Below are 72,089 nucleotides of genomic sequence, written 5' to 3'. Positions count from 1 at the left end.
GACAACGGGATGGGTAGGAGTCCAAATGTTTTGTTATGACAAAGGGACAAAAAACGACACAGGATATACAGACAAAATTATGAAAATAATGCAAATCATGAAAGAACTGCATTCTAGTACACTGAATATGCAGACGCTGCCCTTTGAACATGACTATTTCTATCTGCCAGCATATGGTCCACTACTCCCCCTTAGCTTGTAGAAGACCAGAGCTGACCTGACCTGGCCACCGTCACCTGTCCTCAGTCTACCTCTTTGGGCTGGTCTCACCTTGATAGTGCACCTCTATGGGGACCTCACCTCACTATAATGGACCTCACAACTCACCCCGGTCCCCAGTGGGAGTGAATGAGCTCAGGGTTAGCCAGGCCAGGGGATTTTAGTCGATGGGAAATCCTGTCGTTTCTCAGCTCAACCCATTTTAGGCCAGTTATCTAAAGCGGCCAGTTTACTAATCGTGACTGAATTAACTATTCCCAGCAGGTTGGTGGGGGTGGAGGGAGGGAGGCTGAGGTGTTAATGATTGCTGTACAGATAACAGTGGAGGCTGGAGAGATGACATGTGAGACTTCACCTGGAATACCCTGCCCACTATCTCAAACACACACACATTCGCATTTCCAAACCGCTCCCACACACTCTGCCCGCACCGTTTTGCTGCTTTGATGGTCTAGAGACTGGGCCAAACGGCCCTCTGATTGGCTCAGGGCAATCAAATACTTGACCAACCAGTAAGAACTCTAGCAGGGGCATCTGGGATGGCAGGCCTCCAGACTGGCAGGTGAGTGGCTTAGCAACTCACAATCAATCATGGGACTGCTGTAATTGTCCATCCTGGGGCTGTTGTATATGTGACCACACACACACACACACACTCTGTCCCCCTCCCTCACTTCCACCACACCCTGTGTCTATTGAAACTGACAGCTGCCTTATAAACTACTCACCATATCTAAGCAACAGACTGGGCATTATTCTGCTTGCTCTCTTTCTTTCTCTATTGCCAGCGTTGTCTGTCTACCTGACTGTTAACTGCAGTGTGATCTCTTATCAGGATGGTGTGGGATGGGAATATCCAGGGTTTAATGTCTGAGTCGGCAGTTAGGAGAGGGCTAGACAGTGTAGAAGGATGACATTTCTTTAGCAAAGTAAAAAAAATCCCCCAATGTTCTTTTCCTTTCTGATGTCGATATTGCTGTTTATTATTATTGTTATTCTTATTGTTATGGTTGGATGACTTACCTCCCCTTCCTTCTCATTATTAGTCCATGGTTCAGTTTGCTTTAGGGTTGTTGTGTACTGTACATCACTCTGTCATAGTGACGTGGACCTCTCCTCCATGCTTCTGTTATGACCCCCTACCAGCTCCCCGCCCCCTCCATCTTTTATGCGGTTTTTACATTTGTAAGATAAACTAAAAGTGTAATATTAATTCTGAGAGGGGTTGTTATGGCGACAGAGAGATAAGACGTTGGCAGGGGGAGGATTTTATTGGGGAGGGTGGGGTGGATACGTATGATTTTTATCTCGTCATGTAATTTCTATTTTACAACGTTACTTTCTCTCTCGCTCTTCTATATTTTTTCATTTTGGGGATTGTTTCATTTAAAAGGAAAACCGATTTAGTATTGTTTTACTGTGTAAAGGTCTCTCTTTCTCCCTCCCCCTCTCTATGCGGTTATATAACACTCAAACAGAGATGAGATTTAATACCATGATGTAACATTGAATTTCTCTTTAATTCTTTCCTGTTTATTTTTCAAACTTGTAATTAAGCTGTAATCAGGGTTCATTAAAACTGGTTAAAAACCAATACCCTTGTCTGTTGTTGTTTGTTTACGTCTGCTGGATGTTTATAAACAAATGCATGAATGAAATAGTGTTGTGGTACCAGATGGGAGATTTCCAGTCCATGGATGTTTATCAACAACAGATTAACCTCTGGTCCTCAAGTCTTCTCAGACTGTCAGTACTCATCAATATTCTGCCTGACATCCCCAGCTCTCATCTCTGATTACGACTGACATGACAGGAAATTCACATCACCAAGACATTCCCATCATGAGACATTAGTTGTATTCTTCAAGGATCAATGGGTATAAATCATTAGTAGTAATTACCAGTGAACAGCAGAATCTCTTCCAGATTGTGCCTATAAACGTATAGATGTAGTGTCTAATTGATACTCCGCCGTGCTGGTGATCAATTCAGAATGTATATACTGTACAGTGTGTCAGTCCCTCCTTCCTCCCCCAGGACTGGACTGGAGACAGTAGAGCAGAGGGGACAGGCCAGCCAGGGCTTCAGCTCCACTGATGGAGAGTTCTCGCTATCTCTCAGCTTTATTTGTTCAGAGTGCGTGATGAGGAAAAGCACTTTGTCTGTGGCGTTGCTGCCCACTCGTCCACCTAATGCTCCCATACTGTACGTGTACATATACCTTTTAGCGTGACATCAGTCACTCGGGCTAAAGAGAAGACGCAAGGGTGGAGATGGAGAAGGATGGACGGAGTAATGGAAAGGAGAGATGGAGCGAATGGTAACGTCACAGCAAGCCTTCCATCATTAAAGTAACTGTCCAGTGAATATCTCACAAATATTCTGTTAACTCACTACCAAATAATGTTGTTGACTCATCCTATACAGTGGGGAGAAAAAAGTATTTAGTCAGCCACCAATTGTGCAAGTTCTCCCACTTAAAAAGATGAGAGAGGCCTGTAATTTTCATCATAGGTACACGTCAACTATGACAGACAAAATGAGAAGAAAAAAATCCAGAAAATCACATTGTAGGATTTTTAATGAATTTATTTACAAATTATGGTGGAAAATAAGTATTTGGTCACCTACAAACAAGCAAGATTTCTGGCTCTCACAGACCTGTAACTTCTTCTTTAAGAGGCTCCTCTGTCCTCCACTCGTTACCTGTATTAATGGCACCTGTTTGAACTTGTTATCAGTATAAAAGACACCTGTCCACAACCTCAAACAGTCACACTCCAAACTCCACTATGGCCAAGACCAAAGAGCTGTCAAAGGACACCAGAAACAAAATTGTAGACCTGCACCAGGCTGGGAAGACTGAATCTGCAATAGGTAAGCAGCTTGGTTTGAAGAAACCAACTGTGGGAGCAATTATTAGGAAATGGAAGACATACAAGACCACTGATAATCTCCCTCGATCTGGGGCTCCACGCAAGATCTCACCCCGTGGGGTCAAAATGATCACAAGAACGGTGAGCAAAAATCCCAGAACCACACGGGGGGCCCTAGTGAATGACCTACAGAGAGCTGGGACCAAAGTAACAAAGCCTACCATCAGTAACACACTACGCCGCCAGGGACTCAAATCCTGCAGTGCCAGACGTGTCCCCCTGCTTAAGCCAGTACATGTTCAGGCCGGTCTGAAGTTTGCTAGAGTGCATTTGGATGATCCAGAAGAGGATTGGGAGAATGTCATATGGTCAGATGAAACCAAAATATAACTTTTTGGTAAAAACTCAACTCGTCGTGTTTGGAGGACAAAGAATGCTGAGTTGCATCCAAAGAACACCATACCTACTGTGAAGCATGGGGGTGGAAACATCATGCTTTGGGGCTGTTTTTCTGCAAAGGGACCAGGACGACTGATCCGTGTAAAGGAAAGAATGAATGGGGCCATGTATCGTGAGATTTTGAGTGAAAACCTCCTTCCATCAGCAAGGGCATTGAAGATGAAACATGGCTGGGTCTTTCAGCATGACAATGATCCCAAACACACCGCCCGGATAACGAAGGAGTGGCTTCGTAAGAAGCATTTCAAGGTCCTGGAGTGGCCTAGCCAGTCTCCAGATCTCAACCCCATAGAAAATCTTTAGAGGGAGTTGAAAGTCTGTGTTGCCCAGCGACAGCCCCAAAACATCACTGCTCTAGAGGAGATCTGCATGGAGGAATGGGCCAAAATACCAGCAACAGTGTGTGAAAACCTTGTGAAGACTTACATAAAACGTTTGACCTGTGTCATTGCCAACAAAGGGTATATAACAAAGTATTGAGAAACTTTTGTTATTGACCAAATACTTATTTTCCACCATAATTTGCAAATAAATTCATAAAAAATCCTACAATGTGATTTTCTGGAAAAAAATAGTTGACGTGTACCTATGATGAAAATTACAGGCCTCTCTCATCTTTTTAAGTGGGAGAATTTGCACAATTGGTGGCTGACTAAATACTTTTTTCTCCCACTGTACTTGTATTTGTGGCCAAAGCATAAATTGGAGAAAAAAAACACTTTAAAAAACCCAACTCTCAAACAGACCATTTGCTATTTCCTCATAGAACATTGTTATGTTGGCTCATTATGCTAAACAGTTGTCTACTTGCATTAATATTTTAGATGACTGGTATTTTAACATACTTCATTACAGTTTTTTGGAAGGAAAACTATTTCCCTCATTGTAATTAATTATAGGTCCTATTTCATAGAAATCTGGAAACACTTGACAGTTACGGCATGAGGCTGCCATAACATTTACATTTTAGTCATTTAGCAGACGCTCTTATCCAGAGCGACTTACAGTTAGTGAGTGTATACATTTTTCATACTGGCCCCCTGTGGGAATCGAACCCACAACCCTGGCGTTGCTAGCGCCATGCTCTACCAATTGAGCTACAGTGATGTAATGTGTTATATACAGTCGTCAGATGGTAAAGTAGTGTTGTCTTCTGTGTTGTCAGATGATCAAGTAGTGTGGTCTATTCTGTGTTGTCAGATGATCAAGTAGTGTAGTCTATTCTGTGTTGTCAGATGGTCAAGTAGTGTAGTCTATTCTGTGTTGTCAGATGGTCAAGTAGTGTAGTCTATTCTGTGTTGTCAGATGAGGAACAGAGATGGTATCAGAGATGTACAGTTGAAGTCGGAAGTTTACATACACCTTAGCCAAATACATTTAAACTCAGTTTTTCATAATTCCTGACATTTAATCCTAGTAAAACTTCCCTGTCTTAGGTCAGTCAGGATCACCACTTTATTTTAAGAATGTGAAATCTCAGAATAATAGTAGAGAGAATGATTTATTTCAGCTTGTATTTCTTTCATCACATTCCCAGTGGGTCAGAAGTTTACATACACTCAATTAGTATTTGGTAGCATTGCCTTTAATTTGTTTAACTTGGGTCAAATGTTTCGGGTAGCCTTCCACAAGCTTCCCACAATAAGTTGGGTGGATTTTGGCCCATTCCTCCTGACAGAGCTGGTGTAACTGAGTCAGGTTTGTAGGCCTCCTTGCTCGCACACGCATTTTCAGTTCTGCCCACACATTTTCTATAGGATTTAGGTCAGGGCTTTGTGATGGCCACTCCAATACCTTGACTTTGTTGTCCTTAAGCTATTTTGCCACAACTTTGGAAGTATGCTTGGGGTCGTTGTCCATTTGGAAGACCCATTTGCGACCAAGCTTTAACTTCCTGACTGATGTCTTGAGATGTTGCTTCAATATATCCACATAATTTTCCTTCCTCATGATGCCATCTATTTTGTGAAGTGCACCAGTCCCTCCTGCAGCAAAGCACCCCCACAGCATGATGCTGCCCCCCCTGTGCTTCACAGTTGGGATGGTGTTCTTCGGCTTGCAAGCCGCCCTCTTTTCCTCCAAACATAACAATGGTCATTATGGCCAAACAGTTCTATTTTTGTTTCATCAGACCAGAGGACATTTCTCCAAAAGGTACGATCTTTGGCCCCATGTGCAGTTGCAAACCATAGTCTGGCTTTTTTATGGCCGTTTTGGAGCAGTGGCTTCTTCCTTGCTGAGCGGCCTTTCGGGTTATGTCCATTTAGGACTCGTTTTACTGTGGATATAGATACTTTTGTACCTGTTTCCTCCAGCATTTTCACAAGGTCCTTTGCTGTTGTTCTGGGATTGATTTGCACTTTTCGCACCAAAGTACGTTCATCTCTAGGAGACAGAACGCGTCTCCTTCCTGAGCGGTATGACGACTGCGTGGTCCCATGGTGTTTATACTTGCGTACTATTGTTTGTACAGATGAACGTGGTACCTTCAGGCGTTTGGAAATTGCTCCCAAGGATGAACAAGACTTGTGGAGTTCTACAAAAAAAAATCTGAGGTCTTGGCTGATTTCTTTTGCTTTTCCCATGATGTCAAGCAAAGAGGCACTGATTTTGAAGGTAGGCCTTGAAATACATCCACAGGTACACCTCCAATTGACTCAAATGATGTCAATTAGCCTATCAGAAGCTTCTAAAGCCATGACATCATTTTCTGGAATTTTCCAAGCTGTTTAAAGGCGCTGTTTAAACTTAGTGTATGTAAACTTCTGACCCACTGGAATTGTGATACAGTGAATTATAAGTGAAATAATCTGTCTGTAAACAATTGTTGGAAAAATACTTGTGTCATGCACAAAGTAGATGTCCTAACCAACTTGCCAAAACTATAGTTTGTTTACAATACATTTGTGGAGTGGTTGAAAAACGAGTTTTAATGACTCCAACCTAAGTGTATGTAAACTTCCGACTTCAACTGTAATTCGTATCTAAAGCGAGCATATATCTTAACTCACAAAAATACCAGAATATTTTACATTTAGGCTACAAACCGCAACGCAATAGCTGTGCTGTAGCCAGTCTACTATAAGTCTTGGTTTGGGCCCTACAACTTTAACCTGAGTCAGGTCAGTGTTTCAGTCACCCAGATGGGGAACCCATGTGTGACAGTTGCAGTGATTTCCTGGGTTCTAGGCGCTTAGCACACACACACACAGAGATGGTCACTTCACATGGAGGGGGAGATGGAGGGGGGAGAGAAGAGGGGAGACCACAGGAACCACGTCACTCTCGCACCTGCACCACTTCACCCGCTTGCTGATAAGCAGCACATGCTTTCGCGGAAACCTGCATGCCCCTACACACACTCAAACACACACACTCAGACGCTCACATACCATGCATGCATTCATACAACCACACACATACCATATGCATTATGCATATACACACATTCACAATCCTATATGTTTACACACATACTCACACACACACACACAATGTGCAGACATACAATACAGTGCCTACACACATGTAGTGAGCAGCACAGTGCGCCTGGCTCCACCCCAGCCACATCCTCTGCTGTACAGAGAAGAGCTGCTCCACTGAACCACAACACAGACAGACACAACTGAGAAAATGACAGTTTCTCAGACACCTCCACTGCTGTTAGGTAGTTGAATCTACATCCACTATAAGGTTCAGTTCCAGATCATCTGGTTGTTTCAGTTCCAATTCCAAATCAGTTGATGTTCATATTTGTTTTGTTTTATTGCATTAGTTAATTTATTTGAATGTGTTAGTTATATTGTACAACAACCAAAGCTGATGGAAGACATGAGAACTTGTACACCGTAAGAACAGGCACATATCCGTTTTTTGATGTAATCGCCGTCATTATCGGAAGCATATCCCCCTCTGCTGTGTAAAATGAGTACTGCAGGCAAAGACAAACTCAATGAAACTACACTAAACTTTACCCATAATTATGCTAAAAGGCCTTGACTAATACATGTTTGGATTCAAACTGTACTGGAGTGTTTCGGCCTACTGTACTTTGATAACAGGTTATGGTTATAGACATACAGTACCAAGGCCCTGCCACTACTTCAATTAACCCCTTCAGTAGTAATAAGCCTATAACATCAAATTGCAGATCAACAGATTCATTCAAAGCAGTTACCTCAACCATCCACCCATTTTCACCCATAGGCCTAGTCTGGGTACAAGTATTTTTAGCTAACATTCCACTCCTTGCCACTCCTGTTAAAGAAAGATATTTGGCAAAAGAAAGGAGTGGAATGTAATAGCTGAACAGAGACTGCATCCAGGCTAGCATAGGCCTTCTGGTTGCCTCAAATTGTCCCTCACTCATAAAGTGTGGAATGTGTTGACAAGGGCCTCTTACATAGGAACAGAGTCTCAGTGTTGACTCGTATATGACATGTATCCCTGCAACAGCTGAACGGTGTCCTGTTACTGTGTCAGTAATGCAGCCGACACACAGGGCCTACTGTACTGTATGTTATGGATCGGATGGCAGTTGGCCTCTTTTACCACCTCTGTTAGCGTTTAACAATGCTATTATGTTCGGCTTGCAGTGTGCTGTCGGTTTTCTAGCCTTTCATCAATGTCATGTAGCGGTAGCAAATCACTGACAAACTCTCTCCAGTCCATTCCACCTGATTGGTTTAGCTTCATAGGGGATGAAACATGTTTATTTTTGACGATTTGGGGTTTTCTATTCTCTGAGAGAATAGAAAATTGTGTTTTTTGAAAAGCGGCTGTTGTTCATGAAATGGCTTCTGTCACGGGATCTCTCACCAATTAGTCACAACGCTCTCTCTGTGTGAGGCTGTGTGTCACACACATACACATGCACACACACACACTCTCTTTCTTTCTCTCTCTCTCTCTCTCTCTCTCTCTCTCTCTCTCTCTCTCTCTCTCTCTCTAGATCATTGGCTTCATCTCTTTATCCATACATACTGTAGCCTTTCCTCATATCAACTGTAACTACAGTATCAGATTAGACAGGACAGACCAACCAACCAGGAGTGTGTTCCCTGTCTTTCCCAAACCCTTTACAGTTTAACTGGGTTTTCACAGGGTTATTGATCAGACTAATGAGCTCTAATGGCCCTGGCTGTGCGGGTAGTGTTGTGTTGGGAAGGGTGTGGTTGGTTTGAGCAGAGAAGCTGTGGAGATTGCTGTGTCTCCAGGAACAGGCTCAGTCTCAGCTGACATGCGATATACACTATGAGCCTGACAGCAATGCTGCCCCTCTGTTGAAGGCTAAGGGTACACAGTGTAGAAATAGAGCATATAGATCCTAAAGAGCACATATCCACTTAAAGATGTAGGCTGTTTAAGGAAGGTGTGTGATGTAGGCTCTGTGTGTTGCATTTCTGTAGTAACTGGAGCCTCGGCTCTTGTGCAGGCAAGCAGCATAGAAATGGGTTGTTATAGAACAGATAAGTGAAGAGTGATTGTGTTCCAGCCAAACTGCTTATACGAAACAATGTTCTGTTTCTAAAGTAACCAGGGACCTGTAGCCCCAGGTATCCTCTCACATCAGGGGAGTTAGTTACCCAGGTGTGATAGAAGGCAGGAAATAGTTCACAGGAAACAGGAAACAGCCACAAGCCTTCCCTCAGTCCACCCTATAGAGAATGATAGAGGCCTCTAGTGGTCAAAGGGCAGTTTTAGCATGGGCAGTGCCTTTTGAGGGCTTCCACCATTTGAATGTAGTTAACTGGGTGGGACTTCCAAATTCATTGGCTGATCCCTCCTGTTTTCTCGGTTGGAGTCATGTCCAACCGGGTCATTAGGAGGGATCAGCCAATCGTGAAGAAGAAAATTGACCACTTTAGCCTCAATGGCGCTGCCCATGCTGTCACAGACACTATAATGGTACAGATACAAAGATGAGTCCACCCACACCTCAATTCCTGTGGCTCAAAATATGTTTCCTTTCTTGGGAAATGTACCGCCAATCCTCTTCCTTGTATCTCTCCCTAGGCCGGAAAACATTTATTTAATTTTTTTACCTGGAAACCTTGTTAGAGGCTGTGATGGCATAGGGCCCTAGGCAATAGGTGCTGGGTCAGGGGCCAGGAATTTGAGATTAGAGGGCAGAGGTTATGCTACTGCGGTATTAGAAGACCAGAGCTGTCAGACATTCCATCGGTCTGCCTGTGTAGTGTGGGTTACTGCCTGGGGGGCCAGGGGCTAGGGGTGAAGAGGTGGGGGCGTTGGTTGGGGGTAACCTTAGGTTTGAAGTGTATTACTGTATTATGTTTTAATGTTATATGAACTCTGGGGTAACATACAAACAGTGAAATACACTAATTACATACAGAGAGATGAATTTACCAATACTGTTATGCATCACTGCATCGTCATAGTGCATTTTCAGATACTACATACTTTGTTCTTGAACTCTCCATTGGTGAGAATATTGATGATGTGTTCTGTCTGTCCCCAATGGAACATCTCATGTCAGCTAGCCTGTGGTAAATACCAGTGACAGTGAGAGCTGGAGATGGTTTAAAAGGGCATAGCTGTTGGATGCCATGTTGTAACTATGAGGTTACAAGGTTAGGCTCTTGACATTTACTGGTCAAAGGTTGTTTGTTTAGGTCTCCCGGTTAAGAGGCGGGCCGTGTATACTGAGATGAAAGAAACTGACCAAAACAAAGAAAGAAAAACTGAAAGGTGTACAACTAGTGTGATTCATTCAGGCCAGCCTGATTTTTTTTCTCCATCCACAATAAAAAGTACTCTTCTAGCCTACCTTATATGGGCCTGTCTATTATTCCAACTTTCAGTACATATAATGGTAGTCCTCTAGCGTAGTGAATGTAAGTAGCCACCTCCGCATTCGTTTCAGTTTACACTGAATGGCTGAATAGGGTTTTGTCCTTCTCTCTCTGTTTGCTTCATACCACAGCATTATTATTCTCTCTCTCACTTTCTCCCCCTCCCCAGGACCCAAGGCTCTGCAGGGGGGGCGAGTCTCTGACATCTGATTGACAGGTCAGTGATGGGGGTATAGAGAGGGGCCGTTGCTGGGGTGAGGGGTCAAGGTCAAAGGTCAGAATCCTGCCGAGAGAGGGAGAGACTTGCTAACGAGGGAAATTGCACAGCCATGTCGTCATCCACACAGCTCAGGTCTCTCTCTCTCTCTCTTTCAGTCAACAAACTGTTGACATGCTGCAGCGGTAGAGCAAACTTATATTTGATTACTAACGAGAGTGAATTAATCTATTGCATGGAATTAATTCATTTGAAAACGGTCGATGTACCATGCTAATTACCATGTAAATACACAGTAAGACCACATTTATATTCAACTTTTTTTCTGAAACAGTTTGGGTCCTCAATGGTTGAAATACATTACAAACTGAAACAGATCTGAAACAGTCTCAATTGCTTTTTCTAATAATATAACTCCATTCAAACTATACATTACCGCATATTTTCCTATAATCTACCTGATATTTCCAGAAACTAAGAAGAAAGCTAGAGAATGCTAGGGAAGGTCTGCGGTGGAGTTCGTATAGCCAAATACTGCTCCCCTGACAGCAGAACTAGAAGCTAACTCATTCTCCAGAGATGGAAAGTAACTCAGTCTGCTAAATGACGTCAATGTAAATGTAATCAGCATCAGACAGACAGTCACAAACAGACAGACCTAAACGTTTTTAGAGATTACTGCATTATATCACATTGCAGTGTTGTCTGTTTACCGCTAGATGTCTCCCTTCCAGCTCCTTTCTACCTCCTCTCACACACTGACACACACACACACACTAGACACGCGCGTGCTAACACAATCGGCCTCTTTCTATGCTGGTGTGTCTTTTTTTAATCAATATTTATTATTTTGTATAAACAGAGATTCTACTCTTTTCATCTTTCTTTAATCGTTTTCTATATGGCATGTGAGGAAACACCAGCAGGGGACACCGATAACGACGCTGTGAGAGGCTTCTGCCCAAGCTGTCTGTCTCTGCGTGAGTCTGTTTGTCTGTCTACTACAAGAGAAATAAGGATTATGTCATGTTTACTATGTAACTGTCTTTGTTGGCTTGCACAGCCCGGAAAAAAGAGAAGACTACTCCTCTATATCTCTGTCACTAAATCAGAATGTTCAATAGTAAAGACCTCAAACCAAATGTATCTTTCAAAGGTATTGCAGAAAAACATCCAGAACAGTAGGCTACAAAAATGTTATTCATATATTTTTTCAGAAGATCGGCCAGTGTGCTATTGAGAATAGGCTAGTAGTCCAATGTATGTAGTCGTAGTCCTACTGTCTGTGTGTGACTGCCATAGTCCTACAGAGGTTCGGCACGCCACTCTTCCATGCAGCCTGGCTCTCTCTCGTACTACGGTACTTGCAGTAAACACTGGTGAGCAGAGTTTACGCCAGACCACGCCCCCTTGGTCCAGCTGGTGGCAACATGCGTGATGACATCACCACTAAGTTTGGCCATTGGCTGGGAGACATCTCCCACCTGGCCAATCAGGCGTTGGAAAGGTGACGTCAGCTAAGATCCCCTGTTCATTTTCTATGGGAGAGGCGGGGCAGAGTAATCGTCGACGTCAGAGAGAGCTGAATTCAGCGCCGTGATTGGCTGTTGGGTGCGAGGTGAGGGTCTGTTGCTGAGAGAAAATAAAGGAGGAGTGTAATCAGCGAAAGGAGAGATACAAAGGAGTGAAAGCGGTGTAATGGCACAACATTTTACACTATAACAATTATAAAGAAAACGAATATCTCAACCATTGCACAAGGAAATGGGCTCGAGAGCAGTAAAACTTTGTAGGACCCCCTCAGCCCCCCCTTCTTTCTGAATCACTCCATCCCACTTTCCCCACTCCTTCAGGTCTGCAAAGGGAGTTGACAGACTAGCAGAAATCACGGATGAGCGTGTAGTTTCTGTAAGTGCTCACACTATCAACGACCTATCTTTTCCTTGATGTTTCCGTCATAAGGAAAGTCCCACAGTAGACTGTCTAGCCAGGGATGGCCCTTGTGCTGTCAGTTGTGGTAAACATGCCCCATTATTTTGGAGGGGGGAGGACTCCTATGCTATTCTATTGGCTAAACTCTAATTCGGTCCCTCCCTTGGGCCCACCCACACACTGTTCCTATGGTTCCCAATGCCCTTATTGGATACTGTATAGTTTGGGACTAGGCACCGGCTTGGTCTAATATCCCATAGCCATTCGCCAGATACACGTGTCAGTCATGTGGACCTTGACAGCTGTCCACACCCTTTACTTTGTACCGTCAACGCTGGTAGGCTACTGTACCTGTCAGAGATCTGTGATTGGTCAGAGAGGCCAGCTGTTAGTGGTTCATTCACCATTTTGTGACTGTAGTGGAAAAGGGGACACAGATCTGGTTTTTGTTTTTTTTATCCCTGTTTGAGTTGCTGTGGGAAAAATACATGTTTTACGGAGGGAAATTAAAGTGCGAGCCCGGACCACACAGTAGCAACGGCCAGCTGAGGGATTTTACCCGCAAGCGTGCAAGCTTCCTCATCTGCAAAATAGGATCGTAAATGTATCTATTGCCAACTGAATTTTTCTGTTTGGGTGAGTTACAACTAACCGACTTGTATGTTCTTCTCCAACAAGCTAACGACAGTTACTATCAACGGTTAACGGTCGGTCGCCCTGTTTTCCGTACTGGATCTCGTGTAAAGAAGAGTGACACAGCTTTCTCGCCAAGTATCAAGGAAGGGACGAGAGAAAATAGGAGGTGGTGGAGGTGCACAGTCACTGAACTTTGTCAACGGATTAACTGCATAACCTGCAAGCAAGCTACAAGTAACTTTGCACCACTATTCTCCACCTCAACGTTGCAGTAAACTTGACTTTGTGCATAGCAGTAAATAGGTAATCGACACATCTTGCACACCCCAGTGCAGCAAATACATGACACCCCAGCATCAGCCCCAGGATTTACTATTGCTGTCCTGACTGTTTGTAAATAGTAAACAAATAGAACGCTACGTCCTATATTACCTATAACAGTCCCGAGCAGTTGTAATGACGTTGTTGTTACTACTACTACTACTACTACTACTACTACTACTACTAATACGACTGCTGAGCAGTAGTAGCCAGATTAGCTAGCTATTTGTGTGACCTGCTTAAAATGAGTGCTGCTTAGCTCGCTGAATTAAACTTTTGCGTCATGAACCGTCCCTGAAGTAACTGCACATACATTTGCAATATATTTTAGTGTTAGAGATAGATGTGCAAAGCTGCGTTGTGTAGAAAAGACTCCCGTCTCGTTGGGCTAAGCATTCGACACAGGCTGTTGTGTTTGTTTGCTTCTGAGTAGACAGCCTCAACTCCTTTGACATTGTTCAGTATGGAGTGCAGCGGCTCTAGTAACGTTACTTGCTCGGATCAGCGCAGAACCTAGGCCGGGGACAAACAGCTCGTATGCTGTCTGGCACTATGTAACGGCTCCTCTCAGGCCGTGCTCCCACTTTTCTGCCCAGCTAAACTACTATCACAGGCATTTTGACTGCATTGAGCTGCAGTTTCCTTATAGACTTTTCTACATTTGACATGTAGAATATTTTCAGAGAGAGTTAAACAACATTTGCAATTGGTGTGGACAGACTTGTACTTCTGTGCAGTAACAACTGACAGCATTTGCAATGTATTGCAGATAATGCATATAGAAAACCGTTGATTTTGTATCATCATCACTGCTTTCATGCATGCATCCATCACTTCATTTGTGCATGTATATGGAAATCCCTCCTAGTTTGAAATGTATCCTGTAGTTTACCAGAGCAGTTTGCCATTGATTTGCCATTGATTTGGCATTGGCAGTCCTGCCATTGGGTCCCAGTCAACACTGGACATCTCTGGTCCATGCTAGAGCTGTAGATCAATAACTGACTGGAGTCCTTAACGGTTGTTTCAAACTTCAATATTTCTGTTTCATCAATAATATGGACAGTGACAGTCATAGCAACTGACAGTATTTTAACTACGTCACAACTGAACTGAACTGATGTTCTCCACCGTAGCGCCCTCACTCACTCACACACTCACACACTCGTTTATAGTTCTCCCTCTCACTACACCAAAAATACCCTGTCAAAAGAAAATAATTTATGTCGCATTGTGCTATCACTACACCCCCTCGTCGTACAGTGAGTACATACACAAGAGCTACTCAAGTGTGTGTGTGTGTGTGTGTATGATGTGTGTTATTTTATTTTATGCTGTTTTGTGTGTGTGTGTTCCCTGGTGACCCAGTTTAAGGGTAGGATGGCCCTGTCACCATGGTAAACCCAGGGGGAGAACCCAGTACACTACCCTGGTATTACACCTTTTAATCGTTAGTGGTGTAGTGTATCTTAGTGCTCTCCTCTCCATCCCGTTCCCTCCACTGCAGCCCTGCGCCCTCTCAGACGTCCATAAAATACGTTTCAGAGAGGGACGAACTGCAGTGTGCCCCCCCCACACACACGCACATATAGTGTGAAAGAGGTGCAGCACCGAACAAGGTAGAGACAACGTGAAGTCCCACACTCAACATATGGTGTTTTGTACACACACTGTTGTGCGGCACAGCTCCCGCACACGGGCAGTCGGGCACACACACACCCTCTGCCACAGTGCGGTGGGGCACTGCACTATATTCCTCACGAGTGGTTTACAAAAATGGCATTGTAGCAGTAGTTTATAACTGTGGGATAGTGTAGTAGGACCAGGAGCATGCTTTTATTCTCCATATGTGCCCATGTCTTTACACTCTCTGTTGAGATTAGATGTCTGTATTAATTACTCCTCACTCTGGAAGTGTGTGTGTGTGTGTGTGTGTGTGTGATCTTAGGCCATTGGAGAATTGAACAGTATCTGTTCTGTAAATTCCTGGTTGAGTGTTAGTGTGTGGGACTGCTCACCGTATGTGTGTGTGTAGTCAATGCTGCTCGTATTCCAGGGTGATCGTGTTCTGAGTACTAGGCCTGTCTGTGGGGCTAAATGTTTATCAATCAACCCCTTTAAGGCCAGTTCTGCCAGAGGCTCTCACAATACAGAATGGAATCATTTATGAATTTAGATGGTTCTGGTTATTGGCCTAGTATTTTAGTTGGGACACTGTAGGCTACAGTAGATGGTACTTGAATCATATGATACAATTTACATTGTGCTATATTTGTATTGTACTGTAATAAACAGGTTAATCTCCTGTTATTGCCTTTTTTGTGATTGAGCCAGAATCAACTGATCTTTATCAAGGCCAGTAAATAATCATTGTCTTTTCCCAGAACAGCCTATGCTTTACATTTCTCACAGTAATTTTTCTGAAATCCAAAACATATCAATGTATAAAGAAAAAAAATGTGGGGCACATACTGACAGTTACTTTGACTTTATTAAGTCTATTTTTGCAGGGACAATGCCTATTAATAGATGGCAGGTAGCCTAGCAGTTGAGAGCGTTGGGCAAGTAACCGAAAGGCCGCTGGTTCGAATCCCAGAGCTGGCAAGGTGGAGAAATCTGCCGTTCTGCCCTTTATCAAGGCAGTTAACCCCCAACAACAACTGCCCCCCGGGCACCGATGACTTGGACGTCAATTAAAGCAGCCCCCCCCCCCCGCACCTCTCTTATTCAGAGGGGTTGGGTTAAATGCGGAAGACACATTTCAGTTGAATGCATTCAGTTGTGCAACTGACTAGGTATCCCCTTTCCAAAATCAACTGTCTCGGCTTTAGCCAGCCAGCAAATTTTAGACCGTAGTCGAATAACCTGAGCAGGTTATTAAAAACACTTCAAATGACAAGACAGACAATAAGCACATGCAGAGCAGCATATGAGAAGTAACACTTAGCACGCAGACAGACAGACAGACAGAGCAATAACATAAAAAGCAACCAGTTCTTTGGAATTGTGGTCTTAAATAAAAATCAACATTTAGGATTGATAAAAAATATACTACTTTTAGCCTTTGATGGTTGCTGACCTCTCTGTAGCTGTATTCAACTGAAACCATGCCCAGGATCAACACACTGACCTTGGACTGATACTTCACACTCAATCTTGTACCACACACTACTTCCAGGCAGTGTTTCCCCTATATTCATTTAGCAGTGGCAAGCCATCGCTGCTAAATCGTTGCCCCCATATATACATATATATAATATATGTATATTATTATATATTATATATATATATATATATATATATATATATATATAAAAAGATCTGGATGGTTAAACATTGTCAGTGTAAACTTAAACGGCTAAAAACAGATATAAAGTATTTAGAAAAGATAAAGGAGCAATATCTTTTTAAATAAGATAATCTTTGAGAACTAACAATCACCAATAAAAACTAGACAGTTAGAGAGAATCTAAAATTCAAAAAATGTCAAGGCCATTGATTTTGTTATAATGTTTGAGTCACTCAGATAGCATAAGAACACGGCATAAGCCATGGCAACATTTGTAGAATTACAGGAAATTAGCTTTAAAACTGTCTGCAAATGTTCTCTCAGCTCCATGGCAAAATACGTAGAATTGCAGGAAATTAGCTATAAAACATTTTTAAAAATTCAGCCCCATGACAAAATGTGTAAAATTGCAGGAAACTAGCTTTAGTACACCAACATTTTGTCTCTGCAGCCAAGAGTAGGGCCTTTCAAATCTTTTGTTGGAGACGTGCAATTGGCCACGCCCACTACCACGCTATGCTAACTTTGCCTCCCCTGCTGAAAAAAATCCTAGGGAAAACACTGCTTCCAGGAATAGATTAATGGTTACTAACCTTGAATTCTTAGTATGTGGAGTAATAAAACAGAAAAAAATACAAATGAAATGTAGCCTACAGTACGGCACAGTACACACACACGCTAAGGGCTATACAGTGCAACCATTTTACTCGCATATGCGCCTAAATAATTTGCTGTGCGACCTGGAATTAAAATGTAGGACCACCAGTGCGCCTAGGAAAAAAATCACCCAGATGATGATTGTTGCAATGATTACTTCACTGTACCGCAGCCCCTGAGTGGAGAATAAACTGAGCACAGATTCATGACCGTCATGCTTGCACCATTACTACAAAGAAAACATCTTGTTACCTCAAATATTTTTTCTAAATGTCTTTGTGTGCTACTACATTTTTCAACATAGGCGCACAGGTGCTCCTTGTAAAAAAAGTTCAGTGTAGAGCCCTGCCACTTTCTTATCAGCTGAAGCCAAGAGCATTTTTAGAAACCATGATCATGACCAAACACATTTTTGGGGCTTGAGATCAGATCCCTGACTAGCTCCCTCCCCTGACTCCTCCAGTACGTATCTCACCACATGCCTACACTCACCACGTCCCTACACTCACCACAACCAGGGACAGGAGGTTTTCCTCACAACGTCCCTACACTCACCATAACTAGGGGACAGGAGGTTTTCCTCACAACGTAACCATAATTGCTCTACTTTCAGGCCAGATGTCATTCTAATGAATGAATCAGGCTATCCAGTTATTTTAGCCAAAGGGAGAGAAAGGGCCGAAAGCCGTAATGTGACGGCCAGGGGCCTGAGAGTGTGAGAAAGGCTGAGGGAGTTTGTAACAGCCTCACAGGAAGTGATGTTAAACTAAATACTAAAGATGTTATGGTATACAACAGGAAGCATGGGTTATGCACGTGTGTGAGGCGTTTTTAGCATCGGCAAACAAACAGTTAAAACACGGTGTGTCTTAAAATGACTTTGTTGAAGAATTCCCCTATTAGCCTAACCCTCACTTTGTCTCCGAGAAATGTGTGTGTGACTGTTTTTGTCCATGTTGTTTTGACACTGAATAGTGTGCCTGACCGTGTGCCAGGGTAAACATTTTCCCAATATGAGCACATTAAGCCATGCCAGATTATTCAAAATGTGTAGCTTTTTGCCGAAATGTGTGTCTGTGTTTGCCAGTACGAGAAAGAGACAAGGAGACAGAGAGAGAGAGAGAGAGAGAGAGAGAGAGAAAGAAAAAGAAGGGAAAGCGAGAGTAGGGTCGGGTGTGCTAGAACGAGTGTGGAAAATCCCTATGACTCTATATGGTAAAGGCAGACCTATTGCACAGCTGGCTTACTCTTTTTTCTCTCTCTCACTCTCTCTCTCGCTCTCCGTTCCATCGCTCACTCCCTCCATTCTCTCGCCCTCTCTCCCTCTGTTCCCTCGCTCTCTCTGCCGTGTGTAGCCGTCTCTGTGTGTAATCAGCCCTCGGCCTCTGTGAGTGACCTCATCCTGCCCACCATAGAACACCTCTGCCTGATGGGAGTTAAAATAAGACCTGTTTATGCCCCATGTATTGGTGTGTGTCTTTTTGCCTGATGTGTTAATGTGAGCCCAGGAACACACACACACACACACACACGTCGCATAGAACAGCATAATCTGGGATTGTGTGTGTGTGTGTAGAGAGATGAGTTTGTAATACTAGAGCAGTGCTCAGATGTAAAACCATATGAGTCATAGTGACCAAGCTAATGTATTAAATAATATGCATTCAGTTTCTAGTTTAACCTCAATGATGATGCTGCTTTAAAAGCTCTGTTTACTTAGTGGTGTGTTAGTGGAGCCTCATCCACAAATGTTAGGAGCTGTGGCCTTTGAAACATCGTCATCAGCTGCAGTGGAAATCATCAACATTCTTTACTTTCTCAAATTCACTCAACATTTATGTATATCCAGGACACGCATGCACATGCACGTACACACTCTAGTGGATTACATGGAGGTGAATGGTAGCATTATGAGCCGGTTGGTGTGAAGTCATTCAGTGCAGTACACTTCAAGGTATGACATCATTTTCTAATCTCAGCTAATTTTGATGGTGAAGATAATAAATGACCACCTGTCTTCTCTCTCTCTCTCTCTCTCTCTCTCTCTCTCTCTCTCTCTCTCTCGTCTCTCTGTTTTTAGTCTGAATTTGGGAGAAAGAACAAGGAAGGAAAAAGGGGCAGTGGAAAAGAGAGCGGAAGACCAGGGGGCGCCGGAAAAAGAAAGAAGAAGAGGAAACAGGGTAAAAATAAGAGGAGAGAAAGAAAGGACAGAGCAACCGTCAGCACTCACCCCACGGAGTATAAAGGAAAAGACAAGGTGAAGAGATGAAGCCACTAAAGAAACAGGGGGGGCGCTCTCCCCCCGCCACACGGGCCAAAGGGGGGAAGAAGAGAGGGGTGACACAGACCCCCCCAGAGAGGGACAACAGGAACAAACTCAGGAAGGAGAACCAAGACGGACAGCCTCAAACCACGCCCCCCGCCCACTCGCCACAGAAACAATCCACAACCACCTCTGACAGCTCTCAGCGGGAGTCAATCAGAGGCAGCGAGACCCCAAAGAAGGAGGGGCCTAGAGAGCAGCTGCCGCCAAGGCAACCTGAAGATAAAGAGAAGACCGAGGACAACAGAGGGGGGGTTGGGGGTAAACCAGGGGGGCCTAACAGCACCCCCACCACCACACATAACAACACCCTCACCATCCCCACCCCCACTACCAGTCCCAGCCCTACCTCCATGTCCAGTAGGAAAACAGCCACCTTCAAGGCCAGAGTCCCCAAGAAGAAGTACATCGCTGAACACTATGCTAGTAGCAACGCGCCCAGCCTCACCTTCACCCCTGCCCCCATGCACAACAGCCACAGTAACTACAACAGCAGCAGCAGTAACAACAGTAGTACTAGCAGTAGTATTAACATCATCAACAGCAGTAGTACTAACAATAATAATACCATTAGTAACAGTAGTAGGACTAACACTACTATTAATGGTATTAACAGTGGTACTAACAGCATTAGTAACAGCCATAGTAGCAGCTCAGTCAGCCACTCGTTAGCCCCCAGTGTGTCCAATGAGGAGAGGAATGTAGCCGCTAGCAGCCACAGCCATGGCCCGGGGGAACAGGGGACGACAGGGGCCTCCATAGGGCCCAACAATGGCAGTGTGGCCCCCCAGGACAGAGCGAGAGAGCCCCAGGGTGGGGAGACAGAGGCAGAGGGGGCCCCTAACTCAGTACGCTCCGTATCCACTGATACAGCCAGCGAGCACGATCTGGAGGTGAACTCCCAGCCCAGTACCAGCCCTGCTAGAGCCCCCTACCATGGCAGCCTGCCCCCTTACTCTGCTACTACCTCCCAGCCTGGCCCCAGCCCCAACCAGAGCCACAGAAAGGGCAGTCTGTCAGGGGTGGATGCCCTGGCCAAAGGCCTGAAGAACCAGAGAGTTCTAGCCCGCTGTCGACGGAGAGACAGACTTAACAGAGAGGAAGGCGGGAGGGAGAGAGAGAGGGATGGACCCCTGTCTCCTATGTTCAGGGCTGGGGTGGTGCGGAGGGTAAGTGGGGGCAGCGCTGATATCCAGCTGCAGGGGGAGGAGGGGATACTCTGTTACCCCTTCCAGGGGGGGACTGCACTCCCAGAGGGGGAGAAAACGAGCGTGGAGTTCATCCTGGACGCCCCCCCTCCCGTCATGGCCTCCGTGGCCATTGGGACACGTGTATGTGTGCCTTTCAGAGGGGGAGGGGGGCAAGATGGGGGGGAACAGGGGACACCTCAGCTATACAGAGAAGGGGTGCTGTCCCAGGTAGACCCCCACCCTGCCGTGGCGTTCCCCTACAGGGTGCTACTGTGTGAGGATAGAGAGGTGCTGGAGAATGGAGGGAGGGAGGAGGAGGGAGGGATGGAGGAGGAGAAGAGGAGGAGGGCGCAGGCCCAGGCTGTATGGGTGTCCAGACAGAGCCTGAGGCTGCTGACTCCCCCCTGGGAACTGCCTCACCCAGAGGGGGAGCGGGAGAGAGAGAGGGAGAGGAGGGAGGAGATGGAGGTGGAGAGGGAGGTGGAGAGGGAGAGAGAGAGGGAGGAGATGGAGGTGGAGAGGGAGGTGTGCCAGCTGAGTATTGGGATGGTGCTGGGTGGGCCGATTGGAGGGGGGGCGAGGTTGGTGCACAGCTTCTCTCCAGCTGGGGTGGTGGGGGGGCATCACTATGGAAACGTCCCCCCCCACCCCTCCTCCTCGTTGGTAACGACCAGTGTTGTCGCCAGCACGGGAGAGGGTTACCCTGACAGAGAGAGAGAACAAGAGAGGGAACAAGAAAGAGAGAGACAGAAACAGCCCCACACACCAGAGGAGGACATGGAGGTGTCTAGGTTCAGTATGGGCCCCCAGCAATGCCACATCCTCTCCAAGCCCCTCCTCGGGAGGCACAGCTACCCCTCCTCCCACCACCTATCTGTGGTCCGGGGCCTGGGCACGCCACTGGGCTCTGACCTGTCCCCCCTCACCTTACCTGGCCCTGAGGCCCTGGGCACGACCTCCCCACCACACCTACCCCCTTCCAAGAGCACCCCGGTCCCCCTGGACAAGACCCCCTCCCAGATCCCCACCCCTATCCCTGGAGGGGGGTCTACCTCAACCTCCTCCTCAGCCTCCTCCTCGCGCTCCCGCACCCCCCTGTCGGCCGCCCTGCAGAAGTACAAGAAGGGGGACGTGGTGTGCACCCCCAACGGCATCCGCAAGAAGTTCAACGGCAAGCAGTGGAGACGCCTCTGTTCTAGAGAGGGATGTATGAAGGAGTCCCAGAGACGAGGCTACTGCTCACGCCACCTCTCCATGAGAACTAAAGAGATGGAGGGAGCGGGTGGAGGAGGGGGAGAGAGGGACAGGGGGAGAGGAGGAGGAGGGGGGGGGAGCAGTTCGGGGACGGTCACCCCCTCGGACCTGCGTGGGTTTGACTGGGATGAGACGTCCAGAGACAGCAGCGAGGCCAGCAGTAGAGGAGACTCCCGCCCTCGTCTGGTGCTGCCCTCCCTCCTCCCCCATGACTTCTCCAGGTTTGACTTTGACGAGTGTGAGGCAGCCACCATGCTGGTGTCACTGGGCAGCTCTCACTCTGGGACCCCCTCCTTCTCCCCCATCTCCAACCAGTCCCCTTTCTCCCCCGCCCCTCGCCCTCACCCTCCCCCCTCTTCGGATTCCGTCCCGCCAACTTCTCCCCCATCACCGCCTCCTCCGTCCTCCCCCCTCCTCGCAGGCACAGACACCCCAGTGCCACGGGGGGCAAGCTGGGCACCCCTGGGGGGGCAGAGAGGGAGAGGCATACCTCAGGGGTCCAGCCTTCATTCCACACTAACCTGACCTTCACCGTCCCCATGAGCCCCAGCAAACGCAAAACAGACGTTCCTCCTCCCCCTCCTCCCCCCTCCCACCCCCACCATGACTACCCCCCCAAACCTGAGCTGGAGCAGGGGGACCTGAACCCTGCCTCATTCCCCGTACTCTCCCCCCAGACCCCAGCACACACCCACGCTTACACACCCACCCTCTCCTATCCCCGAGGGGTGAGCACACCAACCAGCCGGCCCCCCTCCTCCTCCGCCACCTCTCCCCCTCCCCTCCTGGTGTCCCCAACTCCCCTCTCCCCTCCAGACTCAGGCCCTTGCCGTGTCCACCCCACATCCCAGCAGGCCTTGCGGGACTCTCCAGTGATCGTGCGGAACCCGGAGGTACCTCTGGCCAAGTTCACAGAGCATCCATTAGGCCGTGGGGGAGGGGGAGGAGGTGATCCTAAGAATCTTAACAGCGTTACCCCCCAGCTTGTCTCCACTCTCCAAGTCCCTGTACCCATCAATGCTGCTGCTGCGGCAACCAACGGCACCGTCCTCCTCCAGAGCCCCACCCCCACCCTGGTGCTGGTGTCATCCACCCCGCCCTCCCTGACCTCCGTCACCCCCGGTTACCCCACTCTGGCTTGCATCTCCATCTCCACCACGCCCCCCTCTTCGGGACCCCCCCTGACCAACCCAGCCAGCCCAGGGGGAGGGGGGGGTAGGATGGAGAGGACAGGCTCGTTTGGGGGGGAGGTCCAGCAGCCAGTGGCCTGTCACCCCTCTCCTACAGCCCTGCTGCCCCTCATACTGCCTGCAGAGAACCTGCACCCCACACCATGCAAAGAAATCATAATTGGACGCCCCGGGACAGGTGAGACACACTGTGAGACAGCCTGGACATGAAGGGATGAGATGGGGTAGAGGAACAGGGGTAGGGATGAGATGGGGTAGAGGAACAGGGGTAGGGGTGAGATGGGGTAGAGGAACAGGGGTAGGGGTGAGATGGGGTAGAGGAACAGGGGTAGGGATGAGATGGGGTAGAGGAACAGGGGTAGGGGTGAGATGGGGTAGAGGAACAGGGGTAGGGGTGAGATGGGGTAGACGAACAGGGGTAGGGGTGAGATGGGGTAGAGGAACAGGGGTAGGGATGAGATGGGGTAGAGGAACAGGGGTAGGGATGAGATGGGGTAGAGGAACGGGGGAAGGATGAGATGGGGTAGAGGAACAGGGGTAGGGGTGAGATGGGGTAGAGGAACGGGGGGAAGGATGAGATGGGGTAGAGGAACAGGGGTAGGGATGAGATGGGGTAGAGGAACGGGGGAAGGATGAGATGGGGTAGAGGAACGGGGGAAGGATGAGATGGGGTAGAGGAACGGGGGAAGGATGAGATGGGGTAGAGGAACGGGGGAAGGATGAGATGGGGTAGAGGAACGGGGGAAGGATGAGATGGGGTAGAGGAACGGGGGAAGGATGAGATGGGGTAGAGGAACGGGGGTAGGGATGAGATGGGGTAGGGATGCAGGGGGGTGAGAGATGCTATGATTATAATGTTATGATTATTTAATGTGACTACTATGCTTTGATTATTGTGTTTAACTCCAGGCGGGGCCTAGGTTGGCATTGTGAAATGGAAGAGCTTTTGAAACGTGAATGCACTGTTTGTTGTAGCAGCAGCAGCATGACAATGGTTACCTAGTTTCATTTTCCACCAAATTCACATTTACGGAACAGGGATTGAACTCTGGGCAGTTAATTTCCATCGTCAAAAAACAGAATGAGTTTAGTGACATGGATTTAGTGAAGGGAGGGTACTGGGATGTCTGGTCTGCTCATAAGGGCTTACGATCCGTGCTATCCGGGATCCTTGGAACGTCCCTAACCAATTGACATTTTAAAATAGTTAAGGTTAGGGTTAGGGTTAGGGTAGGGATCAAGTTTAGGGTTCGGTTATGGATGTCCGAAGGATCCCGGATAGCACTGACAGTAACAAGGAAGGGCTGGTCAGTGACTGTTGAGTCAAAGTAGGGAAATCAGTTAAGTTTTAAGAAATTGTGTTTATGTGGGTATAAAATACAAGCTATACTGGATGTAATGTAGGCCACATACGGACCGTTTCCACCATCTCTCGCTGCGTGTGTGTGTCATCATCGTTTGAGACTGGGTTTAGATAGAGAGTGGGGAAGGCCTCTGAAAGAGAGGATTGGAGGATGAATGACATTTGGGGTTTTGTCTTTGAGAGAATACTACCGACATGAATCCTCTCAGGATTGTGTGTGTGAGTGTAGTCCCATCTCTGCAGTGCCATCTGACTGTAAGAAGGGGTACAGTCCCAGTTAGGATACTGTATGTAGGCTACTAGTACGGTCAGTTCTACCACTCTGGTGTGTGTGTCAGTTCCTCTAATAAACAATAGGGCATTATTGACAGGGGTTAATCCCACAGGAGAACCAGAGGTGGGTCAGTGTGTGTTGTGTGTCTAAAGAGATGGAGGGATGGTTTGGTTAGCTGCCTTTCCCCAGAGGCTATTATCTACTCACGCCACTTTACATTTTAGTCATTTAGCAGACGCTCTTATCCAGAGCGACTTACATGAGCAATTAGGGTTAAGTGCCTTGCTCAAGGGCACATCGACAGATTTTTCACCTAGTCGGCTCGGGGATGTTGTTCACTTATCAATGATGTATTGTGTGTGTGTGAGCATTTGAGCGTGTATGTCTGTGTGTTTGTCTGTGTGTGTGTGTGTGTGTCTGGCCTAGTATGAAGGGGTAAAATAAGGTCTGGGAGGTATTTTTGAGTGAGTTGCGTTGGGCTCGTCCATTTTAGAGTTGTGTGTGTTTGAGTGCGCACATTACAGTGCCAGAGTGCATGTGGGTGTGTAAAGAATCCACTGTGGGTCAAGCTCCTGTGTGGGCTCTCTCTTTCTCTCTATGTGTGTGTGTGTGTGTGTGTGTGTGTGTGTGTGTGTGTGTGATCAATAAACAATGAATCAACATTTCTCTATCTGCACTGGAGCAGTGGTGTTTCATTTAGACGGCCTGTTGTATTCAGTGTGTGTGTTTCATTTAGATGGCCTGTTGTTGTATTCAGTGTGTGTGTTTCATTTAGATGGCCTGTTGTTGTATTCAGTGTGTGTGTTTCATTTAGATGGCCTGTTGTTGTATTCAGTGTGTGTGTTTCATTTAGACGGCCTGTTGTTGTATTCAGTGTGTGTGTTTCATTTAGATGGCCTGTTGTATTCAGTGTGTTTCATTTAGATGGCCTGTTGTATTCAGTGTGTGTGTTTCATTTAGACGGCCTGTTGTATTCAGTGTGTGTGTTTCATTTAGACGGCCTGTTGTATTCAGTGTGTGTGTTTCATTTAGATGGCCTGTTGTATTCAGTGTGTGTTTCATTTAGATGGCCTGTTGTATTCAGTGTGTGTGTGTGACTGTATGTATTGTAGGTCTAGCTATTTGTCTGTCTTTGCGAGACACGTGTATGTGGGTGTTTTCTCTCTCTTGAGAGAAAGAGGGTGAGTTGTTGTTTGTGCGTGTGGTTGTCAGAAAGAAACTAGGGAGAAGTGTGTATGCTTACTGTGTAGTTACGATAAGCTTTGAGTGTAAATTACACATACGAACAGGCCTCTGCAATACTGCTACACACACATAACAAATAGCCTAACATATTGCAGATAAAAGTGACATTATATACTGAACAAAATATAAACGCAACATGCAACAATTTCAACGACTTTACTGAGTTACAGTTCATAGAAGGAAATCAGTCAATTGAAATAAATAAATGAGGCCCTAATCTATGGATTTCACATGACTGGGCAGGGGTGCAGCCATGGGTGGGCCTGGGTGGGCACTTGGGAGCCAGGCCCACCCACAAAAGGGCTTTATTACAGACAGAAATACTCCTCAGTATCATCAGCTGGCCGGGTGGCTGGTCTCAGACGATCCCACAGGTGAAGAAGCCGGGTGAGGAGTTCCTGGGCTGACATGGTTACACGTGGTCTGCAGTTGTGAGGCCGGTTGGACGTACTGCCAAATTCTCTAAAACGAGGCGGCTTATGGTAGAGAAATTAACATTAAATTATCTGGCAACAGCTCTGGTGGACATTCCTGCAGTCAGCATGACAATTGCACACTCCCTCAACACTTGAGACATCTGTGGCATTGCGTTGTGTGACAAAACTTTACATTTTAGAGTGGCCTTTTATTGTCCCCAGCACAAGGTGCACCTGTGTAATGATCATGCTGTTTAATCAGCTTCTTGATATGCCACAACTGTCAGGTGGATGGATTATCTTGGCAAAGCAGAAATGCTCACTAACAGGGATGTAAACAAATTTGGGCACCAAATTTGAGAGAAATAATATTTTTGCGTGTATGGAAAATCTCTGGGATCTTTTATTTCAGCTCATGAAACATGGGACCAACACTTTACATGTTGTGTTTATATATATATATATATATATATATACACTGCTCAAAAAAATAAAGGGAACACTAAAATAACACATCCTAGATCTGAATGAATTAAATAATCTTATTAAATACTTTTTTCTTTACATAGTTGAATGTGCTGACAACAAAATCACACAAAAATTATCAATGGAAATCAAATGTATCAACCCATGGAGGTCTGGATTTGGAGTCACCCTCAAAATTAAAGTGGAAAACCACACTACAGGCTGATCCAACTTTGATGTAATGTCCTTAAAACAAGTCAAAATGAGGCTCAGTAGTGTGTGTGTCCTCCACGTGCCTGTATGACCTCCCTACAACACCTGGGCATGCTCCTGATGAGGTGGCGGATGGTCTCCTGAGGGATCTCCTCCCAGACCTGGACTAAAGCATCCACCAACTCCTGGACAGTCTGTGGTGCAACGTGGCGTTGGTGGATGGAGCGAGACATGATGTCCCAGATGTGCTCAATTGGATTCAGGTCTGGGGAACGGGCGGGCCAGTCCATAGCATCAATGCCTTCCTCTTGCAGGAACTGCTGACACACTCCAGCCACATGAGGTCTAGCATTGTCTTGCATTAGGAGGAACCCAGGGCCAACCGCACCAGCATATGGTCTCACAAGGGGTCTGAGGATCTCATCTCGGTACCTAATGGCAGTCAGGCTACCTCTGGCGAGCACATGGAGGGCTGTGCGGCCCCCCAAAGAAATGCCACCCCACACCATGACTGACCCACCGCCAAACCAGTCATGCTGGAGGATGTTGCAGGCAGCAGAACGTTCTCCACGGCTTCACTACCTGAGCCACTTGTGTGGGTTGTAGACTCCGTCTCATGCTACCACTAGAGTGAAAGCACCGCCAGCATTCAAAAGTAACCAAAACATCAGCCAGGAAGCATAGGAACTGAGAAGTGGTCTGTGGTCACCACCTGCAAAACCAGTCCTTTATTGGGGGTGTCTTGCTAATTGCCTATAATTTCCACCTGTTGTCTATTCCATTTGCACAACAGCATGTGAAATTTATTGTCAATCAGTGTTGCTTCCTAAGTGGACAGTTTGATTTCACAGAAGTGTGATTGACTTGGAGTTACATTGTGTTGTTTAAGTGTTCCCTTTATTTTTTTGAGCAGTGTATATTTTATAACATCACATACTTTCACACTGGGCAGGTCACTTATAAGATGATTCCAGCCCCCCCCCACCCTCATTCTCTACTGAATGGCTGTACTATTGAGTTAGTTGGTAGAACTCCAGCTTCGGCTAGAGGTGATATGTGAGAGAGAAGGGAGGAGGAGTGAGTCGGGGAAATTAGATTGAACTCCGTTAGAGAAGGGAGGTGAGACAGAGGAATGAGTTTTCAGCAGCTTCCTTCCCTGTTTCCACTCCTCCAATAGAATGTTCCATTTATTCATGTTTATTATCATCACACACACTTTAAAGCCACAATCTGGGATTTATGTTTCAGCCTAACAGTATCCCCGCCACACGGTTTGGTGAGCTGAGGGATGGGGCTGGGAAATGTAACCACTCTCAAACTCCGACGGAACTATGGATTCAGGGACTGTGCGTGTGTGTGTGTTTGTAACTCAAAGTTCATTTTACAAAGGGAGCAAGAGGGTCAATGTCAGAGCAGAGGGTAGTGCTGTAAAATTGATAGAATCATTGAGAGACTACGTGAGAAAAGGATGAGGTGGCGGGAGAGAGAGGATGAAAGAGGAAAAGGGAAAAGTATGTCATATGTGCGTGATGCATTGTAAGTAGAGTGTGTGTGTGTGTGTGCGCAACCATGCATCAATCATTGAAAGCCGGAAATGATGCGTACGTGCCAAAACGTCTGTTGCCATGGCAACAAAGCAAACACTCCCATACACTGACGTGCACGCACACAACATGCAGTACAAATAGAAGCTGGAGCTACGCCGTTCCCCTTTCCTTCGCAGTCAGTGGAACTGGAAACACACAGCGCTGCCTCTTTTGGTTTCTCTGACATTTTAGTTAACATTTGAACATGAACGCAAGACAGAAATGACTCAGGAAAATATGATGTTCCTCTCTAAATTGATTTGTATTTGACGTTGAAGTGCTCGGGGTCAAATCTTTATTTCCAAGTTTGTACTGTGAACGTTACCACAGAACCCAGCATTAAATACACATCACACAAAGTCATAGCAACTGTTTCTCTCAGGCTTTATTACTTCCTAAGGGCAATTTGCTGTACATGATGTGGAACAACATGGAAGCATAAATAGTACACTGTGATACAAACATCTTAGGCCTATACATTACATTCCCATTTTCACACGCCTACTCTAACATTTTTATTTCAGAATCTGACTTTATTCTCGAAATAATTCATAGCAACGGTTTCACTTGTCATTCTAGTTAGGCTATGTGACCACCAACAGCAGTAGCCTAGATCTGGCCAGGCCCTGTCTAACAAGGTTATGCCGTTACTTTCTGAAATACGAACCTACTGTATGTAGCATGAATGAACCTTTTGTATTGAGGTTAGAACCATGCATGTGGTTGGTGCATGCTGCATACAGAGTCTATTAGAACCAAATGATACCTCTCAGCCCTGTGTTAGTAGACCCCGTTAGTTTCTCACAGAGCCAAATGGAAAACAGATTTGTGATGGAAACTCCAGCTTTCTCTGTGATTATGAGGTGAAATCTGGATGGTCAGTGCTTCACGGCCAGTCCGACTGGGCTTAGCACCTTCACACACACCTACCCAACACCGGGCGGGCACACACAGAGACACCCGACTCTGGGCACACACACACACACACACACCACCGGGGCCGGCCACGCACACACACACACCTAACACAGGGCACTCACTTATACACACACACACCTAACACAGGGCACTTATACACACACACCTAACACAGGGCACTTATACACACACACCTAACACAGGGCACTTATACACACACACCTAACACAGGGCACTTATACACACACACCTAACACAGGGCACTTATACACACACACCTAACACAGGGCACTTATACACACACACCTAACACAGGGCACTTATACACACACACCTAACACAGGGCACTTATACACACACACCTAACACAGGGCACTTATACACACACACCTAACACAGGGCACTTATACACACACACCTAACACAGGGCACTTATACACACACACCTAACACAGGAAAAGCAACCTGAGACCGTCTCGTCCCCTTTCCTCTCTCTGCCTGTCTGAAACCACATAAAGCACCATTCTCCATGTTAACCCTTCACTCCATCACACTGCAGTCTCCTCCTCTCCTCCGCTCGCTCTCGCCATCCTGGTCTACCCGGATACAGATACCCGGGAATAACATCCCCCCCCCCACCCCACCCCCTTTACGTAACACTTAAAGCCCCGCACTGGCTCCCAGACCATGGCAACAGACTCTACCACACATCTGGATAGACTAACACTCATTCATATCGTGATAGTTATATTACCATGTATATATAGTCAAATACACAACGACAGGTTTATGCGTCACTATTGTACTTCATTAAACATTCTGGGGGGGGTCTAAAAAGTACATTTAGAATGTTCCTCTGAAGTACAGGTGCTCTCTGACCTAAGTTAGACTTAGCTTTACTTCAGGAGAGGAGTTTTTATTTTAGGAAGGTTGAACATCTCTCCTCTTCCCGCTCTCCTCTCTCTCCTGCTCCAGTGTTTTCCCAGGCTGTCTGGCATGGCGTGGTCCGTCTGTTGGTGCTTAATCTGCTGGCTCATACTGCCCCCAGGTGGATTAACACACACATTACATTTCAGCTACGGAACAGGGACAGCGGACGGTGCACCTAGACGCTGATCTGGAGTCAGTTTGGTGTGTTCCCCCATATAATGGTTAAGGTTTGGCAATGTTGAGCTGATCCTAGATCAGTGGCTAGGGAGTTGGAACAGGATAAGGACTTTGCTCTGGTACAGGATAATGCTCATTGTTAGTGCGCATGTGTCCTGTGTCTGAAAATAACAGACGATAAAGAGCTCAACTGTCGCTGGTGGATATGTGTGTCCCGAAGAACACTGAGCATCTCTTGTACCCATGTCCATGATTTGTCTGGGCATGCTGGATCACACACATAGCTCATGGTCTCAGGAAAGCTTCAGATTGACATGACGCACACTAGTTCTGCTTAGTTACAGAAGCCGAATTCCATGATTTGATTACGCACGAATAGATGACATCATAACGCTCTGTCTCTAGGGAAGACACAGAGGCATGTGTGTTGTGGTGGGTTCAGGGGGCTGTTTGTCTCCACAAGTGACATGTGGACCTGTGCCCAACATGACTGTTACCATGGTAACTGTGGAGGGTGGCGAATCGAGTTATAATTGGATAGAGCAAATGATTGGTAGGAGGAAGGAGAGAGAGGGGGGAGAGATGGATTTGGGGAGTGGGAGAAAGTGGGCGGGAGAAAGGAGAGAGAGATAGACTGTGGCGTGCCCCTATATGTGATGCCAGGTGAGAGTGGGAGTCAGAAGGGTGGGTGTTGGAGAGGGCGGAAAGTTGGGGTCTTCACGTGGAGCCTCTTGTCAGAGAACAGGAAACACCCACAGAGAAACTGGACATAAACGCACAGACACACCCGCAGCATAGATACACACCTCATACAGTGTGAAGATATTCCGATAGACACCGAGTATTATACAGTCTCTCAATATGTAGCTTTTGGATTGATGAGAACAAACTCCTACACAGATACAGTGTAGAGCTCCACCAATCAGAGACAGGAGAGGGAGCGGAGATCGTTAAGCTTAGCTGAGGGGGTCTCTCGCTTTCTAGATTTTCTCCCTTTCAATTCAACACTCTCCTCTCCATGTCCTTTCATTTTGTCCTGAGGGCTAGTGGTTTGTCACTGTTCAGTCCAGTCTGCATGGTGATCTATTTTGTCTCTCAGAGCTAGAGGAGTATTCAGCCCACGTGATCCCATAATACTAGGTTTAGTCTATCCTAATCAATTTACTGGCTTGAATGTCTATTGAAAATCTCTTGTATTTCCTGCCCGGTTGTTCTGTGATATGTATTCACCAGCATGCTGTTTCATTTGCTGCTACCCGACATTCTTTCCTACCAAACATAAATGTGTGTCACATAGCCTACATAACAAAATGCCTCTTGTATAACTTGCATATGTTTAAAGCCCCCATGCAGTCTTTTTATATCATCCCTGTGGGCCTGATTCAGACATAGGAAATGTATGCCTTTCCTACGGACGGCTTTCCTACGCACTTCTCAGTAGTTGGTATTCAGACTTACCTTATGCCAGGTGCATAATGGGCTTTGCCAACAGATGCATATCTGTAATTCCCAGTCAAGTGAAATCCATAGATTAAGGCCTAATGAATTTATTTCAATTGACTGATTGCCTCATATGAACTGTAACTCAGTCATATCTTTGAAATTGTTGCATGTTGCATTTATATTTTTGTTCATTATATGTATTGACATGGTCAGAGCTCAGGGCACTTTTAAAGCTGTAATCTCTCACTTTTTTCATCAGGGTCAGATCTAATGCCCATTAGTTGAACCCTTCGCTTAATGCCACAGGCTTGGGCATTCCCATGACAGAAGCGACTCCCTCAGAGAGACTGGAGAGATAATCCCAGGAGAATGGACATCACAGTGAATGACAGCTTAGAACACTTCAAAGAATAAGGCTGTTTCAACTGCCATTTAAATGTTGATAAAGTTAATATTTAAATAAAAAAATCCTGCATTTTTCATTTAAGCAAAAAGGTAGGATGCTGTTGACAGTAGCTGAGAGCAGATACTGTATGTCTGTCGTATTTCAGTAGTGGTTCTGGAATGGTTAATATAAGTTGTTTACTATGACAATAGCATCTGCCTGATCTGAGCTAGTGGCGCTCGCTGTGACCTTATTGGCTGGCTCCCAAAGTTCCCTGCGAGATGACTGGCTAGAAGAGGGAGATTAGACCCTCCCGCTATTGTATTTGTGTCTGATTGACAGGTGAACAGACTAGTTAGATTTTTTTACACTGTGCTGGAGGGTATTAGATACAGTCTAAACTATGACAAATAGTGTGTGTGTTATGAAGTATGCATTTGCAGCTGTAAGGGAGAATTGTGTGTCGATGTACTGTGCCAACAGTTTGTCATAATGTGTGTATGTTTGCGTGTGTTATGAGTTTTCTATTAGCAGCCGTTTTTAGTGATAAATTAATGGTAGACATCTCTAGGCAACCTTTTATCCAGTAATATGAGTTGCAGTCAGTGCCCTTAGTCGTTGATTTGTATGTTTGCACTCGCTGCACCGTGTGTGCGCGCGCACGCCTCAACGTGCCTTTGTGATCAATCTCCCCCATATCTGGCCTCTCCACCCTTCCTCCCATAAGAGAAGTTCTGTTTTCCCTCTCCCCCTCCTCCCTCTCTCCTCCCCTCTACACAGAATGACTGTTAGTCTATTTTTACACTGATACTTCGCCTCCCTCTTTTCCATTCCCACCCATTTTTCCCTGTTTCAAAAACCTCCACCACTAATTTTCTCAGTCCTGGTTAGTGTGTAAGTGTGACTACGTACGTATGCACAGGCGTGCATGTGTGTGTACACGCTTGTGTGCTTGTATCTGTCAGAAAGCGTGTGTGCGTGTTGTGTGAGTGCATGATGTGTGTGCTCAACATATACACACACATTTAAAAGTCAGTCTGGGGGAGGTTAAGCTGCGCTATGGAAACATTTGAAAATTAATTTTCTGGGATTGAATGGGCTTTTTAATGGTGGAAAATGACATCATTGCTCGCCTCCCCTCTCCGTCTCTGACTAATGACACCGAAACTGAGAGAAACGCTCCACAAACAACTAAATAATTTACCACTCAGTTTACATGCCAGTGTGTGTGCCAACCATGCATGCGTGTTAGTAGTGTGTGTATGTGTAGTCAGCGCGTACATATGTGGTTCAATAACATGTTGTAATAGAGGGAATAACAGTCCAACTATCTGCTTTTGTGGTGGTGAAACTGTATTTCATCATTCCACAACCATTAGGCTACTTCTACTACTTATAATGTTCATGACCACCATTATGTAGAACTGCTGCTGCTGCCTGTACTGCCACTATTTAAAACACAATGGTAGTGGCGCAATTAGTTGAAGAAGTAGTAGAATAGTAATCTAGTTGGAAAAGAGACACTAGCGTTGGATCCTCTAAGCTTCTCTAATGATGCTAATTACTCATCACAAATACTCAGTCTCTTTTTAGCATTCCTGTAATTCAGTCACATGGTGTGTGTGTGTATGCACTGCTGAGTCATAAAACACATGGCTGAGCACTGAGCAGCAGTTATTCCATCACAGAGTAGGCTACATTAGATGATGCTAGATGACTGATTGATGTTATTACACTGTAATAACCCTACGGCCTCAGAGGATAAATTACATGATTCCTAGAATGTGGAAGGGCATTGTCTGGAAATATTCATGCATTTAATAACAAAAACCCCAAAGATACAGGTAGTGTGGTCTCACAGGCTTCACTGGGGCATCACTACTTACCACAGCCACAAAGTCTATTTAATTTTTTTTCTTAATAACATTAAATAAATACAAATGTTTTACATTTTAGTCATTTAGCAGACGCTCTTATCCAGAGCGACTTACAGTTAGTGAGTGCATACATTATTTTATTTATTTTTTCATACTAGCCCCCTGTGGGAATCGAACCCACAACCCTGGCGTTGCAAACGCCATACTCTACCAACTGAGCTACATCCCTGCCGGCCATTCCCTCCCCTACCTGGATGACGCTGGGACAAATGTGCGCCGCCCCATGGGTCTCCCGGTCGCGGCCGGCTACGACAGAGCCTGGATTTGAACCAGGATCTCTAGTGGCACAGCTAGCACTGCGATGCAGTGCCTTAGACCACTGCGCCACTCGGGAGAGTTTCTACCATTTATCTTCTTAAAAATTTGATTTTAAACCTAACCTTAACCTTAAAGTGGAACTGACAGCATTTTAGCAACATGAAAGCATATACAAAAATTATGTTCATATACACCCCCAGGAAGAATATTACACTTTTTAAACACAACTATACGTTGTTCCCAAAAAAATTCTAAGCGAGCACATAGATATGGTCATTTTCACGTTTTCATAAATTAATACAATGTTTGGGAACAACGTATAGTAAGACAGTTGTGAAAATTCTATAGCAATATAGAGTGGGAAAGCGGCCGTGCGTTTGGACAATTAATAGACACTGCAGTAAAATAAAACCTAATAAAAACATACAGTACCAGTCAAAAGTTTGGACACACCTACTCATTCAAGGGTTTTTCTTTATTTTTACTATTTTATACATGGTAGACCAATAGTGAAGACATCAAAACTATGAAATAACACATATGGAATCATGTAGTAACCAAAAAAGTGTTAAACAAATCAAAATATATTTTATATTTGAGATTCTTCAAAGTAGCCACCCTTTGCCTTGATGACAGCTTTGCACACTCTTGGCATTCTCTCAACCAGCTTCATGAGGTAGTCACCTGGAATGCATTTCAATTAACAGGTGTGCCTTGTTAAGTTAATTTGTGGAATTTCTTTCCTTCTTAATGCGTTTGAACCAATCAGTTGTGTTGTGACAAGGTAGGGGTGGTATACAGAATATAGCCCTATTTGGTAAAATACCAAGTCCATATTATGGCAAGAACAGCTAAAATAAGCAAAGAAAAACGACAGTCCATCATTACTTTAAGACATGAAGGTCAGTCAATCCGGACCGGAGTCTACGCAGACCGGTGCGCCATAGCCAATCAGAGCTACAGTAGGCCTTTATGCAAACAAGCCATTTGCCACACAGACCTGCCATCATTCACTTTGAACTGGACTGTGTGTTTACAGGCAGTTGCAACAGTGCGACTTTAAAGCATTAGAACGCATTCGCCAAAAGCCACAATATACACCTGAATGGATTTCTGCAAATACCACAGGAGTCCTCTTACATTTGGAAACTTTACAGTCCTATTTATCAAACAACCATGAAATGTATGCTCTCTCTCCCTCAGTTATGCACATCAACAACAAGATCATCAACTAATGCTAGCCAGAGCAAGATGTGCTAAAATCTAATATTAGATAAACACTCTCAAACTTTTTCAGCTAGTTGACCGTCAAAATTGCACTGATAAACGATGGGGAATTGTAGCCTACTCGTCCTTCTGCAGCTTGCCTGCCAATGCATGCTTGTCCCAACCAAGAACCCAAGCTAACTGGCTAAAGTTGGCTAGCTTACTAGCTAGCTACTTCCAGACACAAATGAGAGAACACCTCAACATTTTACTCGCCATAGCAGAGCTCATTAGGCTGTTTACATGTTATCTAGTGTGTTTGTGACTAACTATAACTTTTTTTGCCTATGTTTACTGACACCGGTCATATTCAGCGTGTGTTGTGCGTTCGTAAATTCATCAGTTATTCTGCACTCTGGCACACTCAGACAAGAGTGCTCTGAAATCAGAGTAGCTAGATAGCCAGAGTGAATTTGCGAACGCAAGAGATACGCTAGCTAACTGGATGACAGTCGTTAAAGTTCTTGCTAGCTAACCAAATGACACCTGCATCTCTAGCTGTGTATAGCCACCGAAAAACAATATGAGGGGAAAAAGTCAGTCACTCCAATGACATGACATCCTCCTAGCATCTAGCTAGCTAGCTAATGTTAGGCTCTGTGTTTTTAGCTTGCTACATAGATATGCTAGCCTATTAGCCATGTTATGGCTGACTTGTGATCATTGCCCTTGCTAGTCTGATTGTATTGACATTCCCAGCCTGAGTTACATTCGTCCGTTTTTGTCCAAAATATTGAGTCATTGAAACTAAAACAGTGCTTCCCGAATGGACGCAGCAAACAATGTAGCAGGTCAGTTGTGATTTACAACCTGATAGCAATATTTTATGGACTACGAAGAAGTGTATTAGTGAATTATATGAATCATGCATTGAACTGCATCCATCTATTCTGCCAACAATGCCTTAGTGTACGTCATGGAATGTTGAGTCAAATAGAAGCAATTTTTAAAACCCTTTATAAACGTTGGTTTTGTAGCATAAACTGGGAATTTGATATTTTTAGCTGATATGATTGTCTGTTTGTTTCATATCTGCAAAGTAGTTAAAACACTGTCATTTCCACTTTAACCTCTCTGCTAACCTTGCCTAACCTTAACCTTAAATTAAGACCAAAAAGCAAATGTTTGTTTTCATGAATTTTTACCATATAGCCAATTTTGACTTTGTGGCTGTGCTATCTAGTGGAAACAGCTTTACAGCTACAATTCAAAGAGTTTGATTTCTAGAGCGCCCCCTATGCAGATGGACGTAGTCGGTACTGCATGTCGTTTTTTTTTTACTATTTTTGGTGAGAGGGACCTTATCTAAACTTGTGTCAAGCGATTTGTAGTCCTCCATCCGAGTGTCTCTGTTCGATTTGCTGGCTCTGCAATCAATCTACCATACTACCTAAAATAGACCAATGGGGATGGGACATGGGCGGGATTATGTAAAGTAATTATTGCGGTATGAGTCAGGTTCGGCAACTTGTAGCCAATAAATGAATTCCAGATACGTCACGGTGGGATTGAATAACATAACAGCCAATACGAAGTCATGTCCCAATTTTATATTTGTTAATATTTAGGAGCTCCATTTCATTGCAGCGACCAGTGACTGACCGAGTTTGATTTACATATGACTGACATTCCAGTGCATATTTGAACCAATCAGCGGTCACGGTGGCGGGATGACAGGTGGCTGCCTTGACCAATGTCGGAGCGTAGATGTAGAGAAAGGGGCGGGGCACGGTTGGGCGAGGTTGACACACTGAAAGAGCGAGAGGGGCAGCCTAGTTTACAACAAGAGGAAGAGGGGAGGGAAAAAGAAAGAAAGGGCCAGACGAAGCCAGAGGAGAAATCGTGGGGATGAGAGTTGAGCTAAAGTGAGGAGATGTTATGATACGAGGACTTTCCTACTACAAATACCTGCGGAGCTGACGGACAGGAGTGGACGCGCGCGAAGTGACCTGCTGCAGGCGGGGATCGCACTGGACCTCGAGCTGCTATTTCTATACAAAGCCCCCGATTCCACGGATCTGTGTCAGAGCATCTCCGGCTGGCTCCTCGCTTCAGTTTCCTGCCTTTGAGCTCAATCCGGTCTTTGGTCCAAGTGGAACAGTAACCAACACAGAACAGTGCTGTGGTCTCGCCCCACTTTCTGTCATTGGGGCCCGAGTTATCAACATCGCCGCTGCTCATGACAGCGTTGGAGTGAAATACTTCTGGCAACTATATTTTCAGTCGATTACCTTTTTGAGAGGTTGATAGATACCAAGGTGGTGTTTAAAAAAATATTAGTGGGGATAGCGCATTGGTGGCTAGCTTGCAAAAATCACCCAAAATGGGTCTTTGGATTTAACCAGCAACTGGAGAGCCAGTGGGATATGGGAGATAGATGAATGCACCAGTTTTACGCACACAAGCATATGATTCGCCTTGTTAATTGATGGTGAATACGATTTCACGTTGCTTTACATTTCAATATGAGTTGGTGCCAAAGCAATAGAATATCAATTTTGGATGCTGACAGTATTCGGTTACCATACGGTTAAACAGGCAGGTGGCTAACGGTTTTGGGAGTAAAAAAGTGCAGGTGTATTCAGACATGTTTTAGCCAATTTAGCTACCATATTATAGATCTAGCACGCAGGAGTCCTTGTTCCTCAAATAATTTAAGTGGTTTCATGGTGTGAAGAAAAACAATAGTAACAGACCTTTGTTGTTGTGTAAAGGAAGGGTAGTGACATGAGGACAACAATTGCGTTTCTTTGACTGCTTTCTGTGCTGCGGGTGCAGGGCCAGGGGCGTTCCCGGGTGTACGGCGGTATTTGGACCGGTGCACTCGAGGCTCGGGTTGCCGTCTGGAGCTGTACCTGTCGGCTGTATTTTGAAGTAGCACAATGTTATTTTGACTGACAATTGCAGTGCTGCTTGCGTCAATGTAGAGTATTTGCACTAGACTGCAATAAACCCGTCTGTAGTGGCCAGCTAACGTTAGATAAACAATTAATTGGGGTCCTCCAAACTCCAGCAAGAACATCCAAAGTAAACGCATGATGTTGCTGAGCATAGCCTGCACTGGAGTTTATGGATGGCAAATAGCTGCTGCTAGCCTGTGTTAATTAGCCAGCTAACTAGTAGTGTGTAACGTTACACACTGTCCGATGCATATGCATTTGATTAATAGATTCAGACAGATACAAATTCCTTCAATAAACATATCTAGCAGGATGATGAATTTGATAGCTTTATCATTTTGAGCATTTGCCTAACAACTAGCTAGCCAGATAGCTAAAGCAGGTAGTTAGCTAGCTAGCTTTCCACTGCTAGCAATTCATGTTAGCTAGCCAGAACGACACTGACAGACATCTTGGTCGACTACATGCAATACATCGAATACTCCGGAGTTCGTTTCTGCCCTAAACAATGTACTAGCCATTCGTACCTTTTGTACACTGATAGACTGAAGCGAGTACGTGTAGAGACGAGTTGAACATGGCCGCGAGGATAGCGTATGTCTCGGACTGATGTGCCAATTTACTCCGTGGATGAGGGCGAGGCCTAGTTAACCTATTCATGACCGCAGAACTCCAGTAATGTAAACAAACAGACGAGGGGGCATCAGGGGTTATTAGACCAAGAGGAACACAGACTTCTCCGATGATATTTAACATTGTCGTATCTTCTGTATCCTGTTGCAACTTGTGACTACTGGCTAGTTGGCAATCCATTTACCTATTTCATTTTCTGCACTGGGGAAATGTAATTGTTATCGTCAATGCGCGTGAACAAGTATGCTGCTCGCAGAGAGTGCGGCTTTCTGAAAAGATGAGAGCGTGAGCTGCTCTCATGTTGTTGACCGATGCGCCTGGGACTGTATTTTAATCAGAAATCAACATATACATCTGTACGCCACCGGATAAATCAAAATAGCAGTGCGTCTGTTTCAGTGAAAGTTGTGCTTGATGACCGCAATCTGAAGAGAAGCGTCAGATGCAGGCACCATCGAGCACTGTTGCGTTCTTGTTTCATCGATGGAATTGCCATCCACTATACGATCTTGGATCACTGATGGATGTTTGAACACATGGATTAAATTACATTGTAAAGCGAGGTCTTCAAGGACCCTTTTTAATTAACTCATCGTTTTTGGAAAAACACTATAAAGAACCCTTTTCAAACCATGTATTCATCAGAGAGCCCTCAGTACCTCCGTCAAGGACTGAGCATGTTTGGTCAGTCATGGTCATTTACTACCTTTGTGTTTTTCATATTTGTCTTCAGCACCATTTTTTATGTTGTAGCAGTATGAATTTACAGTGAGATATAAATGCTATATACAGGTATTTTTCATGGCCGATTGATACTCACATGGATCAGCTACCTGCTGGTGAGTTTCCAGAGGTGCCCCATATGGGGAGCAGCAACAGCCTTGAGTGTATATACCTGAGGCTAATTGCTTAGTAAGATAATTGGTTAAGCCAGTGAGCCACTGGTTCTGGGAAGATGTGCCTTTGATAGTCACTTCTTGGCCATACTAGAAAAGTATTCATATTGTAATGAATAAACTATTAGCAGGTGTACAGGCTAACAAAACAATATGTTCCCCAAATCTGGAAATAGAATCTTGTTTATATGAAAGTTATGAGATTGTTTATCGGAAGTTGAGATTTAGAAAAATATATTTCAGCTAGCTTACTATGGGGAGTGCATTGTCTGGACATATTGTGAGTCCATAAACTGTTGCTCAAAAATAATTTTCACTGACTGGATTATATTTACATTTAAAAAAAACATTTTAGTCATTTTTAGCAGACACTCTAATCCATAGCAATTTACAGTTAGTGAGTGCATACATTATTTTATTTTTCATACGCAGGGCCAATTATGCGCCGTCCCATGGGTCTCCCGGTCACGGCCTGCTACGACAGAGCCTGGATTCGAACCAGGATCTCTAGTGGCACAGCTAGCACTGCGATGCAGTGCCTTAGACCACTGCGCCACTCGGGAGGCCTCTGAATGAAAGGAGTAGGCCTAACCATTTCTTTGTATTTTTTTGCAGTCTGGACCAACGTGGAACCCCGGTCAGTTCCTGTGTTTCCCTGGCATTCATTGGTCCCTTTCCTGGCACCAACCCAATCAGATGCCTCTACTCAGTCTGGTGAGGGCCAACAACCAATCAATCACCCCCAAGCTGCCAGTCTGAAGACAGGTAGGTTTTTGGTGAAATTCTACCCCAAATCCCAGCGCGATTACCATTTCTACCATGATTTCAAACATTGGTATATCAGAGATTTGAACCATTAGAATCATTGCGAAAATGCCCCCTTTTCCTGTCTTTCTCAGAGTCTCAGGGGGGTGCAGTGCTGCTACAGGAGGCCAACGAGGGCCCCCCCACCCTGGAGAGAGGACCCACAGCACGGCCCACTCCCTCCACGGACGACCTGGCCCCAGAGAGGGAGAGAGAGACCGAAAGAGAGAGGCCAGACAGTGAGACTGAGAGTGACGTGGATGACCCGTAAGTGTTTGTGTGCGTGCGTGACTGCATGCATAATTGCATGCATGTGTGTGTGGACACTAAGGCTGACCCCAGTTAGTCGACTGGTCGATTGTTTGGTCGTTAGGCTGTTGGTCGACCAATAATTTTTTTTGTCGAGCAGTAGCAAAAAAAACATGAGACATCTCAGACACCTGTCTGATTCGCGCCCATCTCAGTGAACTAATCCATTGCGGAGGCCAAGACTAATCCATTGCGGAGGATGGCACCGTCCAAGAAGAAGGGGAGTGTGGCTAAGATGCATAATGCAGGTCTCTTTCCAGAATGCGCGCTCTTCCGCCAATTTGTGCACCTTCATTGTTTCATAACTACATTGTGAGAATTGTTTGCGTTTGATTGTTAGTGTCTATCAATTCCCCATTACATATATCACCAGTAGCACATTTACCATTAATTCCAATAATTTCTAATCCATAATGTTTGTTTGGTTACGGTAATTTCTGTTATTGCATTCAATATATTATTATTCCAGTCTTTTACCGTTCTCATTGTTAGAGTGGACACGTTGTTTACCTATACTACACTTGTGCGAAACAAGTTTTGGTTTATTTCATTCCATTTACGTGTTTTGTCAATTTAGTCATTGACTTTTGTTTGGAGCGCTACTGTCAATGTTGAGTAAGGACGTGCACCTGATTACGCATAGAAATAGGCCTATAGGCTACCTTGCCTGTGTGCAAATGTAGGCATAAATGTGCCCATTTGGGGATCTGATAGTATTTCTGATTGGCTTACCTGATGATTACCTCTGATTGGCTTACCTACAGCTTTGTCTGACCCGAGCTCACTGGAGCGAAACTCTGAGGGCCCAGAATATTTTATACAATGTTGCAAGTTTGTTAGCATGAGCTTCGGGCTGACCCAAGTTGATAGTTGATACAATGTTTAAAGTTCGTTGCAGACAGGCCATGCATAGCCAATGGGATTTATAGGATATTTATTTTTATCAGGATATTTTCTACCTGCAGGTTGCATTGTTTTTATTTTTTGGCTTTATGTAGGCTATTTTTACATAGTTGTAGTACTCTAGACCGGTCTCGAGTCTTGTTTCGAGACCACATATTGAGTGTTTCGGTCTTGTCTAGGTGTAGGATACATTTGTACTCAGTCTTGACTCTGTCTTGGACAGTGAGGACTCATAATTTCTTCCCAAAGTAAAAAACTCATAATTGTCAGCTTCCATTCAGTCAGCGCATAAAATCGTTTCGCCAGGCCAAATATATATTATCCTTTCTTGAAACATTAGCTTTATATCTATTATAGACATGTTTGCGCAGTGGCGAACCTATAGGCCTTCAGTGTGTGACAGGTTTGTGATTCTGAAAGGACAGCAACCGTAATACCAGTGCACTCGTGTAGGAGTGCACTTTTTGTAAAACACAAAGCGCCAGTGGCGTAGTGGAGGGTATACGCAGGTATAAGCCGTATACCCACTTTTTTTTCAGTTGGCTTTGCTTATACTCACTTCTTAAACCCTACTGATGCGAATCAAAGTAGTGTAGTGGAGGTATGCGATTTATCAAATATGTAGCACAAAGTAGCCTACACAATCACAAAGCACGTGAAATATATTCACATGCGCGCAGCGCACATAGCCAAGTTTCAACGGAATATCATCTGCAGGCAACAAGAGTGTGCAGCTCTCAAATGCTTTTGGCATGGAGCAGCTCAGAGAATAATTACATCGGTAGCTGGTAGGGTAGGAAAGACGTTTCAACGTATGATATCTACAAGTAAATGCTAACTAAGGCAACAATGGATATGCAAACCCGGTATTGAAAAAGTTTAGTCCGAAGTGTTGGTTAGTAGGCTATTTGTGATGCGCAAATGTCATCATGCACTGTTTGCATCAGGGGTGTAGACATGGATGGACCTGGGTGGACAGAGACCCACCCACTGGGGAGCCAGGCCCTGACAGGCCCACCCAATCAGATTGATGTGGTTTAAGCATTGTTGTGGACTTAGACCATCATTCTTTAGTCCTTTTTCTATAAAAACAATAAGTGTGATTTTTTTTAGAGTAAAAATCTATAGGAAAACGCATAAAGAAACCATAGGAAAACATATATGATTTTTCACTCAGGGTGCCTTTCCTTCTCTGGGCAGGCTGTTTGGGAACTTTCTGGCAAAATTAGAGTATACCCACTTCTCCAAGCACCGATAGGGCCGATGGAAAGACAGCAGTCACACACAGCATGATGTTAAAGGATAAGCAGTCCATAAACAAGGACATAAAAAGCCAGTAGGTCCCAATCATAGAATACAAAAACACAACCATTAAGCATTTTCCAATCGAAATGTACAACTATTACTTCCATTGCAAAAAGCATTTCACTTTTAGCACACAAAGTTACTGGTGACCTAAAGTTTAAAGTGGAACTGACAACATTTTAACTACTTTGCAGATATGCAACAAACAGACAATCATAATATCACTAAAAAATATCAAATTCCCAGTTTATGCTACAAAACCAACTTTAGAAGAGGTTTTAAAAATAGGTTCTATTTGACTCAACATTCCATGACATACACTAAGGCATTGTTGGCAGAATAGATGGATGCAGTTCAATGCATGATTAATATAATTCAGCAATACAATGGTACATTGTTTGCTGCCTCCATTCGGGATGCACTGTTTCAGTTTCAATGACTTAATATTCTGGACAAAAACTGACTAATGTAACTAATGCTGGGAATGTCAATACAATCAAACTAGCAAGGGCAATGATCACAAGTCAGTCATAACGTGGCTTATAGGCTAGTGTATCTATTTATGTAGCAAGCTAAAAACACAGAACCTAACATTAGCTAGCTAGCTAGCTGCTAGGAGGATGTCATGCCATTGGAGGAGTGGGTGAGTGACTGACTTTTTCCCCTCATATTGTTTTTCGGTGGCTATACACAGCTAGAGATGCAGGTGTCATTTGGTTAGCTAGCAAGAACTTTAACGACTGTCATCCAGTTAGCTAGCATATCTCTTGCGTTCGCAAATTCACTCTGGCTATCTAGCTACTCTGATTTCAGAGCACTCTTGTCTGAGTGTGCCAGAGTGCAGAATAACTGATGAATTTACGAATGCGCAAAACCCACTGAATATGATGGGTGTCAGTAAACAAAGGCAAAAAAAATTAACAGTTAGTCAAGAATGCTCTACGAAACATGTAAACAGCCTAATCAGCTCTGCTACGGCGAGTAAAATGGTCAGAGTGAGGTGTTCTCTCATTTGTGTCTGGAAGTAGCAAGCTAGCCAACTTTAGTTGCACTGCCTGTAAACACGCAGTAAGTGAATGATGGCAGGCCTGTGAATGATGACAGGCCCGTGTGGCAAATGGCTTGTTTGGCAGGAGTGGCAGGAGGATGGTAAAGTTTTTTGTCTTCTGGTTATCTTGATCTCTGGCTCCCTCAAGTCATTTGTGTCATATTTAATCAAACAGTGCGCTTAAAGGGAAAGGGGGATACCTAGTCAGTTGTACAACTGAATGCATTCAACCGAAATGTGTCTTCCGGATTTAACCCAACCCCTCTGAACTGACATCCACATCAAGCATCAGACAAGCTCAATTACGGAAGTATTCACCCCCTTGGCATTTTTACTATTTTGTTGCCTTACAACCTGGAATTAAAATGGATTTTTTGGGGGTTAGTATCATTTGATTTACACAACATGCCTACCACTTTGAAGATGCAAAATATTTTTTATTGTGAAACAAAGAAGAAATAAGACAAAAAAACAGAACTTGAGCGTGCATAACTATTCACCCCCCCCCCAAAGTCAATACTTTGTAGAGCCACCTTTTGCAGCAATTACAGCTGCAAGTCTCTTGGGGTATGTCTCTATAAGCTTGGCACATCTAGCCACTGGGATTTTTGCCCATTCTTCAAGGCAAAACTGCTCCAGCTCCTTCAACTTGGATGGGTTCCGCTGGTGTACAGCAATCTTTAAGTCATACCACAGATTCTCAATTGGATTGAGGTCTGGGCTTTGACTAGGCCATTCCAATACCTTTAAATATTTTCCCTTAAACCACTCGAGTGTTGCTTTAGCAGTATGCTTAGGGTCATTGTCCTGCTGGAAGGTGAACCTCCGTCCCAGTCTCAAATCTCTGGAAGACTGAAACAGGTTTCCCTCAAGAATTTCCCTGTATTTAGCGGCATCCATCATACCTTCAATTCTGACCAGTTTCCCAGTCCCTGCTGATGAAAAACATCCCACAGCATGATGCTGCCACCACCATGCTTCACTGTGGGGATGGTGTTCTCGGGGTGATGAGAGGTGTTGGGTTTGCGGCAGACATAGCGTTTTCCTTGATTGCAAAAATCTCAATTTTAGTCTCATCTGACCAGAGTACCTTCTTCCATATGTTTGGGGAGTCTCCCACATGCCTTTTGGCGAACACCACACGTGTTTGCTTATTTTTTTCTTTAAGCAATGGCTTTTTTCTGGCCACTCTTCCGTAAAGCCCAGCTCTGTGGAGTGTATGTCTTAAAGTGGTCCTATGGACAGATACTCCAATCTCCGCTGTGGAGCTTTGCAGCTCCTTCAGGGTTATCTTTGGTCTCTTTGTTGCCTCTCTGATTAATGCCCTCCTTGCCTGGTCTGTGAGTTTTGGTGGGCGGCCCTCTCTTGGCTGGTTTGTTGTGGTGCCATATTCTTTCAATTTTTTAATAATGGATTTAATGGTGCTCTGTGGGATGTTCAAAGTTTCAGATTTTTTTTTATAACCCAACCCTGATCTGTACTTCTCCACAACTTTGTCCCTGACCTGGTTGGAGAGCTCCTTGGTGTTCATGGTGCCGCTTGCTTGGTGGTGTTGCAGACTCTGGGGCCTTTCAGAACAGGTGTATATTTACTGAGATCATGTGACACTTAGATTGAACACAGGTGGACTTTATTTAACTAATTATGTGACTTCTGAAAGTAATTGGTTGCACCAGATCTTATTTAGGGGCTTCATAGCAAATGTTAATACATACAGTGAGGGAAAAAAGTATTTGATCCCCTGCTGATTTTGTAAGTTTGCCCACTGACAAAGACATTATCAGTCTATAATGTTAATGGTAGGTTTATTTGAACGCATGTCAAAAATGTTATAAATTGATTTGCATTTTAATGAGGGAAATAAGTATTTGACCCCCTCTCAATCAGAAAGATGTCTGGCTCCCAGGTGTCTTTTATACAGGTAACGAGCTGAGATTAGGAGCACACTCTTAAAGGGAGTGCTCCTAATCTAAGCTTGTTACCTGTATAATAGACACCTGTCCACAGAAGCAATCAATCAGATTCCAAACTCTCCACCATGGCCAAGACCAAAGAGCTCTCCAAGGATGTCAGGGACAAGATTGTAGACCTACACAAGGCTGGAATGGGCTACAAGACCATCGGCAAGCAGCTTGGTGAGAAGGTGACAACAGTTGGTGCAATTATTCGCAAATGGAAGAAACACAAAATAACTGTCAATCTCCCTCGGCCTGGGGCTCCATGCAAGATCTCACCTCGTGGAGTTGCAATGATCATGAGAACGGTGAGGAATCAGCCCAGAACTACACGGGAGGATCTTGTCAATGATCTCAAGGCAGCTGGGACCATAGTCACCAAGAAAGCAATTGGTAACACACTACGCCGTGAAGGACTGAAATCCTGCAGCGCCCGCAAGGTCCCCCTGCTCAAGAAAGCACACATACATGCCCGTCTGAAGTTTGCCAATGAACATCTGAATGATTCAGAGGAGAACTGGGTGAAAGTCTTGTGGTCAGATGAGACCAAAATGGAGCTCTTTGGCATCAACTCAACTCGCTGTGTTTGGAGGAGGAGGAATGCTGCCTATGACCCTAAGAACACCATCCCCACCGTCAAACATGGAGGTGGAAACATTATGCTTTGGGGGTGTTTTTCTGCTAAGGGGACAGGACAACTTCACCGCATCAAAGGGACGATGGACGGGGCCATGTACCGTCAAATCTTGGGTGAGAACCTCCTTCCCTCAGCCAGGGCATTGAAAATGGGTCGTGGATGGGTATTCCAGCATGACAATGACCCAAAACACATGGCCAAGGCAACAAAGGAGTGGCTCAAGAAGAAGCACATTAAGGTCCTGGAGTGGCCTAGCCAGTCTCCAAACATTAATCCCATAGAAAATCTGTGGAGGGAGCCGAAGGTTCGAGTTGCCAAACGTCAGCCTCGAAACCTTAATGACTTGGAGAAGATCTGCAAAGAGGAGTGGGACAAAATCCCTCCTGAGATGTGTGCAAACCTGGTGGCCAACTACAAGAAACGTCTGACCTCTGTGATTGCCAACAAGGGTTTTGCCACCAAGTACTAAGTCATGTTTTGCAGAGGGGTCAAATACTTATTTCCCTCATTAAAATGCAAATCAATTTATAACATTTTTGACATGCGTTCTTCTGGATTTTTTAGTTGTTATTCTGTCTCTCACTGTTCAATTTTTTTTACATTTACATTTTTTGTCATTTAGCAGACGCTCTTATCCAGAGCGACTTACAGTTAGTGAGTGCATACATCTTATTTTTTTCATACTGGCCCCCCGTGGGAATCGAACCCACAACCCTGGCGCTGCAAACGCCATGCTCTACCAACTGAGCTACATCCCTGCTGGCCATTCCCTCCACTACCCTGGGATCAAATACTTTTTTCCCTCACTGTATGCACGCACCACTTTTTCCGTTATAAATTTTTTCAGAATTTCTTTAAACAAGTAATTTTTTTTATTTCACTTCACCAATTTGGACTATTTTGTGTATGTCCATTACATGAAATCCAAATACAAATCAATTTAGGAAAAACGCCAAGGGGGATGAATACTTTTGCAAGGTACTGTAGTTGATTTTATATAAAAACGTTTTAAAATTTCGACCAGTTGATTGGTCGAAAGAACAGACTTTCGGTCTGCCAATATGTTTTTGTCGTCAGGGACAGCCGTAGTAGACACATAAAATCAACCTGTGTGTTGAGTGGCTCCACACGTCCACTGTGATGTTTTAGTAAACTCCTAGTCGTACATGTAGAGCAGCATGTTATTTGAACAAAGAGGTGAGGAACAAGCATTCCGTCTCTGTGCTTTCTTACTAGCTATATGAATGGCAATATGAATATAAGCTATATGAATATACAGGTAGCCTAGCGGTTAGAGTGTTGGGCCAGTAACCGAAAGGTTGCTAGTTTGAATACCTGAGCCGACAAGGTGAAAGATCTTTCGATGTGCCGTTGAGCAAGGCACTTAACCCTTATTCGCTCCAGGGGTGCCGTACTACTATGGCTGACCCTGTAAAAAAACACATTTCACTGCACCTATCCGGTGTGTTTAACAATAAAACATAAAAAATAAATAAAAATAATGGCTGTGGCCAGGCTGCTGCTGTCCATTTTCCAGTATGAGCTGTCTGCTGAATCCACTGAACTGTCTCTGGGGAGATGAGCCACCTTCCCTGCCCTTTGTGTGTGAAAGAGAATGACAGTTTTTATGTAAATCTCTCTCCTAAAACCTATACTGCCTAGAGAGTTGTTTTTGTCTGTTTTTCAATTTTTTTCCCATGTTTGCTACAGAGGTATGATGGTGAGTGAGATATATATATATATATATATATATGGTTTAGGTCAGAGATATCTGATGTTGTCATGGTTCTGTCTCCTCCTGTCTCTCTCTCAGATTCTTCCCCAGTGTTCTTCCTGAGCCGCCCCTGTCTGTAACTCCTGTGAAGAGACGCACTCAGTCCCTCAGCGCCCTGCCCAAAGATGGGGACAAGATCAGCCCTGGCAAGGTAACCTCAACCTCTCACCTGTCTCTCAATCACTCATTTTCTCAATTCATCTCTTACCTTGTCATGCATTCCATTCCCTCATTTAATCACATTGCTAAAAGACAAGAGCAGCCCTGGCAAGGAACTCTCTCTTTCTCTCACCCTCTCATCTAATCATTCTTTCCTCCCGCTCAGAGGGAGAAGGACCACATCAGGCGGCCGATGAACGCGTTCATGATCTTCAGTAAGCGTCACCGAGCGCTGGTGCACCAGAGGCACCCCAACCAGGACAACCGCACGGTTAGCAAGATCCTGGGCGAGTGGTGGTATGCCCTGGGGCCCAAAGAGAAGCAGAAGTACCATGACCTCGCCTTCCAAGTATACGCAAACACACACACACCAGTTTAGTACAATGGTTTAGTCTGATCTGAGCATTGAAGACTAAGCAGCCAAAAAATTAAGAAATGTATTTTGTTGGCTTATCTTCTCTATCTCTCTCTTTCCCTCTTTCTCAGGTGAAGGAGGCCCACTTTAAGGCCCACCCAGACTGGAAGTGGTGCAACAAAGACAGGAAGAAGTCTAGTTCTGATGGCCGAGGGCTCCCGGGGCCGGGTGGCAAAGACATTAGAGAGAGGAGCATGTCTGAGACCACTGGTGAGTCACACACTGCTGCTCAATACACCCAAATAAGAGAGAACCAGATAACGGAAAGGAAGATAAATGTTCATTGATTGCCAAGGTTTCCTCTGAGCTCTGTCATCACTGCAACATTATGATTTCATCTCTCTCTTCCTCTCGCTATGCACCACTGTCTCAGTCTCACCACTCTCCCCCTTACTTTCTCTCTCTCAGAGCCCCATGGTGTGGAGCTGAAAGGGGTGGGGCCTGGCCTGGTGGGTGTGTCTGAGCGGAACCCAGGGGAGGGGCATGTAGGTCAGCTATCCCGTCCCCGAGCCTTCTCCCAGAGTGCCATGCACAGCCTGGAGAGGAGTGAGAGGGGCAACACACAGGCCCTGGCCGAACTGGCACAGGTAAGGCACTGCTATATAATGTTGTTTTCACCACAGCCGCTTTACTCCAATGATTTCTTAGTTTGGTATGTCAGTTCTGACTCGTCCCTCTTATCCATCACTTTCTTGTCTTTATATCTGTCTCCCTGTCCTCCACCTCTCTTCTTCCCACCTCTCCTGTGTCAGATGTGTGGGGATGGTGGTGGCCAGTTTTCCGGGAGTGCCCAGACCCTGTCCCGGTCTCAGAGGGGGGTCAGTGAGGACATGACCAGTGATGAGGAACGCATGGTCATCTGTGAGGAGGAGGGAGATGACGACGTCATTGGTGAGAAACTAAACTGCTGTGACATAATTTCAGCAACGCAACAGTTATACGCTTATTTTGGAGTAACCCCCTGTAAAGGTCCAAAACATTACACTGCTGGGAAACACAATACTACTGGTAGCTCATTTCCCATAATGACATCATCTTAATTGGACAGTTTGAGCAATAACTCAGAAATTCAATAGATCTTTATTGTCCTCGAAGGGCAATCTGGTCGCCAGAAATTATACACAAACGATTCCCAGACATACATATTACGTGTACAATATACTGTCAGAATAAGTTTTTATTTTTGGGGGGATGGATCAGCTTAATATTGCAGATTTACATTGACATTTTAGTCATTTAGCATACGCTCTTATCCAGAGCCACTTACAGTTAGTGAATAAATTATTATTTTTTATATATACTGGCCCCCCGTGTGAATCGAACCCACAACCCTGGCGTTGCAAACGCCATGCTCTATCAACTGAGCTACATCCCTGCCGGCCATTCCCTCCCCTACCCTGGACGACGCTGGGCCAATTGTGCGCCGCCCATGAGTCTCCCGGTCGCGGCCGGCTGCGACAGAGCCTGGATTCGAACCAGGATCTCTAGTGGCACAGTTAGCACTACGATGCAGTGCCTTAGACCACTGAGCCACTCAGGAGTACATTGATTGTAACTTCTATCAATGTAATTGTCTGCATCACTTCCAATCCCCCATGTTTTTTATATATATACTCCCCTTTATTACTTTTCAACCCCGCCATCCTTTCCCTACTTGGAGTAAATTAGTGAACAACAATGCCCAGGCCTCTACTTCCGGTCTATACTTACTATCTACACCTTATGGACAGAGTTATTTTTACAATAATTCTATTATATATATATATATATACACATACATATTTTTGCTCCTGAACTTCTTCTACTCTCAACCTCTCCGATCATTTTCATGATGTCCATCCGGTTTGCTTCTATATGCCATATCTTTCTAACTGTGCTCTTTCCCAAAAGCTCCCAACATTCAACCTATATACTTATTATGGACACAGTATGCTTACATTATTAGCTATCTTTGTTATTATTTGTTATTAGTCCCATCCTTCAACTCTATTCAATACCTCCCATCTATCTCTTAACACCATCCATATAGGATTTCTATTTGCCATATATATTTCAACCGTACTGTGATGTTTTACAAAAGTTCTGAACCTTTCTATTCTCATTGCTTCTACAGATTGTGAATTAAAAATAAACATTTTTGCTAAAAGTATTATTATATTATTGATTGATTGACTATGACTTTTCAGATCACCCAGTAATGCTATCTGCAAGGTTAGCTCCAGGTAAATATTGCAATCCTTTAGCCATTCCTGTACCTGTGTCCAAAAACAAGCTACAAATGGACAGAACCAAAACAAATGATCTAATGATTCTGTCTCTTCACAGCAAAATCTGCAGAGCTGGGAAGATTGTATCCCCCATATAAATAACATTCTATTGGTAGCAAGAATTTTATATAATAATTTAAATTGAAAGATTCTAATTTTTGAATCCGTGTCGCTTTTGCGTGTCAGTTCATAAACACTATGCCATGGGATCGGTACGTCAAAGATCTCTTCCCAACTATTTTGCAATCTATATGGGACGGCTGTCAATCCTTTGGTCCTTAAGTGAAACTGATATACTTTTTTATTTATCACAGTTTTCCTTAACCAATTATGTTCTTTAATGCAAGGCCGACAGACAAGTTCCTTACTTTCTCCCCCTTCCACTTTCCTCTTCCACTTTTGCGGTAAGGCTGCAATTATCTGGTTGTAATTTTGGGTAGAGCAGACATTTCCATATGTTTTTGTTAGCTGCATGTGTGACATAACTTCACCAGTCCTACCGATGATATCATTTACGAAGATTATACCTTTTTTAAACATTCTGTCAAAAAATAAAGGTTTTTTGTCAATTAGTATATTTGAATTTAACCACTATTTGTTGCATTATTTGCTCCATCGTTTCTGGAGGATTAAATTGAAATTGCAACCAACTTTCAATGGCTTGTTTTAGAAATAGTGATAATTGGGAGATGATTTCCTTTTCAAATAACTGCAAATGAGTTGTTGTAATCTGAATAAAGGGGAAAAGGCCTTTCTTGAACATTGGGTGAGACAATCTTACTAATTTGCTTGAGAACCAGTTCGGATTTAAGTATAACTTTTGTATGACTGAAGCCTTTAGTGATAGGTCTGATGCTTTAATATTTAATCATTTCTGTCCTCCGAATTCATATTCATTATATAAATATGCCCTTTTAATTTTGTCTGGCTTGCCGTTCCAAATAAAATTGAATATTTTTTTCTCATATAATTTAAAAAACTGTTCGCTAGGCGTAGGCAAGACCATAAGCAAATAGGTAAACTGGGATAATACTAAAGAGTTAATCAGGGTGATTTTTCCACAAATTGACAGGTATTTTCCTTTCCATGGTAGTAAGATCTTATCTATTTTTGCTAACATTCTATTAAAATTTATTGAAGTGAGATCATTTATTTCCTTTGGGATATGTATTCTGAGTATATCCACATCACCATCAGACCATTTTATTGGTAAACTACATGGTAATGTAAAAATTGTATTTTTTAGTGATCCAATACGTAATATAGTACATTTGTCATAATTTGGTTGTAATCCAGAGAGGTTAGAAAATGTATCTAGATCCTCTATGAGGCTGTGGAGGGATTCTAGTTGTGGATTTAAAAGAAAACATCAATCATCAGCGTACAATGACACCTTTGTTTTTAAGCCCTGTATTTCTAATCCTCTGATATTATTATTGATCTGATTTTAATAGCTAACATCTCGATGGCCACAATAAATAGATATGCCGATAGTGGACAACCTTGTTTCACTCCTCTTGACAGTTTAAAACTTTCTGAGAAATAGCCATTATTTACTATTTTACACCTAGGGTTACTATACATGATTTTGACCCATTTTATAAGAGATTCTCCAAAATTGAAATGCTCCAGGCATTTATATATAAACCCCAGTCGAACTTTATCAAATGCCTTTTCAAAGTCTGCTATGAATAGCAGGCCTGGTTTCCCATATTTTCCATAGTGTTCTATTGTTTCCAATACTTGCCTTATATTATCTCCAATGTATCTTCCATGTAAAAAACCTGTCTGATTAGAATGAATAATATCCGACAATACATTTTTTTATTCTATGCGCTATACATTTTGCTAGGATTTTTGCATCACAACACTGAAGTGTAAGGGGCCTCCAATTTTGTAAATGGACTGGATCTTTATATTTTCCACTTGTATCCTGTTTCAGTAATAATGAGATCAGACCTTCTTCTTGAGTGTCAGATAATCTACCATTTACATAGGAGTGGTTAAAACATGCTAATAACGGTCCTCTTAGTATATCAAAAAAGGTTTGGTATACCTCGACTGGTATGCCATCCAACCCTGGAGTTTTCCTAGACTTAAAGTCTTTAATTGCATCCAGAAGTTCCTCCTCTGTAATTTCACCTTTTTTTTTTTTTTTTTTTTTTTTGTCATTTAGCAGACGCTCTTATCCAGAGCGACTTACAGTTAGTGCATACATTATTTTTTATACCCCCCGTGGGAATCGAACCCACAACCCTGGCGTTGCAAACGCCATGCTCTACCAACTGAGCTACATCCCTGCCGGCCATTCCCTCCCCTACCCTGGACAACGCTGGGCCAATTGCGCTGGGCCAATTGGTCTCCCGGTCGCGGCCGGCTACGACAGAGCCTGGATTCGAACCACCAGATCTCTAGTGACACAGCTAGCACTGCGATGCAGTGCCTTAGACCACTGCGCCACTCGGGAGACCACTGCTCCACTCACCTTCACATTAGTCTTTCTGTGTGGCTGTCAGAAGAAGTTAGATATGGGTGTTTGTGCACATAAACCATGCCAACCCTCACTCTCCTTTCCCCTACAGAGGACCCGTACCCTGCCAGCTCCATAGACCTGAAGTGTAAGGAGAGAGTGACAGACAGCGACAGTGACAACGCCTCTGGGAACGAGAGCGATCGCAAGGTAACAGTCTCTTCCTTTATCAAGGGTAGATTGAGTTACAGTTGTCTGACTGATCATGTTGTTGATACAGTACCATTATTTAGAGAAGTGGATCATGTTTTAAAGTCCTTCTGCTTTTAACCCTGCTACAGACATTTAGTTGTTGTTTCTCTTTTTCCGTCTCTGCAGCGTGTCTTTGCTCCAGTGATCTGCTCTTCCTCCTCCCACCCCACCCCCCACGGACGCTCCATCTCTCTCTCCTCCTACCCTTCCAAACGCTACGACGAGGGGAGAGGAGGAGGGGGGCTCTCAGACCGCAGGAGGAAGAGAGGAATAGAGGGAGGAGGAGGTGATGGAGGAGGAGGAGGAGTGGCAGCTCTCTCTCTTTCCCTGTCCTCCTCAAGCCACTCTGTCATCTCCAGCCCCGGAGGCCCAGTTCCTTCTGCCCTTGCCCCCCTTGGCCTGTCTCCTCTCCTGGGCTTGGGGGCTGTCAGAGTGGCCTCTACAGTGGTGACCAACGTGGTTCGTCCGGTCGTGAGCACGCCAGTCCCTATCGCTAGTAAACCCCGAGACGGAGCAGCTTCATCCATTCCTCACCCGCCAGACAGGAGGTCCCTCCCATCGCAGCAGGCGCAGCTTCTGATTGGCTCCGGAGCAGGAAGCGGAGGGGGTGGGTACTACTCCTCATCCTCACATAATCCCATAAGTGCAGGGGTGGGGCCAGGGGGGCTAGTGACCAGCTTGGTGTTCCCGGGGCACAGCCAGCCCACCGTCCAGCTCATCAGTCCCTCCCCCCAGCCGTCCTCCCACCACCAGCTGCCCCCCACCGCCCCGGTCTCTGCCCCCACACACAACCACACCAATGGCCCCCTGCCCCTCTCCTTGCTCCAGCCCCAGTTCCTCTCCTCGTCCTCTCTGGCATCCCCCGGGGGCAAAGCCATCACACAGGTCCAATACATCCTGCCCACCCTATCAGCCAGCTCTAACCCCAAGAGCCCCTCCCCTCAGCTGCACAACCTGCCAAACAGTATCTTCAACCTGCCCACAGCTCCGCCCACCCACATGTCCATAGCCAATGGAAAGCAGGCGGGGCCAGGCTCGCTGATGGGATACGCCTCCAGCCCAGCCGTGGGAGTGGTCAGCCCGGGATCCAGAGGTGAGGGGGAAAAGAATGAGAGAGAATCGTACACCAAAACTCTAAGAAATTGATAATAGTGACACTGTTAGCAAAAAAGGCCTAACCTTATCCATCTTATCTTCTCTCTCTTTCTCCCTTCAGTGCAATCCCAGTCCCCAGTCCTACAGGGCAAGATGCTGGTTCCCATGGCAACAGTGAGGACGGCAACTGCCCCCGCCCAGCAGTTCCCCCTTGTGGCTCCACCTCTTCCTGTCCAGAATGGAGCTCAAGCAGGAAGCAAGGTAAGCAGGGTTACCATGGTGATGTCAGCCAGACCAAGACCATTGAGATTTCAGCAGATTTATTCTGTATTCCAGGGTTATCAGAGCTCCAACATTAACATTCTTATTAGTCTTGGTAATTATATAATAATCTAACTAATTACACTTGTAGTTACCCCAGGTGAATGACTAAATACACAGATATCCATCTTCTCACTCTTTCTCCATCTCTCTTTCTCTCTGATAGATCTTCCAGATCGCTCCCATGCCTGTCGTCCAATCCCAGCTCCAGCAAGGTGGGGCAGGGCATCCTGGGAGCCCTTTTCCCATTACCATGGGAATGGCCACAGTGGTGCACCCGGGTTCTGCCCCGTCTCAGACTATGCTGCTGCCGCCCCCACCAACCAGGTAGGAGGACACACACACACACCAACTCCATCTAACAGTGCACTGTTAGCGCTGCTGCTTCCCCACCATAATACATAACACAATGGTTTTGGAAGAAATGCAGCTCTTGTGTTGTGTGTTAGTCATGCTGTTCTGCTGCTGGTGGCCCAGGCTGCCTCTGCAATGCCTGCTGCCTGCCGCCCCCTCACTGCCTCTCAGCTACACCACACAGACACACTCATCTACTGTTTCCTCTACTGTTCACAGTCACCCACTGACCCCCACTGCACCATTTCTGTCGCTCTGTTTCTCTTTCTCTCTTCCTCTGTTTCCTCTCGCCTCCTTTCATTCTGGTTCATATGTTCTATTTTCCATTTTTTTTCTTTCTCTCTCCTTCACTGCCCGTTTCATCTATCATCTTCTTTCTCTCCCACTCATACACACTCTCTCTTTCCCTCTTCACCTTAATTTCCCTCTCCTCCCTCTCTCTCTTTCCTCTCACACTCTCTACCTCCCTCGGTCTCTCTCTCGCGCTCTCTCTCTCTACCTCTCCCCTCTCACAGGATCACCTATGTCCAGTCCACGCCAGGAGTCCCCTCCCCTCTGCCTCTGGTCTCCACGACAACAGGCTCCCCCTCCCCCCAGCAGGCCCAGCCCACCTCTGGATCTGCATATGTTCCGTCGCCCCTAGCAACGCTGGGCTTTACAGCCATAGCCCCCACTGGACAGACCCTAGTCCAACCCATCATCACAGGTCAGTAGAGCCCTGCTACCCGACCCGAGCCCGACGGGCCCCAACATTATACATCAGGTTAGGGCCGGGTAGGGCCTGTTTTTTTCATCAATAACTAGCGTATGGGCAGGGCTCAGGTATCGCTAAATTGATCACTAACATTTTGAAGCTGAACCATTTGCTCGTGCTCTGTTGCGAAGTACAGTCATATCTGACTAAGATCATAACATGGTGTCAGAAATGCTTCAACCTCTTCCAATATAAAACAGGAGGGGATTATTTAACAGAAAATAAGAATGTTCCTTGAGTTTTGTTTTAGTTTAGAGTCTCTCATGTCTCGTCATTGAGCAGAGCAGCCCAAGCAGAGCTGTTGCTATGGATACTCATAGACCCAGAGCCGCCATGAGCAGAGCACATGCAGAGTGAGCAGCACTCACGGAGCGAGTAACCGACAGAGAGGAGTAGCTGATGGATTTACTAACAGAGGAAGTTATTTCGGGTTTCGGGCAGAGCCGGGCTTTACATTTGGCCTGGGTAGGGTAGGGCCTGAACGTCACAGGCATGGGTTTGGCTCAGGGTTCAAATGCATGCCCGTGCAGGGCTCTACATGTCAGTGCATCCACTTGAAGTACATCTAGAATAAGATGGCTCCGTACTGGATAGCTGCTGTTTTGCAAGCTCCGACCCAATTTTGCTTGCTTACTTTATCATGTTCTTCTTATTTTTATATCTCGTGTGTTTTTGTTCTACCTTGTTATTTTTAGTATTACATTGTTATTGATCACTGCAGTGTTAGACCTTGCAAGTAAGGCATTTCACTGTACTTGTGCATGTGACATTGAAACTTGAAAATATATTGCACTTTTGAAGTTCCCTGTGAACTGCAACAGTAGCAACAAGAAAACTCCTCTCAGTTTTGAGAACAGGAACAAAACCTTTAGCTTAGAGGAAACTGGCCATTGAAGGGTGTTAACTCCTCCTCTGCCGCTTCTCTTTCTCTATCTCTCTCTTTCTCTTTCTCTACAGGTCAGCCTCCCCTTCTGGCCCCAGTCCAGTCCCCTACCTGCCCCTCCCTCCCCTCTGTCCCAGCCCCAGCCTCTGCTTCAGGGGGACAGATAGTCACCGCCATCTACCCCTCTACCAGTGTCACCATGGCAACCGGGGTGGTCTCCATGGCAACCATACCCCCCAGCATGGTGTACACCGTCTCCAGCCCCTCCAGTCTGTCCTCCCACATCCTGTCCAAACACACATTTACCCCCACCACACACACACACACACACACCCAGCCCCAGTCGGACAGACAAACAGACAGGCACACGGGGGAGAGACCCACGGACAGAACGTCTCACTCTCAGTCAGAGAAAGCAGCAGACAGACAAGCGGAGACGCAGGCTGAGCTACAGGCATACGGACAGACGGACAGGCCAACCCTCACACAGGCGGACAGACAGACGGAGAGGCAAGCCCAGGCCTTCAATAAGAGCAGCAGCTTAGTGGCGCCCCCAAGTGGCTATTCATTGTCACTGCGGCCCTGCAGCCCCCCTCTGCCCTCTCGCACTTCCAGTAAGTCTTGTTTCTCGAACAAAGCTCTAATGCTTAACAAATGCAAGTATATGAGGTAACGTTAATGTTATTTTTTCTTCTTTCAGCAGGCAGTGCACCAGGCACCCCCAAACTCCCCCAGCTCCCGGCGAGGACCCCTCAGAAAATCAAAGCCACAGTGGCCAACATCCCGGTGGGCAGCTACGAGGGAGGAGGCCGAGGAAAGGAGAGGGAGAAGGACCGAGAGAGGGAAAGGGAGAAAGAAAGAGAGAGCTCTGGGGCCAACAGTCGTTTTCCCTTTGAGCTGGAGCGTCCTAGGGAGTCGGGGTCCCCCTCCCAACACACACACCCTGCTGAGGAGTCCCCCTCCTCTGACAGACCCCCTGAGGGACACGGCCCTGTGGACAACACTGAGACACGCAGCAGAGAGGCCAGCAACAAGGAGGTGAGAGAGAGATGGAGAGATTTATCTGATGATGGATTGTTTTTGGTTTTTCTTCTCAATAATCAGAGAAAGCAAATGAGATCACATTCATAGAAAATAACATACATTTCTGACTTTTACACCCTTTCTCCCAAAACTAAACCCTCCCAGCATACTGTGTTATTCAACTTGTTCTCCTCTCTGCTCCATACAGTCAGGGTGGAAGGACTCCGTCCCCTCCTCAACCCTGCCCCCTCCCTTGGGTACAGACCCTGCCCTGCCACCTCCCCAGAGCGACAAAGACGCCCCTCCTCCCAAAAAGGTGAAGGCCCGCCCCCCGCCACTCAAAAGGACCTTTGACTCTGTGGACAAGTGAGTTACCCTGAGTATAGACACGCCATCTATCAATTTATAAAATATGTTTGTTAGTGAGTATCCCAGAGTATAGTCACACCATTTATCCATTTATAAAATATGTTTGTTAGTGAGTATCCCTGAGTATAGTCGCACCATTTATCCATTTATAAAATATGTTTGTTAGTGAGTATCCCTGAGTATAGTCACACCATTTATCCATTTATAAAATATGTTTGTTAGTGAGTATCCCTGAGTATAGTCACACCATTTATCAATTTATAAAATATGTTTGTTAGTGAGTATCCCAGAGTATAGTCACACCATTTATCAATTTATAAAATATGTTTGTTAGTGAGTATCCCAGAGTATAGTCACACCATTTATCAATTTATAAAATATGTTTGTTAGTGAGTATCCCTGAGTATAGTCACACCATTTATCAATTTATAAAATATGTTTGTTAGTGAGTATCCCTGAGTATAGTCACACCATTTATCAATTTATAAAATATGTTTGTTAGTGAGTATCCCTGAGTATAGTCACACCATTTATCAATTTATTAAATATGTTTTTTAGTGAGTATCCCTGAGTATAGTCACACCATTTATCAATTTATAAAATATGTTTGTTAGTGAGTATCCCTGAGTATAGTTGCACCATTTATCAATTTATAAAATATGTTTTTTAGTGAGTATCCCTGAGTATAGTCACACCATTTATCAATTTATAAAATATGTTTGTTAGTGAGTATCCCTGAGTCATCTTGACACAATCCACTTCAAAGGGTTCAGGTACCTTAGTCATATGTGTTTCTCTCCTCTCTCTCTGTCTCCATCCCCCTCTTTCTCCCAGGGTGTTGTCAGAGGTGTATTTTGAGGAGCGTTTTGCTCAACTGCCAGAGTTTAGGCCAGAGGAGGTGCTGCCCTCCCCCACCCTGCAGAGCCTGGCCACCTCCCCCCGCGCAATACTGGGCAGCTACCGCCGCAAGAGGAAGAACTCCACAGGTAGGAGAGAAAGAGCGGGAGGAAGAGGAGGTAGAGAGGACTGAAGGAGAGGGAGACAACTCAAATCTCAATTTTGTCTTTCTGTTGCAAAACATTTTGCTACAGTGTGCCCCACTGAAGTAGAAGCATCTGCTAATCGTCTATAACTCTCTCTCATCCCCTCTTCTGTCCAGACCTGGACTCGTCCACAGAGGACCCTGTGTCTCCTAAGAGGAAGAGCAGACGGCGCTCCAGCTGCAGCTCAGAGCCCAGCACACCCAAGAGCGCCGCCAAGTGTGAGGGAGACATCTTCACCTTCGACCGACCAGGTAGGAACACACAGACACGCTCACAAACCTTTTTCACACCCTTGTTGTAAGTTAAATTATATTCATGTATAATTAACTGCTAAAACTGCTCTCCCAAATCCTAACATATATGTTCCATGTTTACACAAATGTTTTATATAAAAGACTAACCAGAGTGTGTGTCTGTCAGCCCCCCCGTCTGTGTGTCCCCCTCCAGGGACAGGGACAGGTGCTGACGGAGAGGACATCCTGGGGGAGCTGGAGTTTGACAAGGTGCCCTACTCCTCTCTGAGACGCACCCTGGACCAGAGACGGGCCCTCGTCATGCAGCTCTTCCAGGAGCACGGCTTCTTCCCCTCAGGTCAGCACACACACACAAGCTTGCATATAGATTCTTACATACAGTGCATTCGGAAAGTATTCAGACCCCTTGACGTTTTCCACATTTTGTTACATTACAGCCTTATTCTAAAATTGATTAAATTGTTGTCAATCTACACACAATACTCCATAATGACAAAGCAAAAAACATTTTTTAATCCATTTTAGCAAATGTATTAAAAATAAAAAACTGAAATATTACGTATTCAGACTCAGTACTTTGTTGAAGCACCTTTGACAGCAATTACAGCCTTGAGTCTTCTTGGGTATGATGCTACAAGCTTGGCACACCTGTATTTGGGGAGTTTCTCCCATTATTCTCTGCAGATCCTCTCAAGTTCTGTCAGGTTGGATGGGGAGCATCGCTGCACAGCTATTTTCAGGTCTCTCCAGAGATTTTAGATCGGGTTCAAGTCCGGGCTCTGGCTGGGCCACTCAAGGACATTCAGAGACTTGTCCCGAAGCCACTCTTGCGTTGCCTTGGCTGTGTGCTTAGGGTCGTTGTCCTGTTGGAAGGTGAACCTTCGCCCCAGTCTGAGGTCCTGAGCGCTCTGGAGCAGGTTTTCATCAATGATCTCTCTGTACTTTGCTCCGTTCATCTTTCCCTCAATCCTGACTAGTCTCCCAGTCCCTGCCGCTGAAAAACATCCCCACAGCATGATGCTGCAACCACCATGCTTCACCGTAGGGATGGTGCCAGGTTTCCTACAGACGTGACACTTGGCATTCAGGCCAAAGAGTTCAATCTTGGTTTCATCAGACCAGATAATCTTGTTTCTCATGGTCTGAGAGTCCTTTAGGTGCCTTTTGGCAAATGCCAAGCGGGCTGTCATGTGCCTTTTACTGAGGAGTGGCTTCCGTCTGGCCACTCTGCCATAAAGGCCTGATTGGTGGAGTGCTGCAGAGATGGTTGTCCTTCTGGAAGGTTCTCCCATCTCCACAGTGGAACTCTGGAGCTCTGTCAGAGTGACCATCGGGTTCTTGGTCACCTCCCTGACCAAGGCACTTCTCCCCCGATTGCTCAGTTTGGCCGGGCGGCCAGCTCTAGGAAGAGTCTTGGTGGTTCCAAACTTCTTCCATTTAAGAATGATGAAGGCCGCTGTGTTCTTGGGCACCTTCAATGCTGCAGAAATGTTTTGGTACCCTTCCCCAGATCTGTGCCTCGACACAATCCTGTCTCGGAGCTCTACGGACAATTCCTTCGACCTCATGGCTTGGTTTTTGCTCTGACATGCACTGTCAACTGTGGGACCTTATATAGACAGGTGTGTGCCTTTCCAAATCATGTCCAATCAATTGAATTTACCACAGGTGGACTCCAATAAAGTTGTAGAAATATCTCAAGGATGATCAATGGAAACAGGATGCACCAGAGCTCAATTTAGAGTCTCATAGCAAAGGGTCTGAATAATTATGTAAATCAAGTATTTCTGTTTTTTATATTTAATACATTTGCAAACATTTCTAAAAACCTGTTTTCACTTTGTCATTATGGGGTATTGTGTGTAGATTGCTGAGGGAAAACAATTATTTAAACCATTTTAGAATAAGGCTGAAATGTAACAAAATTTGGAAAAAGGGTAGGGGTCTGAATACTTTCCGAATGCACTGTATGTGCGCGCACACTGACATTCATGCCCTCTCTCATACGTACATAGGCCCTACACTCACTCTCACTCTCATTTACTGAGTGTACACATGCGCGCACACATCTCAAAAGCCCTCCCCACCTAGCAAAATGAGTTTTTTCTACATTCTTAGTCAATCAACAATAATCAACACTTCCTGTCTCTTCCTCCTCCTGTCCGCCCTCAAGCCCAGGCCACGGCAGCCTTCCAGGCACGCTACTCAGACATCTTCCCCACCAAGGTGTGTCTGCAGCTGAAGATCAGGGAGGTCCGCCAGAAGATCATGCAGACCGCCGCCCCCTCTGAGACCAGCGACGCCTCCTCGCTCCCCGGACCCTCTGGCGCCCAATCAGGGGAGGGGACAGGAGGAGGAGGGGCAGAGCCATTGGGAGAGGAGGCGGATCGAGAGAGGGAGGGTAGTCCAGAGGAGCCGAGGGATTCGCAGGAGTCTTCTAGATGAGGGATGCTGACAGGCTGGATTGACCAATCAGCGATGGACCAGTTTCCCAAATCCCTGCCTCCTTCTCTTCCTTCAGTTTTGTTGATGCTACACCCCTCCGTCTCTACGCGGATCTGGACCTGTCTCTCTTTCTCCAGAGTGCCACGTCAGAAAGAGCAAGTGGAAGAGACAAAGAAAGAGGATGTGTGTTTGTAAAATGTGTCAGAGGTGGAAATGTTTAAAACTTAAAAGGGGATTTTTTAAAAAGTGTAATTCCCCCTCTCCAAATTTAAAATACCAGTGACACACACACACACACACACTGATGAACTTCAAACTCCAATACCCACACTTGAATTAGCAATCTGTTAGTAATATTAATATTATCCTTGTAAGCTTCCATTGATGCCAGTGGACTATAGACCAATAACAACTCTCCACCTGTTACCCATTGCCTTGGAGCAGGGCCCATCTTTCAGACTGAATAACATATCACATAGTGGGACTGTTTTAAAGGTCATTTATCTCAGTCTAACAGGACTGTCGTTGTTGTTTTTAAAATAAAGGCTTGGGAAGCAAGATCAGTTAATTGGCTGCTGAAGAGGGTCTGGCTCTTAAGTCTCCCATTGGCTCATTTGTTTCTGCTGGACATTAGGGGGCTGGGCCCCCACTGGCTTGAGATGATGCCATTGGATGGAGAGCCCGCGCAACCCTGGTGAGGGATCAGAAGGATCCTTGTTTTATTGGTTGATTTTTCTCTACTTTGATCCATAAAAGCAGACCTTCAGGACAGGTCTGTGAGGGGGACTGGAGAGTTTAGGACCTCGCCCTCTCTTCCCATGATTGGCTACAGAAGATGCCAGTAAGGTGGGGACCAAGCGTTCCTGCTAGTCTGATTCGCTCGCCATGAGGGAAGGAGGCGGGGAGAAAGAGTCAATGGGCACATCATGGCTCTACGTTGGACTGAAGTGTCGCTTCAACCATGTTTTATGTATTTGTAGACTTTAGTTGAGAACCCAGAGGACATCAGGCTGACTAGGCCTATCTTGTTTTTTGTTTTTTTAAGAAAACAAACGTGTCTTTTTTAAAAATCTAACTCATGTAACTTTCCAGTTGATTATGTTATTATTGTGTTATTACTGTTACTAATATTACTCCTCTCATTGTTATAGTGGGCCTTATCCTTACTATGGGCTGGTATCAATGCCATTAGATGAGCTCTCTCAACCTGTTTTCTTATTTGAGGGCAAATAGGATGGGACGTGTGAGAGAAATGGTCCTCACCTGTGCCTCTTCCCTTTCAACACCCTCACCTCGCCCCAGCAAGGACCTGGGGTGACAATCTTTTTATTCATTTCAACTAGGGAAAACAAAGAAAAGAGGGTTGACATTTGTATACAAGAGTAATAAGAAGTATGTTTTTGGACAACCCTGTATACCACTCTCTCACTCCCCTGCTAGTAAGTTTGATTCTATAGCCTCGCCACTTGTATTCCTCCTTCCTCCAGCTCTTTTCCTTCCCTTCTCACTCCCTTACTGTTCTCTCCAGACCAATTTTTTTTGGGTGGGAGGAGAGAAGCCCGGAGGGGGCAGGGCAGTACAAAGAGTGGTAGGGTATAATATTGGTCGTCTTTGTGCAAGACTTGGTTGTGTTGTACATATTATTTACTGTAGAGTCAGGAGACTCACTATAATATTGATAAGGAACAATGTGTAACAGACATGTTTTAATTGACTTTTAAAAGACGCCATTACACAAGATGAAACTCCAAAAATTGACAAATGAATAATAAATATGAATATTAACGTTTGTGTTTACTCCTTGTTTTACTGAGATACAGTATGCAAGATATACATTTATGAATAATTTAAGTTTGTATCTGTATCTTTCAGTATACAAATGGATGTTCAAGTTAACATATTTTCACTAGTTTGTCATGTACACACAGCTGAACCATAGTTATTGATTAGTTATTGTCCAACTATACTGAACAAAAATATAAATGCAACGTGTAAAGTGTTGGTCCCATGCTTCATGAGCTGAAATGAAAGATCCCAGAAATTTTCCATACGCACAAAAAGCTTATTTCTAAAATGTTGTGCACAAATTTAGTTACATCCCTGTTAGTGAGCATTTCTCCTTTGCCAAAATAATCCATCCACCTGACAGGTATGGTATATAAAGAATCAAGAAGCTGATTAAACAGTAAGATCATTACACAGGTGCACCTTCTGCTGGGGACAGCAAAAGGCCACTCTAAAATGTGCAGTTTTGTCACACAACACAATGCCACATATGTCTCAAGTTTTGAGGGAGTGTGCAATTGGCATGCTGACTGCACGAATGTCCATCAGAGCTGTTGCCAGAGAATTGAATGTTCATTTCTCTACCATAAGCCATTTCTCTACCATTTCTCTACCAATGTTGTTTTAGATAATTTGGCAGTACATCCAACCTGCCTCACAACCGCAGACCACGTGTAACCACGCCAGCCCAGGACCTCCACATCTGGCTTTTTCACCTGCGGGATCGTCTGAGACCAGCCACCCAGATAGCTGATGAAACTGGGAAGTATTTCGGTCTGTAATAAAGCTATTTTGTGGGGAGAAACACAATCTAATTGGCTGGGGATGGCTCCCCAGTGGGTGGGCCTACAGTGGCTTGCGAAAGTATTCACCCCCCTTGGCATTTTTCCTATTTTGTTGCTTTAGAACATGGAATTAAAATATATTTTTTGGGGATTTGTATCATTTGATTTACACAACATGCCTACCACTTTGAAGATGCAAAATCTTTTTTTGTGAAACAAACAAGAAATAAGGCAAAAAAACAGAACTTGAGCGTGCATAACTATTCACTCCCCCCAAAGTCAATACTTTGTAGAGCCACATTTTGCAGAAATTACAGCTACAAGTCTCTTGGGGTATGTCTCTATAAGCTTGGCACATCTAGCCACTGGGATTTTTGCCCATTCTTCAAGGCAAAACTGCTCCAGCTCCTTCAAACTGGATGGGTTCCGCTGGTGTACAGCAATCTTTAAGTCATACCACAGATTCTCAATTGGATTGAGGTCTGGGCTTTGACTAGGCCATTCCAAGACATTTAAATGTTTCCCCTTAAACCACTTGAGTGTTGCTTTAGCAGTATGCTTAGGGTCATTGTCCTGCTGGAAGGTGAACCTCCGTCCCAGTCTCAAATCTCTGGAAGACTGAAACAGGTTTCCCTCAAGAATTTCCCTGTATTTAGCGCCATCCATCATTCCTTCAATTCTGACCAGTTTCCCAGTCCCTGCCGATGAAAAACATCCCCACAGCATGATGCTGCCACCACCATGCTTCACTGTGGGGATGGTGTTCTCTGGGTGATGAGAGGTGTTGGGTTTGCGGCAGACATAGCGTTTTCCTTGATGGCCAAAAAGCTCAATTTTAGTCTCATCTGACCAGAGTACCTTCTTCCATATGTTTGGGGAGTCTCCCTCATGCTTTTTGGCGAACACCAAACATATTTGCTTATTTTTTTCTTTAAGCAATGGCTTTATTCTGGCCACTCTTCTGTAAAGCCCAGCTCTGTGGAGTGTACGGCTTAAAGTGGTCCTATGGACAGATACTCCAATCTCCGCTGTGGAGCTTTGCAGCTCCTTCAGGGTTATCTTTGGTCTCTTTGTTGCCTCTCTGATTAATGCCCTCCTTGCCTGGTCCGTGAGTTTTGGTGGGCGGCCCTCTCTTGGCAGGTTTGTTGTGGTGCCATATTCTTTCAATTTTTTTACAATAGATTTAATGGTGCTCCGTGGGATGTTCAAAGTTTCTGATATATTTTTTAACCCAACCCTGATCTGTACTTCTCCACAACTTTGTCCCTGACCTGTTTGGAGAGCTCCTTGGTCTTCATGGTGCCGCTTGCTTGGTGGTGCCCCTTGCTTAGTGGTGTTGCAGACTCTGGGGTCTTTCAGAACAGGTGTATATATACTGAGATCATGTGACACTTAAATAAAGTCCACCTATGTGCAATCTAACTAATTATGTGACTTCTGAAGGTAATTGGTTGCACCAGATCTTATTTAGGGACTTCATAGCAAAGGGGGTGAATACATATGCACGCACCACTTCTATATCGTGGAGCTCCGCCCCATAGGCGCAGTGGTCTAAGGCACTGCATCGCAGTGCTAACTGTGCCACTAGATCCTGGTTCGAATCCAGGCTCTGTCGCAGCCGGCCGCGACCGGGAGACTCATGGGCGGCGCACAATTGGCCCAGCGTCGTCCAGGGTAGGGGAGGGAATGGCCGGCAGGGATGTAGCTCAGTTGATAGAGCATGGCGTTTGCAACGCCAGGTTTGTGGGTTCGATTCCCACGGGGGGCCAGTATAAAAAAAATATGTATTCACTAACTGTAAGTCGCTCTGGATAAGAGCGTCTGCTAAATGACTAAAATGTAAATGTAATGGTTTACCCTCTGCCCTACGGCAGCAGCAGCCTGAGACAAAATTATGCACACACCTACAGCCAATAGGAGTACAGGTGTCCCTATAAGAGGGGATGCCTCCCCTCAATCAGCCTCCCTTTTTCTTCAGCGACTGGATGACTAGACTGAAGAGCCAAGAAGAGACGAAGCACGAAGACTCAGGACGAAAAAGCCGTTGATATTCCAGTCATCAACGTCGTCTAAATGAGCACACCGGGAGATTTTCCACCCCCAAAAGCTCTTTTCAGAGCTCAGTGCAGATGCACTTCCATGGCGGCCGTTGACCACCACGACCTATGTTTCGTGTGTTTGGGATCCCAGCATGCCAAGGAAGGCGTCTGCAGTCCCCCGAATTGCGCCTCCTGCGCCCTCCTTTCTTTAAAGGAGAGGAAGCAGCGTTGGGCGTTTTCAGGGAGGACATCCCCCTTGAGGATGTGCTGTCGATACTAGCCTCTGCTTCAGAGGCGTCGTCCGACGGCGCAGACTCGGGGAAGATAGGGACTTTGAGGAAGGATCTGGCATTCCAATGGAACAGTCGGACCCCGTCCCTCATACTTTCAAGCCCCCCTTTCCTTTGGAGAGCGAGAGGGCTTGTAGTCCCTATAGCGAAGGGGATACGAGCTCTGAGAGATCAGAAGCTCTCTCTTTCGCTGCAGCCTCTCTGAGATCGGACTTTCCGGGTCTCATTGAGAGAGCTGCTCAACGGCTGGTAATAAGGCTGCCCCCCTCTTCCCTCCGCACCGGAGGTTGATATGATGGAGGGCGGTCCTTATTCCAGGCCAAGGAAGGCGGCAGAGCCAGTGGCTCCTGCCATGCCTTCTTTGGCTAGGTACGTTGAGGGCTCGTGGGAGGCACCTTTAGCGGCGCGTTCGCCTGTAAAAGCGTATCTCCCATTCACGAGAGTGGAAGGAAGGTTTCAGGGTCAGGGAATCCCCAGGTTAGAGAGTGCCATGGCGGCGTATCTCGTACCGGGTTCGAGCCCTTGGCCCTCTTCCAAGAAGGCCACGTTGCCATCCCAGAAGGACCGACTCACAGCACAGCTGTTAGAGAAGTATTTTGGGTGGGGAGCCCAAGCTGTAGCAGCAGCTAACAACATTGCCCTCTTGGCGGCCTCTCTGTCCCGTTTAACCACGGGTAAGACAGAGATGGCACCGGAGGAGGTGGAGGAGGCGTCCAGAATTTCTGGCGCCATACTCCACCTGACACAGGCGTCCGCAGTCTGCGCGGGGAGATCCATGGCCACTTCGGTGGTCGGGGAACGACACCTCTGGTTGTCATTGACATCCATGAAAGAGGCAGACAGGACGTCTCTCTTGAACGCCCCCCTCTCTGACGACGGCCTCTTTGGGGTCGCAGTCAAAGAGGCGACGGAGCGTTTCTCTAAGTTAGAGGAGGAGAAGAAGCAGTTGGCCAAGCACCTGCCGTTGGCAGGACGACTCGGCCCCCCTCCTCCCCAAAGGCCATCTACCTCCGCCCCTCTAAGTAGACCGGGTCTACGACGAGGCGGCGTATCGGCGTCATCCGGCGGCCACGAGCAGCAAGGGAACGGGCCCGGCCCTCCCAGCAGCTACGGTAGCCCCACTACAGCCGGCGAGGGAGGTGACGAGGACGCCCGACCTGGCCCTCCAAGGGAGGCAAGAGGAGGCGTACGTGACGGGACGCGGGGGAGAGGATGGAGGACGCATCGATGGTGTCGAACGTGCCCACTGTTCCCCCCACCCTTCGGTTGAAGGGATGGGTGTTGATGTTAATGCCTTTGTTGATGTGTTTAATAAAGAGTTGGCTCCACCTGACTTTGTCAAAAAGAGCCTCTTTTCCATAATACGTCCGAGAGCGTTCAAATCTCACCCTCTCTTCCTTACCACTCTAAGAGCCGTTCAGCCCACCGAGGGTGCGTTGCTGAACAGGCACTAAGAGTAGGTATCCAGAAGACCTCAATCAGGTCGTCACATCACACTTCACGTATAAGAAGTGCTTTACATAGAAGGCAGCAGTCCCGGTCAGATTCTGACATGAGGACGCAGCCGCTATTTGGGGATGGCGCACTAGCACAGACTAAGGTCTCCACTAGTACGAGCCAGACCCATGCTGCGTTCACGGAGGGCCCGATACCGCGGTCACCAAGGTGCCCAGAGTATCGGCGCCCCCAGGCATTGTAACACAGCAGCTATCTGGGGACGGCGCATTATCGCAGACCAAGGTCTCGGTTAATGCGATTCAGACCCATGCTACGTTCACGGAGGGCAGGATTACTAGCGTTATGGGTATAACCAAAGTATCAGCTCCCCTGACAGAACGAGCCAGTACTCACCACACTGAGCGTGAATCAACCCACCAGGGGTGAAGTGTTGAACACACACAGAAGGTGAAAGTCAAGAAGGTATCAAGGCGCCACCTTGTTTTACCTCATAGAGACCTCATACTACAGACTTCTAGGAGTACTGTAGTGAAGGACTCTGATAGCGAATTGCAGTCACCTAAGATGACGCAATCGCTTGCTGGGGATGGTGCCCTGCCGCAGGCTGTGGCCTCGGTCAGCGCAATTCAGACCCGCGATGCGTTCAAGGAGGGCAGGAATACGACGGTTACGGGTTTAACCGACGTCCCTACTCCTCTTTCTTTCTCAGAATGCATCGATAGTTCCTCTCCCTTTCATGGGAGGCCCACCTTGGGCTGTTCCACCACTTCAATGTTGGGGAACAGTGGCGGTAAGGGCCATAGAGGAATACAGGTCCTTCCTACTGGATGCACCACAGCTTCGCGCCCAGCCGCTTTCTCTGCATTGCTGGCAGTGGCGAAGAAGCTGCACCCTCTCACGCTGGCTAGAACAGACGTTGCAGAAGGGTTATGCCCTCCAATTCCACCGGACCCCACCCCCGTTCAGGGGAGTGGTGGAGACGGTGATGAAAACGCCAGACAAAGTGGCCGCTCTGATGACAGAGATTACGGAACTTTTGGCGAAGGAGGCGGTGACAGTAGTTCCCCGGGAGCAAAGGAACAAAGGGCTATATTCGCCTTATTTCCTAGTGCCGAAAAAGACGGGGGGAGTGAGGCCGATTTTGGATTTACGCATTCTCAACGAGCATAACCAAACGGCCCTTCCGAATGCTAACGACAAAACGTCTGCTGGAATGTGTCCAGAGAGGGGACTTTTGTATGAGCATAGACCTAAAGGACGCGTACTTTCATGTGCCGGTTCAGCCGCGTCACAGGAAGTTTCCTGCGGTTCGCCTTTCAAGGGGTGGCGTACGAATACACGAGGATGCCATTTGGGTACGCCCTGGCACCTCGCACATTTTCCAAGTGTGTGGAGGCGGCATTGGAACCGTTGCGTCGTCAGGGAATACGGCTACTAGCCTACCTGGACGACCAACTGGTTCTCGCCCGTCAGCAGAGCTGGCGATCACTCACACAACACAGACAGTGATGCATCTCACAAGTCTGGGGTTTGCTGTGAATTGGAAAAAGAGCGCGCCTGGCCCACTCATCAGATTGTCTACCTGGGGATACAGCTAGACACTGTGAGGATGAGGGCCCGAATCTCGGACCCCCGAAGGGTAGCCTTGTTGCTAGCCCTAAGGAAGTGTCGTCCGAATCACACGGTGACGGCGCTGTCGATCATGTCACTTTTGGGTCTCATGTCGTCAGCCCACTCTGTGGTTCCGCTGGGACTCCTGCATATGCGCAGGATGCAGCGATGGTTCGCCCAACTAAGACTAGACCCATTGCGTCAACGTCATCGGTTGGTGGTGGTTCCCCTCTCGCTCAGTGCAGACCTAAACTATTGGAGAAACTTCGCGTTCTCACGCACGGAGTCCCGATAGGAAAGGTGTCCTCTCACATCCCAGTATTCACGGATGCGTCCCCTGACGGGATGGGGAGGGACATGTCAGACACAAGCGATAGGAGGTGTGTGGCCTCAATCAGGTCGTCACATCAACCTCCTGGAGTTGGAAACGGTTCGACTGGTTCTGACCCACTTCGCGTCTACCCTTCGGGGTCGCGATGTGCTGGTCTGGTCAGACAACCGGACCACAGTAGCCCACATAAATCGCCAGGGAGGAGTCAGGTCTCCTGCTCTCCATCGGGCGGCAGAGGAATTGTGGCTGTGGGCTCACGAGCACCTTC

General features: G+C 45.7%; 1 protein-coding gene and 1 non-coding gene across 2 annotated transcripts; one reads left to right on the top strand and one right to left on the bottom strand.

The window, feature by feature from the left end:
• Positions 1–4,581: 4,581 nt before the first annotated feature.
• On the bottom strand, positions 4,582–4,662 carry trnaa-agc. The gene has a single exon. It is a non-coding gene; the product is annotated as a tRNA-Ala (tRNA).
• An 8,299-nt stretch (positions 4,663–12,961) lies between these two features.
• Positions 12,962–65,307, top strand: LOC121585375 (protein capicua homolog). Its single transcript, XM_045216516.1, is given in 23 exon segments — positions 12,962–13,457; positions 19,502–21,222; positions 21,403–22,516; positions 22,519–23,556; positions 41,299–41,448; positions 41,583–41,754; positions 49,458–49,569; positions 49,744–49,926; positions 50,064–50,202; positions 50,401–50,579; positions 50,745–50,883; positions 54,842–54,939; positions 55,108–56,074; positions 56,198–56,337; positions 56,564–56,724; positions 57,267–57,457; positions 58,463–59,002; positions 59,089–59,426; positions 59,620–59,777; positions 60,615–60,766; positions 60,940–61,074; positions 61,244–61,414; positions 63,251–65,307. Coding segments are annotated over 22 exon segments (8,085 nt in total). The 5' UTR covers positions 12,962–13,457; positions 19,502–19,686; the 3' UTR covers positions 63,523–65,307.
• The last annotated feature ends 6,782 nt before the right edge of the window (positions 65,308–72,089 follow it).

This window comes from Coregonus clupeaformis, unplaced genomic scaffold (genome assembly GCF_020615455.1).
Source record: "Coregonus clupeaformis isolate EN_2021a unplaced genomic scaffold, ASM2061545v1 scaf0731, whole genome shotgun sequence".
Lineage (NCBI taxonomy): Eukaryota > Metazoa > Chordata > Actinopteri > Salmoniformes > Salmonidae > Coregonus > Coregonus clupeaformis.
This window is presented reverse-complemented; position numbering and strand designations above follow the sequence as displayed.